This window comes from Papaver somniferum, chromosome 5, assembly GCF_003573695.1.
Source record: "Papaver somniferum cultivar HN1 chromosome 5, ASM357369v1, whole genome shotgun sequence".
Classification (NCBI taxonomy): Eukaryota; Viridiplantae; Streptophyta; class Magnoliopsida; order Ranunculales; family Papaveraceae; genus Papaver; species Papaver somniferum.
The window spans coordinates 160,527,214-160,599,302 of NC_039362.1; the positions used below are offsets into that span (position 1 = coordinate 160,527,214).

The 72,089-nt window shown below is 39.7% G+C and overlaps 4 protein-coding genes across 5 annotated transcripts; 2 read left to right on the forward strand and 2 right to left on the reverse strand.

Annotated features, from left to right (window-relative positions):
• Positions 1-23,564: 23,564 nt before the first annotated feature.
• On the reverse strand, positions 23,565-26,688 carry LOC113278034 (vacuolar protein sorting-associated protein 25). 2 transcript variants are annotated; one of them, XM_026526979.1, is made up of 7 exons: positions 26,603-26,688; positions 26,322-26,440; positions 25,033-25,172; positions 24,684-24,737; positions 24,516-24,595; positions 24,358-24,433; positions 23,565-23,868 (listed from the first exon to the last, which is right to left on the reverse strand). In XM_026526979.1, exons 2-7 carry the CDS (start codon positions 26,378-26,380, stop codon positions 23,747-23,749), a joined length of 531 nt encoding a protein of 176 aa, XP_026382764.1. In that variant the 5' UTR covers positions 26,381-26,440; positions 26,603-26,688; the 3' UTR covers positions 23,565-23,746. The 2 variants fall into 2 exon arrangements, with proteins under 2 accessions (XP_026382764.1, XP_026382763.1); XM_026526978.1 differs by having other exon boundaries at positions 24,516-24,604.
• Positions 26,689-26,815: 127 nt separating this feature from the next.
• Positions 26,816-29,764, forward strand: LOC113283413 (proteasome subunit beta type-3). Its single transcript, XM_026532657.1, has 7 exons — positions 26,816-26,909; positions 27,059-27,240; positions 27,344-27,451; positions 27,640-27,729; positions 28,665-28,749; positions 29,315-29,409; positions 29,501-29,764. Exons 1-7 carry the CDS (start codon positions 26,904-26,906, stop codon positions 29,547-29,549), a joined length of 615 nt encoding a protein of 204 aa, XP_026388442.1. The 5' UTR covers positions 26,816-26,903; the 3' UTR covers positions 29,550-29,764.
• A 711-nt stretch (positions 29,765-30,475) lies between these two features.
• On the reverse strand, positions 30,476-32,300 carry LOC113278035. Its single transcript, XM_026526980.1, has 5 exons — positions 32,123-32,300; positions 31,934-32,029; positions 31,315-31,385; positions 31,159-31,224; positions 30,476-31,083 (listed from the first exon to the last, which is right to left on the reverse strand). The coding sequence occupies exons 1-5, from the start codon at positions 32,184-32,186 to the stop codon at positions 30,838-30,840; spliced, it is 543 nt and encodes a 180-aa protein (XP_026382765.1). The 5' UTR covers positions 32,187-32,300; the 3' UTR covers positions 30,476-30,837.
• A 4,192-nt stretch (positions 32,301-36,492) lies between these two features.
• Positions 36,493-39,193, forward strand: LOC113279955. Its single transcript, XM_026528587.1, has 5 exons — positions 36,493-37,303; positions 37,385-37,575; positions 37,965-38,112; positions 38,213-38,411; positions 38,524-39,193. The coding sequence occupies exons 1-5, from the start codon at positions 36,493-36,495 to the stop codon at positions 39,191-39,193; spliced, it is 2,019 nt and encodes a 672-aa protein (XP_026384372.1).
• Positions 39,194-72,089: the final 32,896 nt, after the last annotated feature.

Consider the following 72,089-nt stretch of genomic DNA (forward strand, 5'->3'; position numbering starts at 1 on the left):
CTACCCTTTGAGATCATGTGTGATGCTTCAGATTATCCTATTGGTGTTGTGCTAGGTCAGTGAGAAAATAAGTTACTTCATGTGATTTACTATGCTAGCAAAACTCTGAATGATGCCCAGTTGAACTATACCACTACGGAAAAGGAAATATTAGCTATTGTGTTTTCCTTAGACAAGTTTAGATCCTACCTATTAGGTTCTAAGGTCATAATCTTTACTGATCATGCTTCTTTGAAATATCTTCTTTCCAAGAAGGATACTAAACCTAGATTTATTAGATGGATCCTATTGTTGAAGGAATTTTCCTTAGACATTAGAGATAAAAAAGGTGCAGAAAATGTAGTAGCAGACCACTTTTCTAGGCTTGTTGTGGATACCCTTAATGATTCTTCTCCTGTTAGGGATAGTTTTCTTGATGAACAACTGTTCTTTGTTACCCAAGCACCTTGGTATGCGAATATAGTGAATTATCTTGTTAATGGTCGAATGCCCCAACATTGGGGTAAACAAGATCGTTCTAGGTTTTTAGCCGAGGTGAAGCATTTCTTTTGGGATGATCCTTATTTGTTTAAGTATTGTCCAGACCAGATTATTAGGAGATGTATACCTGAGAGTGACTAGTCCAGTATTATTTCCTTTTATCATGATCATGATTGTGGGGGTCACTTTAGTGCTAAGAAGACTGCTGCTAAGATTTGCAGTGTGGATTCTATTGGCCTTCGTTGTTTAAATACTCCCATAGTCACTGTGTTACTTGTGAGCGTTGCCAGAAGTTAGGAACCATTTCCCATAGTAACATGATGCCCTTGAACCCTATTTTAGTTGCTGAGGTCTTTGATGTGTGGGGTATTGCCTTTATGGGTCCGTTTCCTAATTCTTTTGGTAACCTTTACATCCTTGTCGTTGTAGACTATGTATCTAAGTGGATTGAGGCGGTTGCGTGTAAAACCAATGACCATAGGGTTGTGATTGAGTTCTTAAAAAATAATATACTTACAGGTTTTGATACACCGCGAGCTATAATTAGAGATGGAGGGTCGCACTTTTGTAATGGACCTTTTAGGCTTTTGATGAAGAAATATGGTATTACACATAAGTTAGCTACCCCATATCATCCACAGACTAGTGGTCAAGTAGAGGTTTCCAATAGGTATATAAAACGTATATTAGAGAAAACAGTTAATCTTAATCGGAAAGACTGGTCGTCTAGGCTTACTGATGCCTTATGGGCTTACTGTACTGCGTTTAAGACCTCCATTGGAATGTCGCCTTATCGGATTGTGTATGGCAAGGCATGTAATTTACATGTTGAGTTAGAATATAGAGATTATTGGGTTGTTAAGCAGCTAAATTTTTCACTTGACAAGGCAGGAGCCCATAGAAAACTCCAGCTCAATGAGTTGGAAGAGATTCGTATAGATGCTTACGATAGTGCGAAGGAGTATAAGAACAAAATGAAACTTGTGCATGATAGAAATATTTTAAGGAAGTCATTTTCTCCAGGTCAAAAAGTTCTTCTGTATGATACCCGCTTGCATATTTTCCCTGGGAGGTTACGTTCTCGGTGGACGGGTCCTTTTTATTGTTCGCACTGTCTTTCCTCATGGAGATGTTGAGATCGAGACACCAGATGGTAGTAGTTCTTCGAAGGTTAACGGTCAGAGATTGAAACCCTTTTTAGAGCCCTTTCTTGCAGGTGATGTTGAGTAGGTCCCTCTGGAGGACCCTGTTTACCCTTGATTGACCATCGAGGCGATTGTATGTTGTATAGTAGTTTTTGATTTCTCTCTTCACCCTGGTACTATCTTTCCGACTTCTCTCTTTACTGATTCCTCTTGTTACTTTGATTTTTGGTATTGCTCTTTCATTAGAAACATTAAGGACAACGTTAGATTTAAGTTTGGGGGTGGGGAAGAAACTTTTTATTAGCTTTTAGTTGCAATAAATAAACTCCAGAGCCTAGAAATTTATACTTATTAAGGTTGGCACTAACTAATCTAAGTGGATGGGAACATATTGGTTGTAGGAGTTGAAGAACCAATCTGATTAGATGGAAACATATAAAGAGTCTATTCATAAAAGCACAGAGCTCAGGTGTTAGAATAAAAAAAAACATGGTAGTTTCGCCATAACTCGTTGAATCCTAATCCCTTATGTTTTTATTTCTTAAGTGATTTGGTGGGGCACACGACTCAAGTTGTTACCATTGCTAGGGTGAAATAGGGTGATTGAGATACAAAAAAAAAAAAAAAAGTTTGAGACCAGACCATCAGACCAACCGGAATAAATTCAATAAAGTCGACCACTAGTGCCCTTGTATGTGCCAGTTGTGTTGACCTAGAGTTAGGTTTATCGACCACTGGTCCCCTTGTATATGCCAGTTGTGTTGATATTAGTCAGACCAGTATCTCAGTCTATTAGGATAGGATTATCTTGGTAGAGGCCTTCAGACAGATATGGGAAACACCGTTCACTTTAACCATCTATTTTTCTCTTTATCCATCTCTTAATCTTTCCATGTGATTGGTTGACTCCGGTTATGATGTCTAGAAACTATCTGAGTAGAGCTCTGTCACTTATATATGAATTATAGTATGTTGAGTGCAAACTCATGTACAACAATTGGAATTTCGCATCAGGGTACTTCCTCCTATAGTCAATGTTTGTATGCCAACCAAGGAGATTTTTTAGTTCCTTCCAAGGTTCTGCGTAGATAGCTAGGGTCTGAAGTAAAGGTTTTGTGGGTACACCTCTGGTAAACCCTCCGGAGACAACACTCCGCGGCTAGGGCCACCTAGCGGTTTAACGGCTTGCTGCATGTGCTAAGTGTAGTCATTTTATATTAGACTTGCTCGAGGACTAGCAAATAATAGGTTTGGGGGTATTTGACAGACACATTTTTGTGTCTGAATTGTCCTCAGTGTCTCTATTGCTAGTGATTGATTTTGTACTTATTATGGTGTTTTTATGTTTGTGTAGGTTTTTTTGGAGAAATACTCTTGTGTGGAAAAAGTTGCTCAAAAAGTGCTATTTGGACCCCCGGAGGACATTTGCTATATGGACCCCAGATTCGGCTAAGGGGCGCCCAAGGTTATGCATAGCCCAAATTCATCCTTAGCACCCAAATTCATCCTTAGCACCCATCTTCTTCTTTTGAATTTCATTTTGGCGGGAAAATAAACAAACAGAACTGTGTAATTTTCGATCGAAGTTTGAAGGAGTTCTGGGTTGATTAAAAGGCTGAAATTTGTTGGGTAGTTGTGATATGTCCCAACAAAACTATCATGAGTGATTTGATCGATTAAAATTGGCTGGAATCTCGCGTAGAATTAAACAGAGCAACACGTACACCAGGGGAATATTTTCACGCGTCTGTTGTTGCTGGGAGAGTTTGGAATGTGCTGGGAGAATGCTAGAGGCGTATAAGAGTTAAACAAGGAGAGTTTGCAGCTGTAAAACGCGTAAGAATCTAAAACAGGAAAGAAAATATCCGAAAATATTTTCTTTCACTGCCGAGAATTTGTGAAGTTATGGAGGAGATTCGATGCATTTTTCGGGTATAAATAGAGTCCCTTGGGTCATATAAGGGGTTACTGAGAGTTTGGGAGAGTTTTGGAGAAGACAGAGGCGATAATCAGAACCACCAGAAATACTTTTCTGTTGCTGCTCATCTGAAGAACGCAAAGAACAGACCATCCAAGGCAGTCGTTTTTCAACAGTGGAAATGACACACAGGCGTGGGTCGAGAATCAGCGACAGTACTGTTCTATCGTTATTTTCAGTTTGTAACACTTATAACTGTTGCAAACCCGATTATCATTTTTTCTCCGATTTCATCATTTGTACGCCATCTTTGAGCAATAAAAAATGAATTTTGAGCGTGTTTTCCTAATGATGAGCTAAATCCAATCCTTGGACGACGGAGGAAGCCGTTCTCTCAAGAATTATGTGGTAATATTTATTTTATAAATTTATGCAATATTTTTATATGATTAATTGCATTGATAAAAAATAAATTAAATGATTCTTATTAATCAAATATGTTTTCTCTTGATGATGCATGCTTAGTTTTAGACTCTTGATGCGTTATACTTGCGACTAACATTTGATATTTTGGGAATCTGATTTTGGCAATACTTTAGAATCGAATGAATTGTTTAAATTGCATGATATAAATTAATTTAGAACCACATAAGTATTGATGAATGGTGAAATCCTAGCTCCAGCCTCTCCATAATTTTCACAATATATCAACATTTATTTGCTTTATTTTCTTTGCTTTAAGTCTAAAATCTATTTCTTTCACAAGTCTCAACGAACCTACTACTACAAAACAACTTGAAATTACATGATATACGTAGGTATTCAAAGTCCTGTCACTAAAATTTACAAGGGGGTGGGGATTGTTAGAGCATTTCTCGGTCGAACTCACAAGTGTCGCAATCTCAAGCTTGTTGTCAAATTTAGTTGTCAAAACTATATCTTGATTTCTAGTCTACAATTAGTTAAGTCTCGGATCAGGATAGAAGAGTAGTTGAGAAAAATACATCGCGACAGTCATCATTGCGTTCTACCATTTGAAAGCGAAGATCAACCGAAGCTTTTGGAGAACGTCTTAGACAAAAGGTAAGTGAAGACTGAACCACCTATTTCTTAAGTTATATTTATCTTTATATATGTGAGACGATGTCGCATAACTAATTAGACTATTATGCATAGACAAGAATTTCAAGTCAAATTTATCTTGGTAATTAGTTCTCGAAATATAATGACTAAGCTTAATGAACATCTTGGAATGATGATATGTGTCATTGATGTTATTCGAGAATTTTTGATTTAGAGAGAAAAATATAACTAATGTATTTGGATATAAGACAGTTTTATCAGTCTTATAAACTAAGAAAGCTATTATAAGTATGGAGCCATATTACATGTACTCGTACACGTAGTGGAGTATCTATATGTTGACAAATGGATTTTTGATACACATATTCATATGCATACCTTGAACAAATTTTTTTAACTCGTGAACCATATCGATACGCATACCCATATGAAGATTGGTATTAAATTTCTCCACTTAGGTTGAATCAACTATTAGGTTGTAAATGACGTCATCTAAGGGAATCAATTGCGTAGAGACTTACGAGTTTCAACAGACGTATAGATCACGACTACGGCTAATTGCTTGGAGGGTGAATTCAGTCTCAACGACATCCAATCTCAATTAGATAATAAGCTAGAGTTTGTAGTGGCTTAATATAGTTTGATGTTCAAATCTGGACGAGGTCCTAGGATTTTTTGCAGGTACGTTATTTCTCGTTAACAAAACTTCTGGTGTCTTGTGTTTTTCTTCTTCCACATTATATTATTTTATCTTTATAATAAGATTAACACAAGTAGTACGTAATCAATCTTAGACGATAAGCCCACACTAATTGTGATTTATGACGAGAGTCGTTCTTGTAGAGTTTGTATCTGGAAAGATACATAAAAAGTTTCGCACTTGGCAGAATTCGAATCCTCTTTATTTGGATATGACTAGATTGATATTGGATTAATTTTCGATATCGTTCAAGTACTCTTGTATACAATCATGTTCAAGGACTTTATTGTGTTCACAATCAGAGATATAAACTTTATATACATACTGTTCATGGATCTTTAATTAAATCTACTTGCAATCATATTAGGTTTTGTCCATATATGTTGCCGAACGAAAAATTTGGTGGTGTACTTGGAACCCTATCCTTTTCACTTGCATATGAATGAATTATCTCTATTAGGTGTATTGTTTTTCTACAAATCTTTCCAGATGTTAATTATAATCAGATCAACAGTTGGTTAAAACTATATCTATTCTCCGCAAGGTTATTGTATTCACTCTTATCTATAAAGTTGGCACCCCTAATAACCAAATATTTCATCTTCCTTTTTAATGAGTGTTGATGGTGGTTTTTAACTTAGGGTTAAAATCGTGAAACCGCAAATCTAACATGACGTCACTATGACCATTAGCACATTTATTGAATCGATCAGCATGCCTACGTAAGAATTAGCAGGGTACCTTTTTTTATGTGTCATGTTCCACGTCATAACCCTTAACATTGACCGATATCATCTATGCAAGACCCTAATTCCCATGCTACCGCGCCCAAGGCATGCCAACCATGTCAGCCGCACCACTGTGCCGATGGCATTCCATGCCAGCAACGTCTACCGCGCCAAGGCATGCCAACCATGTCAGCCGCACCACTGTGCCAATGACATGCCATGCCAGCCACGTCTACCGCGCCAAGGCATGCAAACCATGTCAGCCGCACCACAGTGCCAATGGCATGCCATGCCAGCCACGTCTCTCGCGCCAAGGCATGCCAACCATGTCAGCCGCACCACTGTGCCAATGGCATGCCATGCTAGCCACGTCTACCGCGCCAAGGCAGGCCAACCATGTCAGCCGCACCACTGTGCCAATAGCATGCCATGTCAGCCACGTCTACCGCGTCAAGGCATGTCAACCATGCTAGCCGCACCACTGTGCCAATGGCATGCCATTCCAGCCACGTCCCCTGTGCCAATGGCATGCCATGCCAGCCACGTCTACCGCGCCAAGGCATGCCAACCATGCCAGCCGCACCACTGTGTCAATGGCATGCCATGCCAGCCACGTCTACCGCGCCAAGGCATGCCAACCATGCTAGCCGTACCACTGTGCCAATGGCATGCCATGCCAGCCACGTCTACCGCGCCAAGGCATGCCAACCATGCCAGCCGCACCACTGTGCCAATGGAATGCCATGCCAGCCACGTCTACCGCGCCAAGGCATGCCAACCATGCCAGCCACACCACTGTGCCAATGGCATGTCATGCCATCCACGCCGCACCATACCATGCCGACCTTCCCTATGCGGCTACCAAAACTAAGGCGTGCGACGATCAACGTCCACCCTTCCACATTAGATGCAAATATTAGCCGTCCAAGGTCGCCAACCAATTGATGGTAACCTTTGACCTAAAACCCTAGTTTTTGCCTCGCCAAACCGCGCCAAGGCATGACATGCCACATGTGCCAATGGCATGCCAACCACCTTGCTGCACCATACCATGCCAGCCTTCCCTACGCGGCAACCAAAACGAAGGCGTGCGACGATCAACGGCCACCCTTCCACCTTAGATGCAAATCTTATCCTTCCAAGGTCGCCAACCAACGCATGGTAACCTTTGTCCCAAAACCCTAGTTTTGGCCACGCCAAACCATGTCAAGGCATGCCATGCCACATGTGCCAATGGCATGTTAACCACCTCGCCGTGCCATACCATGTCGGCCTTCCCTATGCGGCTACCAAAACGAAGGCATGCGACGATCATCGGCCACCCTTCCACCTTAGATGCAAATCTTAGCCATCCAAGGTCGTCAACCAACACATGGTAACATTTGGCCCAAAACCCTAGTTTTGGCCACGCCAAACTGCGCCAAGGCATGCCATGCCACATGTCCCAATGGCATGCAAACCACCATACCATGCCGGCCTTCCCTATGCGGCTACCAAAACGAAGGCGTGCGACGATCAACGGACACCTTTCCACCTTAGATGCAAATCTTAGTCGTCCAAGGTCGCCAACCAACTCATGGTAACCTTTGGCCCAAAACCCTAATTTTGGCCACGCCAAACCGCTCCAAGGCATGCCATGCCACATGTGCCAATGACATGCCAACCACCTCGCCGCGCCATACCATGCCGGCCTTCCATATGTGGCTACCAAAACGAAGGCGTGAGACGATCAACGGCCACCCTTCTACCTTAGATGCAAATCTTATCCGTCCAAGGTCTCCAACCAACACATGGTAACCTTTGGCCCAAAACTCTAGTTTTGACCACGCCAAACCGCGCCAAGGCATGCCATGCCATGTGTCCCAATGGCATGCCAACCACCTTGCTGCACCATACCATGCCGACCTGCCTTATGCGGATACCAAAACGAACGTGTGCGACGATCAACGACCACCCTTCCACCTTAGATGCAAATCTTAGCCGTCCAAGGTTACCAGCTAACGCATGGCAACTTTTGGCCCTAGTTTGGTCGCGCCTAAACAAAGCTCAAACCCTAACTTTTAGCCGCGCCTAAACCAATCCATATTAAAGCCATACTGAGTATGCTTTCATGCCACTGGCTACCAAACGAAGGGTTGCAATAATCAACGGCCACCTTTCCTCTTAAGACACAAAATCTCGTTCGTCGAAGGTCACCACCGGGCCGGCAAGTCTCCCAAGCTCAACTTGCCAGACAACAATAACATGCTACATGTTTTCCACGAAAACACTCGAGACATCAACACATGTCACAAACTGGGGGATGCTCATGGGGTATTGGTTTGGCGGTTTACAGCGTGCGGCGTACACTACGCCCGTTATAAGACAGTGTCATAAGGATGAGGCGGTTAGTAAATACATGGGGTAATGGTGAAACGCTTTCTTTTATGGAACATCAATTCCAGGCGTTACCGGTTTCCACCTCCTCCCATTTACTCATCCATTTTCCATTTCTTAATGAGACCAGATTACGTTTCACTTCGACTTGTATAAATAGGTCTTACCTACTTCCACCAAACAACAAGTTCAGGTTAGGAGCATACAATACTCAGAAAATATTTGTTAGATTTCCATCTGTTAGCTTCCCACTTTCTTATACAAGTCGTAAAACAACTACTCTTCCAGAATCAACTATTCTGGTCTCAACACTCTCTTCACTTCCCTCTCCAAAACCAACCCTTCTCCTTCACTCTGTGACCGAAGCAAGTCTGGAACGGCCATTTAGGCAGAATTTGTACAGATTGATCTCTCGAATATAATGTACTCCCTTGCAGTACATTTTTTAGGGTTTAAACTCATTTCTCACCCATACACCCGAAATTACCAAAATCAGCAGAAACCGTTTTCACCCTCAAACAATTGGCGACCACAGCGGGAGATTGATCTTTCGGTTACAATGTCAAATTTCAATCCTCGATCTCATATTTCGACCCAGGCGGTAGAATCAAACGATCCGCTCAGGAATCGGCGACTCAGCTACCAAACAACCCTGTTACCAGTCATGACACGGAAAGGGTCGACTGGGAACTTCCCAGATGTCACTATCAAACGATCCGCCCAGGTATCGACGATTTGATTACCAAGTGACTCGGGGACGACTGGGGACTTTCCACAATCGCGGTGCTTCCCACAAAACCTGGACTTGCACCTGACTCATTTTTCGTTAGCATATCCAAAAAATCGAGTAAGTTTTTCTTAGACAAAATACATGGTTTACTATTTAAAGACTTCACAGGAATGATAAAACCGATAGCCATGTTATGTTTCATCCCATGTCATCTACCGACACGCAATGTTCACGTTTCCATATCTTCCCTGGGATGTTTGTGTTACTTACAATCATAACCAAAACATCATTGTTCTAAAACAGTTTATTCCAAATAATAATTCAAAACCCTTAGGGGTAATACTTTTCTATCAACCCAAAAAATCCATAAAATCAAAACTGTAAACTAGGCGTTTCATTTGCCTTTCAAAAAAAAACTAAGATAAGAAGTTCAGAAGACGGGAATGCATTCAATGGAAGTTTTTCAACAACGACTTGCTCTTATTAGCGAAAGCCTCCTTCGTACATTGGAGAGCCGCCCGTTTCAACTTCAGCTTCCTGGAAAACTTTTCGACTTCCGCTTCCTGCTGTTTGACCGTATCTGCAGAAGGACCTTCGGCTGTTTCGACCAACAACTTTTCAACCTCAGAGAAACCCTCAACGAACCAGGGAGCGTTGAACTCTAAATTTATGCACATGTCACGATGGAACCCCCAACTTGAGATTACATCCTCAGAAACGGTACAGCCAGTCACGTTGCATATATCGTCAATTGAAGACAAGGCTTCCTCCACACGCTTAACCAACGCAAATCGACTAGTAATTTTCTTGGTCGTGGCGATATGTCCGTAGCTCTCCCATATCTTAGTATACAGCGCCGCATATTTGGCTGGCACGCTAAATCCCCCGACCAACACATGATCCGGATGAGGAACCAGGTATGGAGGGTTGAAGGTGGCGCCCGCGACTGCATCAGCGACCGGCAAGGGATTCCTAACGACAATTGCACCTGCGGCCACTGGGGTGCTCTCCATTGTCTGAGTCACAATGACGTCTTCACCTCGAGCAACCTCCATTTCAAGGTCGCCCGATGCAGATGCCACAGTTGGAGACAAAGTTGTATCTCCACCAACCTCCGTCTCGGGTTCATCTTCAGAAACAGATTCCCTCTGTGATATCACGTATTGGATGCTTTTCCAAAGAGAAGAAAGAAAGAAGGAAGAAGGAAAAACATGTAGAAGACTCACTGATCCGCTTTCAGACCTATCAGAAGAAGATTCAGCGCTACTGTTGGAAGAACTATTCTCGTCTTCACTAGACTCCGAACTTTCTCCCTTCTCGGATTCCCCTTCACCACGGACAGGTTCAGCACCGCCACTTCCTTCCTCGAGAAACGTTGTTTTCTGACTACTAGCAAGTTTGGTAAAGGCGTTCACGCTGCTGAGACCCTGGGCAAGGCACGAAGACAGACGCTTAGAAAAGAGACGAGGATATACACAATCCAACTAAAATCAAAGAGAAAATCATACATACTCGCATATTAGACGAACTAAAAGTCGGAAAAGCCGCCGAATCTGACTGGGAACCATCTGCACGGCTTTTAGAACTTCACTCCTTCACTCGGGGACTGTCCGCGTCCACGCTAACAGATTTTCGCTTGGTTGAAGAAGGATCTCTCAGCAATGGGTGCTCCACTAAAACCGCAGGAGAAGGCTTATCGCGATGTTTTTCTACCACATCATTCACAAACCCATGAATAGCAAGAAACTCATCCTGCCAGAATATGTTATATTTGGAGGTTGTTGTTGGATTTCGTTCCGCGAGCAGAAAAGGGAGGATTTTACCTGACACAATAACACTAGCATCGAGAACAGTTGGCAACGAGTTTTCTGGAACAACTGGATGACGAACGAGTGGGACCCCTTGGTCAAAACCCATATGCTGAGCCGCCCTATCGATATTGTAAGAGACTGCTTTACAATATCCCCGAAATAATGACAGCACATGACCATGCGTGCAGCTTCGCATGAACACCGTATCTCCAACATTCATACCCTGTTTATCAGAAGACAAGGACATGCTTGGAGCAGTAGCAAAGGTATTGATCTGAGTTACGGACGCATGCACCGGAGTCCATGGGCGAAAGTTGACCGTGTGCGAGTTGTTAAGGAATCCAATCAGGTTTGAACCAAACCTTTAGGCGCCTATTCGACCAGCGCAGTATCCTAGGGCCACCCCAAGACTCGGGAAGTAAGGCCAGCGGTTTTGGAGCGTACCTTTAGAAGTGCTCCCACATCCACGCTTGGATAAAGGTGGCATGAATATACAAATCCACTTTCATGTATCCATTTGAAGCGCACATGTCCGCGACCAGCTAATCCAAGTGTGTGTACAGAGAACCAAGAAACAAGCTGCCAATAGGGAGAACGACACCTTTTGCCAATTTTATGGAAAACTTGATAAGTTCCTGTCTTATCTCTTTCTTACCAGAGACGTCATCGAAAATATCCCTGGATAACCAAAGAGCCAAGAACACCGCGACATGAAGCGTACTATTCTTCTGATTTGGCTCCAACTCATCAGGAAACCACTGAGATACCCACCAGCCATAGAAGCACCTCGTCTCGTTTTCTTTCCGGACAAATCCTTTTGATTTCGCAACCAGAGCGGCGCGCATTTCTTCTTCATCTGCAGACAATTTGACATCGAGGTTTCCTATTAAGGGAAGGTTCAGCAGTACGGCCACGCTCTCTAAGGAAATATTCATTTCACCCCACCTGCATATGGACGTGTGAGTGTCCGGACACCATCTGGAAATAAAGGCAACCAAGCCTGGAATATCTTTCCTAATTTGAAGAACTGCGGAAGCCGAGACAACATCAATAAACTGCGCCTTGGTCAAACTGGCTTTTACACATTCCTGGCTCATCATGAATCACATCCATTGCTCAAAGGGACGCAACGGACTCACACAGATTTTAAAGTCGATGGGAGAAGCAGAATACTCTTTCCTCTGAAGACAAAACCTTATTACACCTTCTGGAAGAACCGATCGGGCCTCTTCTTCACTTTCCAGACCAGTCAGAAGAATCGACACATACTTGGGATGATTCTTCCTAATTGTAGCGGATGTTGTAAAGAACTCATCGTCTATGTTTGGCTTGGAATTGCCAACATCTTTCGGTACGACAGAAAGTCACATCCTAACGAAAATTCTTTCACGCTACTTTCACCTTCGAAATAACTACAATGGAACAATACGAAGAGAAATTATTACGGAAAGCGCATGGAAATTATTTTATCAGACACATGAGATCCATCCTGAATGTAAGCCAATTTGTTGCAAAGTCATAATACGCGTAGACAAAGAAATGAGGACTGACAGACCTTGCATCACCACCTCATGCCATGGTCGTACCCCGCAGCGGGAAGTTGGCGCCCGGACGAGAAATCGCGCCCCACTATGGGAACCATGCACACGACCACACGAGGAAAAAGGAGAAAACCCTAGAAGCTGGGTTTTCACGGGAAAGGAATGACAGTTACTAGCTCATGCATGCCTACTTTTCACAGTAATTGGGGCGCCAACATTACTACGGTATTCACACCTAAATGTTACTACAAGTGCATGCAAAGAATATCTACGGCTAGGATTCATACCAACATAGAAGAACAATATTTCTACAAGTTCATGAAAATGTAAGACTACGGCTAGGGTTTGCACTAACACAAGAAAACAAGAAAAACAAGTTAAAAAGGAAGTGCTGGAAGACATACCTGGGATTCGCTCGTCCGGTTTACTACTACCACACAACCAGAATAAAAAAAAAACAAAGGTGTGAAATAAAAGGAGAGGCCGACCCCTTTTATAGGCGTAACACTTAGGAGTTTGAATAAGGAAAGGACTTCATATTTGAGTCAAGTAAGGAAAAGAGGCAATCGGTCCCGCAGAGACAAATCACCACCGTGCCAAGCCATCTGCGCAATTGCCTTGGCCCCACCATGCCAAGCCGTCCGTGCCATTTTCCTTGGCCCCACATGCCAAGCCGTCCGCGCTATTTCCTTGGACCCACCATGCCAAGTTGTCCGCGCCATACCTGCATCACTAAGCCGCATCATGCCTCGCACCACCGTGCCGCACCATGACTTGCTGCGCCAACACCAACAACTCGCCAAGCCAGCGTCACGATGTTCCCTAACCCGACCAAGGTGATGCATGGCCTGACTAAGCCGACAATCTTCACCTCACCACTACACGGTCTATACCACAAATAGAATCTATGCAAGGCCGCCATACACGAGGATCATGAACTCTCCTTACCTCTCGAAAAAGGTTAGTCGGACCTTCCGGACCATCTTTTCACGACTTGTCATTTCGATTTTTTCCTAGCCTGTCACCATCTATGCTCACCTCGCAACAATGCTCCTGTTCCGAGCTAAGCAAGGGACTTAATGTTGATGGTGGTTTTTAGCTTAGGGTTAAAATCGTAAAACCGCATATCTGACATGACATCACTATGACCATTAGCACATTTATTGAATCGATCAGCATGCCTACGTAAGAATTACCAGGGTACCTTTTTTTTATATGTCATGTTCAACGGCAGAACCCTTAACATTGACCGACATCATCTATGCCAAACCATAATTTTCATGCTACCGCGCCAAGGCATGCCAACCATGTCAGCCGCACCACTATGCCAATGGCATACCATGCCAGCCACGTAAACCGCGCCAAGGCATGCCAACCATGTAAGCCGCACCACTGTGCCAATGGCATGCCATGCCAGCCACGTCTACCGCGCCAAGGCATGCCAACCATGCCAGCCTCACCACTGTGCCAATGGCATGCCATGCCATCCACGTCTACGCCAAGGCATGCCAACCATGTCAGTCACACCACTGTGCCAATGACATGCCATGCCAACCACGTCTACCGCGCCAAGGCATGCAAACCATGGCAGCCGCATAACTGTGCCTATGACATGCCATGCCAGCCACGTCTACCGCGCCAAGGCATGCCAACCATGTCAGCCGCACCACTGTGCCAATGGCATGCCATGCCAGCCACGTCTACCGTGCCAAGGCATGCCAATCATTCCAGCGGCACCACTGTGCCAATGGCATGTCATGCCAGCCACGTCTACCGCGCCAAGGCATGCCAACCATGCCATCCGAACCACTGTGTCAATGGCAGGCCATGCCAGCCATGTCTACCGCGCCAAGGCATGCCAACCATGTCAGCCGCACCACTGTGCCAATGGCATGCCATGCTAGCCACGTCTACCGCGCCAAGGCATGCCAACCATGCCAGCCGCACCACTGTGCCAATGGCATGCCATGCCAGCCACGCCGAACCATACCATGCCGACCTTCCCTATGCGGTTACCAAAACAAAGGCATGCGGCGATCAACGGCCACCCTTCCACCTTATATTCAAATCTTAGCCGTCCAAGGTCGCCAACCAACGCATGGTAACCTTTGTCCCAAAACCCTAGTTTTGGCCACGCCAAACCGCGCCAAGGCATGCCATGCCACATGTGCCAATGGCATGCCAACCACCTTTCTGGACCATACCATGCCGGCCTTCCCTATGCTGCTACCAAAATGAAGGCGTGCGACGATCAATGGCCACCCTTCCACCTTAGATGCAAATCTTAGACGTCCAAGGTCGCCAACCAACGCATGGTAACCTAGGTCCCAAAACCCTACTTTTGGCCACGCCAAACCGTGCCAAGGCATGCCATGCCACATGTGCCAATGGCATGCCAACCACCTCGCCGCGCCATACCATGCCGTCCTTCCATATGCGGCTACCAAAACGAAGGCGTGCGGCGATCAACGGCCACCCTTCCACCTTAGATGCAAATCTTAGCCGTCCAAGATCGCCAACCAACACATGGTAACCTTTGGCCCAAAACCCTAGTTTTGGCTACGCCAAACCGCGCCAAGGCATGCCATGCCACTTGTGCCAATAGCATGCCAACCACCTTGCCGCACCATACCATGCCGGCCTTCCCTATGCGGCTACCAAAATGAAGGCGTGCGACGATCAATGGCCGCCCTTTCACCTTAGATGCAAATCTTAGCCGTCCAAGGTCGACAACCAACGCATGGTAACCTTTGGCCCAAAACCCTAGTTTTGGCCACGCCAAGGCATGCCAACCACCTCGCCGCGCCATACCATGCCGGCCTTCCCTATGCGGCTACCAAAATGAAGGCGTGTGACGATCAACGACCACCCTTCCACCTTAGATGCAAATCTTAGCCGTCCGAGGTCGCCAACCAACACATGGTAACCTTTGGCCCAAAACCCTAGTTTTGGCCACGCCAAACCGCGCCAAGGCATGCCATGCCACATGTGCCAATGACATGCCAACCACCTTGCCGCACCATACCATGCCGACCTTTCCTATGCAGCTACCAAAATGAAGGCAGGCGACGATCAATGGTCACCCTTCTACCTTAGATGCAAATCTTAGCCGTCCAAGGTCGTCAACCAACGCATGGTAACCTTTGGCCCAAAACCCTAGTTTTGACCACGCCAAACCGCGCTAAGGCATGCCATGCCACATGTGACAATGACATGCCAACCACCTTGCCGCACCATATCATGCTGGCCTGCCCTATGCGGCTACCAAACCGAAGGCGTGCGACGATCAACAGCCACCCTTCCACCTTAGATGAAAATCTTAGACGTCCAAGGTTACCAGCTAACGCATGACAACTTTTGGCCCTAGTTTGGTCGTGCCTAAACAAAGCCAAAACCCTAAATTTTAGTCGCTCCTAAACCAGTCCATATTAAAGCCATACCGAGCATGCTTTCATGCCACTGGCTACCAAACGAAGGTTTGCAATAATAAACGGCTACCTTTCCTCTTAAGATGCAAAATATCGACCGTCGAAGGTCACCACCGAGCCGACAAGTCTCCCAAGCTCAACTTTCCAGAAAACAACAACATGCTACATGTTTTCCATGAAAACACTCGACACATCAACACATGTCACAAACTGGGGGATGCTCATGGGGTATTGGTTTGGCGGTTTACAGCGTGTGGCGTACACTACGCCCGTTATAAGAAAGTGTCATAAGGATGAAGCGGTTAGTAAATACATGGGGTAATGGTGAAACGATTTCTTTTATGGAACATCAATTCCAGGCGTTACCGGTTACCACCTCCTCCCATTTACTCATCCATTTTCCATTTCTTAATGAGACCAGAGTACATTTCACTTCGACTTGTATAAATAGGTCTTACCTATTTCCACCGAACAACAAGTTCAGGTCAGGAGCATACAACACTCAGAAAATATTTGCTAGCTTTTCATCTGTTAGCTTCCCACTTTCTGATACAAGTCGTAAAACAACTACTCTTCCATAATCAACTATTATGGTCTCAACACTCTCTTCGCTTCCCTCCCCAAAACCAACCCTTCTCCTTTACTTTGTGACCGAAGCAAGTCTGGAACGACCATTTCTTGGTTTAGGCCGGATTTGTAAAGATTGATCTCTCGAATCTAAAGTACTTCCTTGCAGTACATTGTTTAGGGTTTAAACTCATTTCTCACCCACACACCTGAAATTACCAAAATCAGCAGAAAACGTTTTCACCCTCAAACAATGAGATATCTGCATTGCTTGAGTTTTCCGTACAACTCTAGCATCAGATAACAAAGTGAGCAGTGAACAATTTCAACAATTAGAACCATGAACAATTAACTCATGAACATAAACATACTGAAAATGGTCTGTTGAAATAATTTTTGGTGGAGAGTGAAGCTTTTATTTTTATCTATCTATCAACCCAAGTTTTGGTTTTTTCAGCCATTATTCGAATTCATGGAACAATTATACTAAGATATAGAATGACCTTGTTACACACTCTTTCGGACTCGAGAAGAATTTGGTTATGGATCAAATAGAGAATACACTCATTATTTAAGCACTTTAACCCAAAGTTGACTAGATTGAGTGCAAATTATCCAAGTCGGTTGGAGAGAAGTACATGGTTTAATAGTTCCAATTTCCTGAAATGCAAAATTCCAAAAAAATGTTGATTTACATAATTTTTGCCAAGCAATAAGATTAACCTTTCCATTTGATTGATAACCCCGTCATAACTTCCATCGGAAAGAATCCAATTTAATGATAGGATTTTTTGGAAGTTTAAAAGTAATCATATGATAGAGAGGATCTGAGACTAGTACAACTATAACCATTGTGGTTCTTGAAACTTGATTGATTGAGTGTCTTAGATTTCTGGTTGGTCAGTCTATGCTCAAAAGCTTGTTCACCTTCAGGCTTCAACCAAAAAACTTAATCTGATGATATCAATAAGAATGGTGAGTCCAAGTATTTTTTTTTCTCATCTACAGGTTTTACTCTAAGAATATGAATGAGAATATCATTAAATGCCATCATGGAGGTTGTTGTCTAAAAAAATAAGGACTTGTCAAAGTTGATAACTTGGCATATCTGTGAGATGAATTCCTTCATCATCCAAAGAAGATTAGTTACAATGAGTCGAAATTAAACAATCATCTGCAAAAAGCAGATGATTGAAGTAGAAAATCTCTTTCCACTGATTTAGAATTATGATCATCAATGAGAGTTCTAGATAGGAATTCCATTGCAAGTATGAGGAGATAAGGTGACAGAGGGTCCCCTACCGAATGCCTCGAGTAGGATGAAACTAACCAATATCAAATTATTAAGCAAGACCGAGAGAATAATACTGCTCATACATTATGTCTTTTTTTTTGAAGCATGAAATTTATTACATTAGACTGTAATTACACGGGGGTACGTAATACCCATAGAGTCTGTTATTACAATAGAACTGATAGATTGCGGGATTGTATGTTATCATACTGATGTCGTGAGTCTCCCCATGGAGCAATCATCCGCTGCTCGGTTTGCTAAACCATCTGCTGCTTTATTTTGTTCTCTGTAGACGTGGTTTAACGGTATATTGCTGGATTTGGGTGAGCCTTTGTTTGGTATCTGCAACCAGATCATATATATACCAAGCGGGTATGTATATGAGGTTATAAATCTCATTAAATTTTCCGAATCCGTTTCAAATTGGACTTTTGACCATCCTCGTTCCATCGCCGTTTTAGAGGCCATGTGCATGGCCCAGGTCTCCGCTGCAAGTGATGTGGTGATGCCTAGAGGTTGTGCTATTGCTAGGATAGTGTTGGTTTCCTCATTTCTACAAATAATACCTAGTCACTCTATTCCGGGGTTTCCTCTTGCTGAGCCGTCCGTGTTGATTTTGATCCAATCTAATTGAGGCTCGAGCCATCCTACAAATATGGTTGAAGTTGTTACTGTTCTTTGTACTGGGTTTAGATATGGCTGCATCCCAGGGAGCACCCGTGGGAGGTGTTTCTGGGCCCAAGAATATTCCTGCCGGAGCTTGATGGCCATTTGCATTACATTTATCGGATTTTGTTGTTGTTGGAGATACATCACACCGTTTCTGGATAACCATAAGGACCAAAAAAGAAGCAGAAGGTTGTGGTTATCGGTGCAGGTACTTTTGTTTAAAGAAGTTCGGATATGGTTGTTTGGTGAGGTAGTGAAATGGGTATGCCTTGCGAGACGACGTGAAGGTTCCTGAGGTGGTTTAGTAAGAGGTTCCAAGAATCTATAGTTGTCTGATAATGTAGCAGAATGTGACTGGATGTTTGGGATTAGATATTGAGGGCATAGGTTGGAGTTGGTGAGATGGATGTGATGAACAATGTTGAGGGTTGGTAAATCCTCATTAATTACTTTCCACAAGAAAAGATGTACTTTTGGGGGACATGTGTCCAAAGAAAGTTGGATGGTGGAAGGGGGTTTTGGTGATTTTGCGCAGAAGCGCTGATGAGGCAGTTGTATCCTGAAGTAGTAGTATATTGTCCAATTTTTGTAAAAGGCCAAATGATCCTATCAGGTTGATTGCTCTGTGGGATGTGGATGTTGATGATTCGTTAAATTATGGGGTGGGGTAGTAGGCTTAATATTTCATGATTCCAATTCCTGGTTAATGGGTCGATGATGTCTGCTACCAATTGTATTGGATAACAAGAAGCTGGGTTGATGGTATTTTCAAATTGTTGTATCCAATTTGCTTGTATGAAGGTGTGTAATCCATATCCTATTTGGTGGAAGAGATTTTGTTTGAAAAATGGTATGAGCGAGGCCATTTGCCTCCACTAAGGGCTAGGGGAAGACGAGAGCGGTCAGATGCTTTCGAAAATGGGAATCTGATCAAGGTATTTTGCATTATATAGTCTGGCTAAGATAAAGTTAGGGTTTTGGTGAATGTGCCAAACTCGTTTCATGAGTATTGCTTTGTTGTGTTCCTTACTACTTAGGATACCGAGTCCTCCTTGTGATTTGGGTTTGTGGAGCTTGTCTTTTCCCAGTGGGTGGAGTTTTCTGATTGAAGAATCGTGACCCAGGAGAAGTTTGTCGTGATACGATCAATTTTTTGGTGGATATGAGAAGGAAGGATTTGGATTTGCATGAGGTGGTTGGCAGTAGGGGTTAGTAATGATTTTATGAGCTCAAAATCTTCCCGATTGGTTGAGGCATTTGGTCATCCATCCTTTTGCCTTGCGTGCCAGCCGTTGAAGCAGAGGGGAAAATATGTGGCTATAGGATCTACCATGTTTAAATTGTACTCCTAAATAGGTAGGGGGTTCGATGTTGTTGGCATGTTGAAATCTTGGGTTAACTTATCTGTCTGGGGTTGTTCTAGCTTCGGGTGATGTATCAGTGTGGATTTAGAGTCGTTGATGTGTTGACCCGCCGAGGTGCCGTAAGCCTATAGCAGTAGTTTGAGGTGATTGGTGCCTTCGGGAGTTGCTTTATATGTTATCAAAAGATCATCCGCGTACATAAGATGCAGTATTGGTGGAGCTTTTTGATAAATGCAGAGCCCCTCTATCTTATTTTGTGCTTCAAGTATTCCAAAATTGGTGGATAATATTTCCGCACAAATAATAAAGATATAAGAAGAGAGAGGGTCTCCCTGTCGTATTCCCCTGGTTGAAGTGATGTATCCATGCGGTGTGCCATTGATATTGATTGAGTAGGTTACCGTAGATACGCAAAGCATAATATAATCCACAAAGTTGGAGGGGAAGCCTAAGCTAGTGAAAGCATGTTTGATGCATCCCCATTCCAAGGAGTCATAGGCCTTTTGAATGTCTAGTTTTCAGTGCTATTTTAGGATCCTTCGTACAGTATGATGTTCTGATGCGGTGAAAAAGTTCAGCTGCGATAGCTATATTATCATGAATGGATCGTTGAGGCACAAAGGCACTTTGGTATTGGATTATCAAAAATGGGAGTATAGGTCATATGCGCTTGACCAAGATCTTTGAGATGATTTTTTAAGTGACATTACATAACCCTATTGGTCTAAATTGAGATGGTTTTGAGGGATGTTCAATCATTGGGATTAGAGTGATATTAGTGTGGTTCATGAGAGGGTGAATGCTAACTGACTCAAAGAAACTTCGGACCATTGCAATAAGTTGTGGTTGAGTTGTTTTCCAGAAAACTTTAAAAAACTTACTGGTGAATCCATCTGGTCCTGGAGCGCGGTCCGATCCTTGGAGAAAAGCGCTTGTTTGATCTCCTCAGTGGTGACTTCCGATGTTAGTTTCTCACATTGTCGGGGGGTTCACCTTGGTGTTATTTCCTCGAACAGGTTTTCATCAATTACTGTATTTGGAGCCATATATTCGTTTGTGAAGTGTTCAAACATGATCCTGATAATTTCTTCTTTGTCGTTAATCCAATTGTTTTGATGATCCTGAATTTGTTGTATATTGTTGCAGCTTCTATGAATTGCGTCCTTTGTATGAAAGAATGTGGTGTTACGGTCGCCTGACTCATACATTATGTGCTTACTGACATTAACCTTTATAGAACCATATCTTTAAGTACTTAAAAGAAAAGAAAAAAAAATCTCATTTCAGTCTATCAAAAGCTTTAGATATATCCAATTTATTAAAAGCAAAGTTTTAGATGTATCCAATTTTGGCCTATATAAAGCTTCACTTTAAGAGCAAGAGCAAGCCATCACCTTCGCATTCTATTTAATAATTTTCATACTTCTATTATATTAATTAAATAGTCCAACTTAAAGACGTCGTTCTTATGGATATTCAAGGTGGTGTTTATCCATCAGAATCCCCTAAAACTTCTATTACAAAAAACAAGCAGAGTGTACGTGTGATGCACGTCTTCGAATTTTTGGTGTTACACATTTTAGTTTTACGGGAGATACTGACGTGAAAAAGGCGATGAAGAACAGAATTACAGTAGTTTTAATTTTAGGTCCTTATACATGTTTATTATTTCAACTACACCGCTAAAATAGCTGAAATATCTAACAGAAGCCCATTTTAGTTGAACGGATGAGATATAGTTAAGGATGATATCTGATGGCTACCGTTAATAGTTCAGACGGAAATAACTTTCAGATTTTATTCCGATCTTAGGGCTGAATTTTAAATGAAGAACATCCAATGGCTACAAATATAGGAGCTTAAGATGATGTTGTTGTCATTAAAAGGGGGAGACAAGCAACCATCAAATTAATTTCAAAATGTAAAATGGGGCTCAATTTAATTTGTACAAAATTAAAGTACTATGTCGTCAATCATTTTCAAATTGTGTCCCATTTAATAATTAACGTTATATCATTTGATAGTCATGTTTATATTTGTCATGTTGGTATTTTAAAATGCTTTTCAATGATATAAAATTTACGAACATCCGTGGTATAGTTTGACAGACAAATCATTTTTAAGTTGTACGGGATGGAAGTAATAATTTTTATTGAATGATTTTTTTAGGGACCATAGTTTTTTTGAGAGGACCATGGTTTTATTAGGCCACCTTCCCTATAGTTATATGGGGTGTCCTAAAGTGTTGAAATGACTAACCTACCCTTAACCTAATTTAATTTAAAACCAACCTAATAACCACATATATATATATATAACCACCTCCTCCTCCCACCACCACCGCCGATTACCACCACTACCACCTCCGAGTATCACCACCACCACCTCCTCCCACCACCACCACCGATTACCACCACCACCACCACCTACGATTATCACCACCACCAACCACCGATTACCACCACCACCTCCGATTACCACCACCACCAACCACCACCACCTCTATATATATAGCTTAATTTAAAACATTAACAAAGATATTCTCACAAATCCATTACTTGTCATTCGTTTTTGGTGGAATAAATGAGAAGTAATCATCAAAATGAGTTGAAAATGAAAGTTGCAGAGAGGTTTAATGGAGGTTTTTCTTTCCAGAGAAAAGTTCGGTTACGTCGCAAAAAACAAGTCTCAGCCGAACTTTTAGTTCGGTTACATCGCAAAACGTTCGGTTTAGTCGCAAAAAGTTCGGTTATCACGAATTAATTTTTTCTTAACCGAACTCCTTATATTAGAACAACACAAGTCCATAAGTTCGGTTCCTTCGCAAAATAAGGATATCACCGAACTTTAAGTTCGGTTGGTAGAGCAATTTGATATGTAACCGAACACACAAGATGTACCCATATAAATTGTTAAGTTCAAAGTTCGGTTACCTACCATTTTATACCAGGTAACCGAATATAGCACTGTAACTTTGTTTTTTTATTTATTTATCTGTGAGTTCGGTTAGATACACTTTTGGATAAAAGTTTCCGATCCAACCGAACTTCTTACACTTGGAATAATTCTTTTTAACATAAAGTTCGGTTGGATAGTTGGTTGGTATGAACTTTGCGTACCAACCGAACTATGTACAGTTGGTAAAATTTTATTTTCACGTAAAGTTCGGTTAGTTATTGTTTGCAAAGCAACCGAACATTACACTGTATGACCAAAACCTGCGTGTTTGGAAAACGTAACCGAACTACACTTTCAGATGTGTTCGGTTACATGTTCTTGACATATGGTAACCGAACTGGCCCAAATCTACATAAAAAAATTCATTTTTTTGAAAGTTTGGAGCAACTAAACCAACATTATCTAAGTTTGAAGCATACCTGATAACCCAAATGCTCTTCCTCCGATTGCGGATGAACTCAAAAAAATAATTATTTTCCATGTTTTTCTTCTTCATCTTCTCTAACTTTACTTTCTCAATAATTCTACTTAATCATTTCATTAATGATTTCACTAATCATTACCCAAAATTAATCAGGAGGGTAGTTTAGGTATTAATATAAATATCTAGATAAGGGATGACCTAGATTTACTTCTAAATGTCTTACTAAAAATAGAACTATGGTCCCCAGAAAAACCATGGTCCCCAAAAAATCATTCTTTTTACTTTTTATTGACTTCATGTAAAAGCCCTCCGCAACGATCCCCAGTCCATCAACAAGTCAACAACCCATATCAGGAAGAGATTTGTTTTTCAAAAACCTGTGACCCAGTACGAAATTCCCTAAACAGCCTAAACCATGCCCAAGAACAGCAACAATGAAAATATTGAACCACTTAAAGTGGAGGGTATTTCAGTAAATAAATTTGGCCACAGTCCAATAAAGGACTAGTAAGATACACAACAAAAATATTTTAAGCTGAAAATTTAACACCTTCGTCATCAGCAGAGGATCCTTTAAAGATTGCTGCTTTCCCTTTCTGTTCTAACAGTTTTAGAGCTCGCGTTAGTATTGTGCGATCCATTCCGTGAAGCTCTGGCACAAAGAGAAAGATGGAAGGTATTTTAAGTTAAACTAAAATGACATTTCCCCCACATATATAAATGCAGAGTCAGTAAAGTTCACAATACTGAGTGCATAAATGTTCGACAAGTTTAAGTTTCACTAGTAGTTCGGCTTGGGTCTGTGGGACTAAGTTTTATCTCAAAATACACAAATAGAGGAGAATTCTGCTAAAATCAAAAGTGGGGATGTGGTCAGATGATCCGAGGAATGAAGATACTCGTCTCATCATGTGTCTTGTAATTAGTTCTAAACCCAATCAAAAGTCGAACCCAAAAAATCTACTCATAACATATTCACTGCTAAAATTTATTTCAAAAGCCTACATTTTTTAGATTCTACAACAAATGCATCAACAAACATGTGAAACCATAAACAAATTCGTCCAATAAATGTTCACTTCTCCATTCTTGCCACACAGGTTTCTATTATGTGAACTAAAAATAACAAAAATGATCTTACCTGTTCCCCGAGATTCTATACCAGAGCGTATTTCCTCGATCGTCATAACACTGTCTTCCAATCCAGTTTCCTTCACCTGGTTCACATGGAAAATAAAAAGAAATTAGAGAGACATTTGCAACCAACTTGCAGCTTCGCACTAAAGGATTTGTACTCACAAAGCGCATGATGATATCGGCCCACTCTTGGATTCGGTGCCAGAGGATAAGACATCTTTTGTGACCCTTATCCATCCATTCTGCACGTCCTGTTAAAATACGATTAAAGAAAATTCAACTCAAGAAGGATTTTAATAATCTGTATTGATTCGAAACAAATGCACTGACCTTCTGAAACCAAGGCTGATAGAAATGTCTCCTTAGCTTCATGACTCAGAAATCCTGAATCACAATAACGACATCAGACGCCTTAACAATCTAACAAGCAGTAAAGCATAATAGACTGGAAACAATCTTTTTTTAATATTCCGTATTTCGTATTATTTCTACTTGGTGCCTAGATTTCTTTGTACTCACTTATTTCTGATCTAATTTATTTCTATTTATTTTTTCATAACAAATATCTTTCTTTTCTTGATTAATATATATCTCACATTCCCGATTTTCTTTTTTAAAGTAAAATACATAAGACTCTTAACTTTACTGGAAAATGAGATCAAAGAAAGGAAATACTTACTCTCGATCACTTGGTTAGTGAAAAGGGGAAATTCCTCTTCTATTCCAATGACAAATATCTTTTGGTTTCTACAATAATCGAGTATGAGTTCCTTCCAGAGTTGCACTTGCTTTTCCCTGGTGTCTCTTACAGGCTGCAAACTGGATATCAAACGCATAAATAAAATTAATACGTAGCATGAATCATGACAACCACATTATGTTATACAAGGCAAAGTAGAGATTATACCACTGAAAGTTGCATTCTCAAGTCCAAACTCTTGTAAAAATGGTGGACACCACAAGACAAATGAGAAGTATCAAGACTCAGCTTCATTAGTTCTATGTGTATAAGATCAGAATACTCAGTAAATACTGGGACACTTATTATTTTCTGTTTAACAGTGCGCTATACTGGCGATCACGGTCACGACACATGTAAATGACCGTGAAAACAGCCCGGTCTAGATATCAATGAGAAAATCTTTCCATTTTGCTGCAGTTGAAGTAGGTTTACCAGAAGGAAACGAAAGTGTTGACGTAATCACTTCAACGTGAAAACAACCAGTCGAGCAGTTGTTTGAAAAAAAACAGCCCAATTTTATCATCGCAGATATGTTCTTACAGTGGGCAACTGACTCCATAGTTGGGTTTGATATTCCTGGATTTGTCTTTCATGGAACAAGATTCTTTGTTCTCAGTTTCGGCTAAAGCTCAACATTTTACAAACCTTACAAGATAACTAATCTTAATACCAATAACGTTCATCATTTCTGATCCCAGGTCTTCCCAACCAGATAGGGATGAGCAAGAGACATTTTAACGACCACTTCAAAAGTAAAACTATGGTCAGTGAGATGCTACAAAAAGTGAGTGAATTCGATTTTAAATAGCTGTGGTCTTGGTTAACAGTTTCTATGATTTGGAGCCAGCTTACACCGAGCATTACAGAAATGTCTTGAGAAGAAAAGCACGGAATATTGGCCCCAACTCGCTCCGAGACATCATACTTTAAGTAAGGCTCAAAGAGGAAGATAATCATTATGTTATCAATCGGCTCAATTTGAAGGAACCCATCTCAGTTCATTACGTTTCTTTTATAAGTGTGTCAAGGTTGGGTAACAATCAATTATTAGAACTAGCAATCAGTCAGTCTAGAGAGTTCAGGATGTTCATTCCTTTGGTTCGTAAGACAAATTATAAACCGCCAGAAAGAGAAATTTGATACACAGACTCTAAAATGTATATACAAACACAAGAGACAATCGATATAAACAGCAATAGTTAATCAAATTACTTGAGGGGACTCACGTGAAGTAAGGTGGGTAATTGAAGAATTGAGGAAGTTTGAAATCTCCCAATTTCTGCATCTTTTTTCTTTAATTCCACCTTCTCACAGAATCAAAACAATGCTTTCTCAACTAAAATTTCTACATCAATCAAAAAACACTAGTATCAATCATCCACTTCACTACCGAGCTTCAAATTGGTATTTCAGTGATCTCGAATTTTAAGTTAGGTCAGGAATTAAGAGAGAATAAGAAGTAATGTAATCTAAGGTTTTCTGTTCATAAAAGGAAAAGAAAACATACCGATTATTCCGTAGAGAAAGATCAAACCGAATTCTCAGCAGCTTCCCAAATTCGGAGATGAATAGCAATGGAGGTCTATTTGAGTCGTTTGAGAGCTGTAATGTCGTTCCGGGATATAAAAGAGAAGTAAGTTCTCCAAACAGGGGTATAATGGTCAATTCACACAAGGGATATTGTGGCTTGTGAATAAAGCTTAAACAAGCCCTTAAAATATTTAGTCGATCGAAAATACCCAAACAAAACCTTGAAAACAAATTTTCTCTGCTTGTGCTTGGAATCACTCTCGTTCATCGCTGGTATCATGTCGGTAAGTAGATTCTGTTTCAAGCTTCCGATCTAATTTGTTAAACCCTAATTGATTAAGCTAATGTCTCTTACTCTTTTAAGATTTTCTAGGGCTACAAGTTAATCGCTATAGTTATGTCTGAATCTGTGTTTGTTATGGTTTTGCTATAGATCTTTGAGTATAATGGAAGTGCAATTGTTGCTATGGTGGGAAAGAACTGTTTCGCTATTGCTAGTGATCGTCGTTTAGGTGTTCAGCTTCAAACTATTGGAACTGATTTTCAGAAAATCTTCAAAATTCATGACAAACTCTATGTTGGTTTAGCTGGACTTGCAACTGATGCTCAAACTTTGTAAGTGTCTTCAGTCCCTGTGTTTATACTCTATTCATTAATTTCAGTTTTTGCAGGGTTTTGCTAATTTATTTTGGGTGTTTTATTTTGTTGTGTTTTGAAGGCATCAAAGACTTGTCTTTAGGCACAAGTTATATCAACTCAGAGAAGAGAGAGATATGAAGCCTGAGACTTTTGCTAGTCTTGTTTCTGCTATTCTCTACGAGAAAAGGTTTGATTTTCTTAATGTTTGTTACTTGGATTTGTTTGAAGATTTTGATATACTCCAAATAATCGTTATTTGCGTTGTAATTTATAGCAATGCTACTGATTGGGATTACATTATGGGAAGTTGGGTACTAGGGTTTACATTAGTGAAGATTATATAATGGCAATACTGTCTATTTGTTGTTTTTGTAGGTTTGGTCCATATTTCTGTCAGCCTGTCATTGCTGGTTTAGGAGAAGATGATAAGCCCTTTATCTGCACAATGGATTCAATTGGTGCCAAGTATGTTTTAAATCCCTTTGTCATTTTTATGTCCTTTGTCCTTGATTTATGATATTGTTTCGTTCGTTTTCTGGATCTACTGTAGCTGCAAATTTGTATATTATGAACTTGTTCTGTAGCATATTAGTTGTATATGTAATGCTGTACATTATTTGTAGCTTATGGTGTTGGCAATTATGGTGCTAAGTTCCGTATGATAATGCATGTAAAAACTTCTTTTGCTGTGATGTGCTGTGGATCTCAGAACATCTCCTCTTCATTATCAGAACTATATTTTTTTATTTATTTTGATTTTTTGCTTGTTTTGTTATTTTTTGTTGTTGTTGGCAATACTTCGGTTGTTAATGCGAGATCTGGTTTTATCATAGGCATAGTATAACTGTACGTGTATCACAGAATCCACGGAAGAATTTCTTTTCAAATACACTAATAGAGATAGTTGTTGACCTACAACTCATATAGATGATAAGAAAGTCATACTCGTGAACACTATTTGTTGGGAAAAAGTCAGTACATTGAAGGTGGCTCCCTGTTCGGTTTGTTTCTGGAGTAGCAGGAGCTACTTGGCATACTGCCAACTGCCCTGACTGACTTAGCTGATAATTCCAGCTCAGGCAGTAATCCTGAACATTGTGTCACAGTATCAATGAATCATACCGTCATATTTTGCGTTATTAGTACCTTAGGCTTAGGATGGTGTCTTCATAGTATTTGTCCAAGGAAATTTGTGAGCAGAGAAGCTTGGACAATGCAGAAATCTTACTAGTTCTGTTTTTTTATTTTCTTTGTCAGTGTTTAACAAAAATAAAAGAAAGAAATGCACTTAAAAAGTGGCGTTCTTGTTAAAATGTACTCGTATCTTGATATCTTACCATTTTCCACTTAAGTTTTTTTTTCTCCCGGCTCTTTTAAACAATTTTTTTACCTGCGCACAGGGAGCTCGCAAAAGATTTTGTTGTTGCTGGAACTGCCTCAGAGTCGCTTTATGGTGCCTGCGAGTCGATGTACAAGCCTGACATGGTTCGTTCATTCGTTAGCTACACTTTCTAGTTTCTATTGCTTTTAACTTTTACCTATCACAATTTGTCACTTCAGGCCCAGATCTATTTAAGATTATTTTTTTCTGTAGTTATTAACAGATAGTTGGTTTTAGGTATCATAAATGTTGTTGACTCTCAAAGAAAAAACTGCAATTTTGGTGGAAGTTCTATTAATTTAGACGTATTTACACCGAAATGTTAATACCCAAGGGTGTTTTCAATTCAGCATCTTGAATTTTCCAATAGAAATAACGAATTGAGGAAGTGCGTAACGAATCAACTCTCTTGAACCAGTAGTATAACTGTACTCCGAACTTGATTTTCTTTTTTTGGGCCATCATGTGTGGTTCACTTCCTATGTGAAATTATATGAGTAACTTTTACTTTTTGCAAACCTCCTTATTTGTGTTATCTATAACCTGCCCAACTGCCCAAGAAAACAGCACAAAATTGTCGTCTATGTGCCTTCCTCAATCATCATTTAGGTTTTGAATCATTATTCTTCGACAGGTTAGTCTAACTTTTTGTATGAATCCATCTCTCAGGAGCCCGAAGAATTATTTGAAACCGTCTCACAAGCATTGCAGGCGTCAGTAGATCGTGATTGTTTGAGTGGTTGGGGAGGTCACGTCTATCTTGTGTAAGTTCTTATACACTTTACTTGTGGACTAATATTTTTTAAACATATATTGAGAACTAGAACCTGACTTTTTATGGTTGGTCATTTGCAGCACACCAACTGAAGTGAGAGAATCAACATTGAAGGGAAGAATGGACTAATGTTGCTGTGCTGTTCACTTGGCGATGTTCCTTTTTCTTGTCCTTGGATGTGCAGTTGAACTGAACATTTAATTAGATGAGTTTCACTTCTTTTGGAGAGCAATTTGTTTGCTGTGCTTTACAGTATGTACCTGAATGGAAAGAAGGTTGTGATTCAAGATCGTCCTGCACAATTACTTGGATTTTATTAACGTAACAGGATCATTTGTCACTTACTTTTGTTATTTCCAAGCATTGTGTTGTTTGGTAGGATTGCTATTCGAAGTGAAAACCTGGAACTGTCGCATCCAGCAAAACCTGATTGGTTATTAGCACTTAATAGGACCTTGATGGTGGGTGTTCTTAGCAAGAATGCCACCGTATCATTTAGTTTTATTAGGTACGTCTGTAGGCTATAGTGATCTTTTGGTTTGATATAAACTGTCCAATTGTGCTATCACTTGCACAGGAATTGGATGCAGAGTAGTGCAGAGTTGGTAGTTCACATGAAGAATGTGCTACAGTTTCAGGTGGTTTTATTAGGCATGTCAGGTAGGCTTTAGTAATCCTTCAATTCGAAGTGTCTTAGTCATATTCCGCTTGAATTAAGTAGATAGGCATACTATTCTGCGACTTGTAGGAAGCTACGCAAGTAGTAACATCAGAAGTTAGTTTAAACTGGTTGCATCATTTGTGCAACTTTAGCTTGTCTCAAAGTTAACTAGCATGAGCCATAATGCTATACGGAGAGGTGAAGAAAGCTAGGCAAGTAGTAAAAGGGTAAAATGGTTGGATGTTATTGTCAGGCAAGTTGAAAACTATGATCTGAGTTCAAAATTTGCTGAAGACAGATTGTTAACCTATGATCCGGTACTGGTCTATGGTAAGTCAAATGCAAGCATTCGCTCGCACAAGTTTGAATAACAGTATTTTCATGATATGAACACTTCACAGAATCAGCTCAAATTAGTCATTTGACACAGGAACACCCAAAAGTATTACAAGTCTACAGCAACAGCATGGAAACACAACAATATACATCTATGAAAACACCAGCTAAGTGGCCTAATATCAAGTTTGGTCATTAAAAAATTTAAGTTACATCTATGTGTATTAGGTCCGGCCAACACACTCTACATGCACCTTTTTCTCTTAATACCTGACAAGTTAAACCGCGACCTGACGAATCACAGCCTTTGAGGCCCTTGGTGTAGCTATCATATTCTATAAGAAGCAATCCATAGGTTGTCATACTCAAAATATAGTATGATATGGTACAAGTTAGAGGCACGACTAGAAAAGAGTTAGCTCAGAGGAGCTCAATAATATTTGGCCGTTTTTTCCGTTGCCCGTTACTTGGAGAACCAGCTTTTTGTGACTTTGAATCCTCGGCCCCAGTTTCTGTCATCTCTTCATCCTCATCTTCGCTGCTTTCTGTGTCAGACCCACTACCTGTACCAGCTAAATTGATCACTTGTTGAGAGCCAACCAAGGCAGATTCAGCTGCAGCCACGGCTTCTGGCGTATGAAGATCAGCCACACCCACAATCAAATCCTGTAATATAAGATCAATGAGTACAATTTCAAAGGCTTTCTGTTAATCAAAGAAAGAAGTGATGAACTTGCTTACCATTTCAATGTATTCCTTTTCATTCCCAGTAAGAGCTTCGATATCATAGTCCTTGCCAGAATTCTCCTACATATTTATGACCAATGCACCAAATGAGGCACAAAGAGGGAATGAGGGAAGAAATTAGACTTGTTGATTCTATCATGAAATATCTACCTTAGCATCAGTTTGCAGCTTTTTGTTAGCTTCAGCCATTACTCCCAAGAAGTCCCTCACTTTCCCAAGTACTAATATAAAAAATGCAAGCAGTTAGGTATCTTTTTATCAAAATCTGTTTAAAAATTCATTCTAATCGTTGATTACTAAATCTACAAATCTAAAAACTGTTCCCAGCATTAGTGTACCATTGCCATATCATTACATCGAAGGAAAACTACACAAACTTAAATAAAGTAGTTTTGAAACTAGAATGTCTACAGATCTAGCCTCCAACAAAGTGTTTCCAGCAATAGTGTAACACTGTCATATTGTTCCACCAAAAGCAATAGTTTAAAACTGTCACATTGTCAAGGGAAGAATGACACTGATAGTTTGAAAACCTGCATTATCATAACTACCGGATTTACCATACCAGCAGCTTCTTTTCCATAATCATTTCGGATTGTTTTCAAAACACAGATTAGATCTTAAGTTGCCTAACCAATGCCAAGCCTTAATAATTGAACGAATCATTATTCTTTGGGTTCAAGATAGCAAAACTAACTTTAACTTTTATTACAAACTAGACCAGTGTCTTAAAAAGGAAGAACATCCAAAAGAACAAAAATTGGTTTACCTTGGCTTTTAGGAATTGAACTTGTTACAAGCTTTTCACCAGAAGTTGAGCTCTGTGGAGGTAAGTCCTTTTTAGGGAAAACAAGAAGAGTTGAATCTGTAATCATAAAATTACCATGGATTAGGTTCAAATTGTGAAATCCAAAATCAAATACCCAGTAAAATTAAAAAAAGAAAAAAGAAAACAAACCTAGGGATGAAGATGTAGAGTTCTTAAGCTCCAAGTTCAAAAGATCTTTGTTTGCAATTCCCATGTCGTCTGACGAACTAGAGGTTGGTTCTCACTTTCGGTTGAGGAGGGATGACAAATCAAGCCGTCTAAACCCTAAGACGAGGTTTTTATGACCTGGTTAGAGAAATCGCTCTTTTCAGCGAGTCTTGTGACTGAAGAGATTCGGTTAAAACTCTTTTAACTTTTGGGCCAGCTAACCCATTGGGTTTCTATAGTTCCGGATCTTAAAATGACACCCATACCCATTGGGCTTAATGACTTTCAGCTAAACTTTTCGAATGATTTTTTAGGGACCATGGTTTTTTGGGGACCATGATCTTATTAGGCCAACCTCCCTATACTTATAAGGGGTGTCCTAAAATTAGGCAAAGACACATTTATCCTTTTTTTTAATTTAAATTAAAACTAACCTAATAACTATATAAATCTAATCATATACATCTAATCTAAATGAATCTATTATCAAAATCAAAATCAAAAATAGAAGGGGAATCGAAATTTTTTAGTTTGGAAAAAAAATAAATTATTCTCTTCTTCTTCTCTCTTTCCTTGACGTTCCTCGTTCGATTGAAAATTATTCTTTTCTCATGTTCTTCTCTTCTTCTCCATTACTTTTAATTGAATAGATATCATCAAAATAGGGTTCATATGGAAGTTACAGTGCTTTGTTCGGTTAGGACGCGTTTCACAAAAATCCTAGTTTCTTAACCGAACTTCCTGAAAGGAAGAACACGAAGAACAGTGCGGTTCAATAGGATTTAAAATTAGGTTACCGAACTGTGAGTTCGGTTGGTTCGCAAAAATTTCTAAAACTATCTAGTTACCAAACTCTACCCATATTACAAAAAGAAAAAAATCCAATGTAACCGAACTGTGTTATTTTTCCCACTATGTTGAGTTCTCATTCAACCGAACTTTTCCCACTCTGTTCGGCTGGTTCGCAAATTTTTTTAAAACTAGTTAGTAAACGAACTCTACCCATAATACAAAAAAAAAAAAAAAAAAACCAATGTAACCGAACTGTGTTATTTTTCCCACTATGTTGAGTTATGATTTAACCGAACTTGTCCCACTATGTTCGGTTTGTTCGCAAATTTTTTTGACAAACCAAACTCTTCACTAATTGCATACATGTGGAGTTCGGTTAGATATGTCGTTACGTTAAAGTTTGCGAACCAACCGAACATGACTATGTAAATCCTATAAACAAAGTTCGGTAACATGTCTGTTAACCGAACAACTAAAAACCTCCATTAAAGAGCGAGTTCGGTAACCTGCGTGTTTGGAAAAAGTAACCGAACTACACTTTCAGATGAGTTCGGTAACTTGTTCTTCACATAAGGTAACCGAACAAGCCCAAATCTACTCTAAAAATTTACATTTTTTTGAATATTTGGAGCAATTCAACCAACATTATCTAAGTTTGAAGCATACTTGGGTACCCAAATACTCTTCCTCCAATTGTGGTCGGTAAAATCCATCGTTTTTCATGTTTTCCTTCTTCATCTTCTTTAACTTTACTCTCTCAATAATTCTACTTCTTTTAAAAAAAAACCATCTGATTTTTTAATGTCACTAATTATCTTTAACTTAATCATTACACTAACTAATCATTACCAAAAATTAATTAGGAGGATAATTTAGGTATTAATATAAATATCTAGATAAGGGGTGACCTGGATTTACTTCTAATATTTTACACAAAATAAAATAATGGTCCCCACAAAAAAACCATGATCCCAAAAAATCGTTCAACTTTTCATTCCGAGAAAAAAGGATATACATCAAGAGGGAGGATCCCATCACTGGCTTATTCTTAATGCAATTACAATGCAGTGGAGAATACTTTAATTCTCGCCAACTTTATAATTAGGAAAAGATGTAAATACATGGACAAAAAACACATAATAACATGTTAAAAGAGAAAATGGCCTTTACTGCTGGGAAATGTTTACCATGATTCACATAGTGTTTTTAGTAGGCTACTGCAGGGTGATGGTTGTTTACTTAGTTTAATCTTTTTGCATTATAATTTTAAGTTGTGTTTTATCCTCCTTCATTTGTATTGTTTTCTCATTAGTTTCATGTCTAACTAAATTATCTATCTCCTCTTAATGCGTTTGCTGTTTGATACTTCTCTATTGGCTTTTGCCAATTTTTATGTTGTGATTATGCTTTTGCAGAGTATGTCTTCAAGATTTTGCTTAATGGTATGATAAGGTATGATTTCAATGCTTTTTCTCCGGGTACTGTGTTGAAGAAATCTCAGTTCCGTTTCGACTCACTCAAAATCGGTGGTTCTCTACCCCGCTCTCTAGAGATTTCTACAAAAATCAAATTTAGAAAAGTCAGTTGCATGCAGCTGATTTGTCTCATTTTTTTACCGCTACCGTTCAATGCCAGCTATATCAATAATCTTTCGTGGAATAATTCTTAATACTCTTGTCTCGGCTTAATAAGCAAGGAAAATTATTCGTATTTATCTCGAAATATACTCCTTTTCCAGTTATACCCTAAAAACTCTAATAACACTACTTTATTACTACCTATTCGACTTATTAACACCATCATCTCTTCAAAAAATTGTGTTAATTCTTTACCTTCTCAGACTATTTTTTCAATCTCAATGTCGGAAGCTCAAGACAAAAGCATTTCAATGGAGGAGGGTAGTTCAAGTCATGTTGGGGAATTGGTGAACAAATTTAAGCAAGCTATGTTAGATCTAGGAGATACTAATGAAGTGGTTGTGGTCGATCAGAGCAAAAACAATGACAAGGAAAATGAAGCTGAATGGGAGGCAAGTGCTATAGGAAATATTATTATTGAAGGGAGAATGAATTATGACACTGTGGTTAAGTATATCAATTTTACTTGTCCTTTCTTAACTATGGAAAACTTAAGAATTGTAGAAGTGGAGCCTAACTTGATGATTATTAAGTTTGATCAATGGGATCTCTTAAACAAAGTCATTGAAGAAATACCGTGGAGTATTAATAAGCATCTCTTAGTAGTTCATGACTATATTCCAGGCATGATTTACACTGAAAAGCATTGGGGATTTCAGCAATTTTGGATACAATTAAAATTTCTCCTGCCAGAGCACATGAACGTCTTTTCTGTTACTAAGATTGGTGACTTTGGGAGAAGTTACTAGCATTGAACCAAAAGATGCCATTCCAAACGACAATGATCCAGTTAAGGTTTTTGTCAATGTAGATCTCTTGACGCCGTTAAGAAAGGGATTTAGGTGTACCACCAATGCTGGAGTCACTAAGTGGCAGATTTTTTTTTTTATGAACGTCAACCTAGAAGCATCTGTACTGAGTGTTATGTCATCAATCATTCTAGTGGAGCATGCAAAGTTGCAGAAAATTACTTGAAGAAGGCTCATGAAAAACCTTGTTTTATTGGTAAGGTCACCAACATTCGTAAGAATATTACGTCTATGTCTTCTAGTAAGGCTCCTTCTTTGAAGAATAATCAAAAGAAATTCATCAAGACTGCTGTGTTTGTTCCTCTTAAATATGGTGAAGTTATTAATCCGGACTCCTTGCTTAATAAGGATGTTGATAATGCTGATGAAGATAGTAGACTAGGAAAGCGCCACAGAACTTTTGTTGGAACTATGAGTACTCCTATGTTAACTGAGCCTTCTCAACAAGGTACCTCATCGAATTCTGCTTTATCTACCAAGACTGCTCCAAGGGTCACAACTGGAGAGGATCAAACAAATTGCGCTAATAAGGGGAGCCAGGTGTTTCTTTCTTTTAACTTTCAATTACTCTTCAAATTTCTATATATTTTTTCATTAGTATTTATAGCTCAAAATTTCTATCCTTATCATATGCATTAATTGTCGTTAAGAACACTCTTCCGACTTTAGACAGAGTTATTAGCATCTTTAAAGCTTTATTTTCATTAGCATTTACTTTTCCATGCATAACTGATTTAGTTTTCACGTCATTACTTTTAAGTTAGTTTTGTATCTCAGTCTCATAGCAAATCTTGAAAGCATGAAAATCATCTCTTGGAATGTTCAAGGTCTTAAAAGCATTAGCACTAGGGATCATATCAGAGATCTAATTAGAACTCAAAACCCTGATATATTCTTTTTATGTGAAACTAAACTAGATGAAACAAAAATGAAACCCTTAGTTACCCCATACCAATTTCCTAATGTAAGATATATATCCTCAGTTGGATTTTCTGATGGTCTTACTATAATGTGGAATAATGGCTTTTCTTGTGAGGTACTTTGCAGTGAAAGCAATATGTTTTATTTAGTTATTCAGGACGATCCAAGTCAACCATAATGGTTACTTTCATGTATGTATGGGTATGGAGGTGGTCAAAGGAAAAGGGAGCAATGGGAATTCATTGAAGAAACAAGAAGAAATATTTCTAGTCCCTGGGTTTTAATGGGTGATCTTAATATTCACCTTACAAAATCTAATTCTTCTACTTCAAGTGATAGCAGTGTTAATGCTATGATTCAGAATATTGGTTTGGAAGATTTGGGTTTCATTGGTAATGAACATACATGGAAAAATAATAATCTGGGTACTGGTAAAAGAAGATCAAGAATTGACATGGCACTGGGTAATGCAGCTTGGAATTCAGTTTTTCCATCTTCAAGGGTTCTTCATCTAAGTCAAATAGGTAGTGATCATTGTCTTATAATGCTTATTATTGATTATAATCAGCCTAAACTTTGGAAACTTTTTAAGTTCTTCCAAACTTGGTTGAATGATAAGAAATGTGCAGTGGAAATTGCTAAGGCATGGAGTAAGCAGGTGCAGGGCTTTGCTGCTTTCATACTCACTAAGAAAATGCAGTTTACTAGAATTGCACTATCTAAGTGGAATAGAAAGCACTTTGGAAACATTAATCATCAGGTGGATACTCTTCAACAACAACTCACAGATATTCAAGCACGACCACATTCTCCAGAAAATACTTCAAAAGCTCTTGAAGTCAATGCAGAATTACAAAGGTGGCATCATATTCAGTATGAATTCAATAAACAGAAGCCCACAGATAATTTTCTTAAAGATATGGATAATAATACAAAATATTTCCATACTCTTACTAAGAGAAAGAGAGTTAGAAACAATATTAATTCTCTCAAGGATAAGAATGGTACTTGGCTTCATTCTAGAGATCAGCAGGCCAAACTTCTTATATAAAATTTTCAAGAGATAAGTACTTCTACAAATCCAGTTATTGAAGAAAAGTCTAACAACCATCTTCCAACCACCACCACTGAAGAAGACAACATATTACTCGCTGTAGTTCCATCTAATGAAGAAATTTTCTCTGTTCTTAAAGGCATGGAAAATTGGCCAGCTCCAGGTCCTGAGAGGTTTCAAGTCGGGTTATATAAATCACAATGGGGTATTGTTGGAGCTGATGTATGTGATATGGTCAAGAGTTTTTCATTTCTAAATATATCCTTCAGTCTGTTAACAAAACCTATATCTCTGTAATACCAAAGACAAAAAATCCTACCACTCTTTCTGAGTTTAGGCCAATCAGTTTATGCAATACTTCATACAAAATAGTCTTTAAAATTCTAGTTGCAAGAATGAAGCCACTTCAGTGTCCCCTTATCAAGCTGCATATGCTTCAGGATGACTAATAAATGATAATACTATTATTGCTCATGAATTAATACACTCAATGAATGAGAAAAAAGGTGAAGGTGGCTGGTTGGCTCTAAAAGTATATATGTCAAAAGCTTTTGACAAATTGGAATGGTGCTTTATTTTGAAAGTTTTGAGAAGTTTTGGATTTTGTGAAGATTGGATTCAGCTTATCAAGCACTGTATCAGCACTACTACCCTCTCAGTTCTTCTCAATGGCTCTCCATCTGATGAATTCAAGCCCTCAAGGGGTATTACACAGGGAGATCCTTTGTATCCTTACTTATTCATCTTGGCTATGGAATGGTTTTCAAGAACACTTACAATGGCACATCACTCAAAAGAAATCCCAGGAATTAAATCAACTAGAGGTGCTCCCCCTATTAATCATCTTCTTTTTTTGCAGATGATTGTTTAATCTTTACACATGCCAATTTAACCAGTGTGACAAATCTTCTACAAGTCATTGAAGATTTCAGTTCACAATCTGGTCAGGTCATTAATTTTGACAAATCTTCCATTTTGTTTAGTAATAGTATGGATCCTTCTAAGTGTGACACTCTTAGTCACATTCTTGGTGTAAAGAATATGGACAGTAAAGAAAAGTATATGGGTTCTCCGTAGATTATTGGTAAATCTAAAGTCAAATATTTTGAAGATATCAATACTGCATTTGGAAGAATATTTTCTAATTGGCAAGGAGGTACACTGTGTCAGGCTAGAAGAGGCACAATGGTTAAAGCTGTGCTCAATGCAGTTCAAAGAAGTTAATCAAGAAGTTAGACTCTCTTCAAAGGAAGTTCTTTTGGGGATACAAAATAATAGAGGTAATAATCCTATAGCTCGGAGTAATTTATGTATTCCTAAAGATATTGGAGGATTGGCTTTTAGAGATCTTGAAAAACTCAATCATGCTCTTCTCACAAAGATGGCATGGAGAATTTGTACACAATCTGATTTGTTATGTGTCAAAGTTCTAAAGGAAAAGTATTTCAAGGATGAGGATTTTCTTCACATACAAAAGGATAAAAGTAATTCAAGCTATATCTGGAGAGGTGTTGAAGTTGGACTCAAGCATCTTCAAGAGAATACCTGTATGGAAGTTTATAATGGTAAGAAAACTCGTATTTGGCTTGATAACTGGATAATTAATCTGGATATTAAGCCTACACCTCCTTGCCCAAGCCAGCAGAATTATGAGAATGTATCTGAACTTGTATCTCGTAACTCCAATGATTGGAATATGAGTTTACTTCAAACACTTTTTTCAGTTGAAGTAGTGGACAAAATAGTAAGAATGCAGGTGAATATAAATGATGAAGAAATTGTTCTATGTAAACCTACAAGGGATGGATTACAGTCAAGAGTGCATACAATAAACTGGTAGAAAGAAATTTTCAACTTCAAGAATCTATGAATTCAGTTCCTAAAGAAGTTTGGAAAGCTCTATGGAAAATGAAGGTGCCTCACAGGGTGGAGTTGTTCATATGGAAGTATTTAAAGGAAATAGTGCAAACTAAAGATAAAACTGCTAGATTTAATAGTAGTATAGAAAAACACTGCAAAATATGCAACCATCAAGAGATATCTATGTTTCATCTGTTTTTAGTCTGCCAACATGCAAGATCAGTTTGTAGATGTCTAAGTGTCGATGTGGATCGAGTTGTTGAAAACTGTGAAAGCATTAAAGACTGGATTATATCTTGGTTTGTGAATCAACATGCTAATGGTTCAGAAGAAAACAATACATGGAGAATAACTTTGATGGTGGGCTGTTGGGTGATATGGAAGGAAAGATGTGAAAATTTCTTTCAAAACAAAACTCTCAACCCTTTATCTACAGTTGCTAGAATTCAATTTCATTTGCAAAATTTTAGTTATGCAGTCAGTGATAAATTGCCAGTTCAGCCTCATATTTAATACTGTGGTTTAACAAGCAATAGATATTACAAAAGTGTTTGTCCATGCTTCACTTGACTATATGACTAACACTTCTGGCACTGGCATGGTTCTTCTGTCTTGTGCAGGTACCTATGATGGAGTCAAAGGATCGTATGCATATGGAGTGATAGATCCAGAGGCTGCATAGTGCATGGAAATTTTGGAAGATCTTATTTGGATTAAAGCTCTAAACCTCACTGAAGTCCATATTATTGCAGATGCTGAAATTATGGTGCAATCTATTGTTACAGATAGAATTCACATTAGATGGGAGAATAATCATCTCATTAGTTGCATTAAAACACTTGTTTCTTCTTTTAAGTTTTGTAAAATCTCTCATGTAAAAAGAGACTTAAATAATATTGCAGACTGTGTAGCAAAAAAAGTTAGGAGAGACAAACTCTTACTAGAAGAGTACAGTGCCTAGAACTGCTTAATCAATAAATTTTCCGTTCTATCAAAAAAAAAAAAAGAGGGATGATCCATGGAAACTCTTAGATGGACACTATCATACATGATTTGCGTCATTTTCTCCGTAAAATCCAAATGACAATGAATTTAAATTTAATATTTTGATGATACGTTCTTGTTATAAGAATTTATATTCCTACCAAAAATGAGCAAAATTCGAGATACCGAACCTCGCCATCTACCGATCTTAATTTCAACTGTTAATTTTTAAAGGCTGATATTCAAAGGGGTAGATGGTGGTGTTATACTTCTCGAATTATTCTTATATCTGGTAGCAATGTAGAGTCTTAAAATAGTAATATATCATCAAAATATTAGATTTAAATTCATTGATGTTTGGGTTTTGCGGAGAAAATGACACAAATCATGTACGATAGTGTCCATACAAGAGTGTCCATGGATCCTTCCTAATATATTAAAGAAAAAAAATTTACAAAGGAAAGAGATCAAGAGAATATCTGAAAACAAGAAAAAACTGAAAATAAATACACCTACAAATTTTATAATAGTCTCCGATTGAAACAAAAATTGGTTAATAGTAAAAATTTGAAGGTGTTACTTGTCGAGAATCAGAGACAAATGGTTTATTTCACAGCGAGAATGAATTTGAATCTTCCCCCAAATAACCTTCCATTTCCGTCCTTGTACACTTCCCATAATATGGCGTCCGGTAACACAATGCAAATATGTGAAAATGAGGGGGTCTAACAACCACACCCAACAATTCGTTTGGAAATCTGAGAGGACTTACTCCAATACACTTTCTAGAGAATCAACTAGACAGTAAGACTCAATCTAGAATAAAGTATATCAAAGAGTTTAATATCTCTAACTCTTAATTCAATCCGCAATCAGCAAATAGAAATCTGCGAGCCTCATTGAATATAAGAGGAGTTACTTGGAACGGTACCAAAGACTAATATTCAAGTGTCAATAAATGTAAATCAACAACCAAAGGTTAGATATTATAATTGATTGATCTTAACGCACAACATGTGATAACGAAGAAACCGCAAATGCAGAAAAACTCCAGAATTGTAAATCAACACAGACTCTAGAATTTTGTTAACGAGGAAACCGCAAATGTAGAAAACCCCCGGGACCTAGCCCAGATTGAACACCACACTTATTAAGCCGCTACAGAAACTAGCCTACTACCAATTAACTTCGTACTGGAACCCTAATCAATCGCGATTCAAGGTACAGTTGCGCTCCTTACGTCACTGATCCCAGCAGGATACTACGCACTTGATTCCCCACAACTAAGAGTTGCTACGACCCAAAGTCGAAGACTTGATAGACAAATCTGTCTCACACAGAAAAGTCTATAGGATTGAATAAATCTGTCTCCCACAGAAGTACCCAAGAGTCTTTGTTCCGTCTTTTGATAAATCAAGGTGAACAGGAACCAATTGATAAACCAGACTTATATTCCCGAAGAACAGCTTAGTATTATCAATCACCTCATAACAAACTTAATCGACTAGCGAAACAAGTTATTGTGGAATCACAAACGATGAGACGAAGTTTGTTTGTGATTACTTTTCTATCTTGCCTATCGGAGATATAAAATCTCGAGCCAATTATTTCAATTGCACTCAACACGATAGAAACAACAAGATCAGATCACGTAACTACAAAGATAATAGTTGGGCCTGGCTTCACAATCCCAATGAAGTCTTCTAGTCGTTAACCTACATGGTATCGAGAAGAAACCTAAGGTTAAAGGAGAATCGACTCTAGTTATGCAACTAGTAACACACAAGAGGTGTGGGGATTATTTTTCCCAGTTTGTAGAGTTCTCCTTTATATAGTTTTCAAATCAGGGTTTGTAATCCAAGTTACCTTGGTAACAAAGTATTCAATAATCACTGTTAGATGAAAAACCCGATTCAACCAAGCTAATATCTTTCAACCGTTAGATCGAACTTAGATTGTTACATACAAATGATATGTACCCTCATTTAGGTTTATGTAACCGTACCTAAACGTGTACACCAGGTTGGTTCACAAATAGTTAACCGAGGTTAGCCATATGATTACTCTCATATCAACCTTATTCATCTTCACAATAACTAGTTCAAATGACTCAAATGAAACTAGTTAAAGAGTTGTTCAATTGTTTAGAAAACACAATTGAAACCAAATCGGTTTGATTCACTTGAATCAATCATGGACATTATAGCCACGGTTTGTAAAGATTGCATTCCTTATGATTTAAACGTTTAAGTCCATGAACTGACCGATTCACAAAGTAACCAGCTTAAGTATGCGTACGGGTATGCATACTTAAGCAACTGTTTTTTTGAGTTTGTAAAGTTTCCAAACTCAGCAGAAATTTTCGGTTCGAAAACTTCCGCCAATATGCGTATGATAGACACATTTTTGTGTCTGAATTGTCCTCAATGTTTGTATTGTTGGAACTCGATTTTTGTACTAATATTGTGTTTTTATGTATTTTTGGAAATAAACATTTTTTGAAAAATCGGCTCTAAAAGTTGGCTAAACGCACCAGGAGGACACGTGTTATTCGGACTCCCACTTTTGGATAAGGGGCACCTCAATTTATAAGGGGCACCTCAGTTGGACACCTGCTATTTGCATCCACGGTTTGGTTAGGGGGACACCATCTTCATCATTTCAAATTTCTGGTTTTGGCGGGAAAAAAACAACTCTCAACTGGCAGAATTAGGGTTGGTGATTTGAGCTTGTTGCGGTGAGACTTAAGCGCTGAAATTTATTGGGTATGTTTCTATGGGCTAGACAGGGATGGTAGAGGTGTTAGATTCGATCCAGTTTGACTGGAATTTCTGCGAGAAGACCACAGAAGAAATATTCACGGGATCACAACGAGTTAGACGTGTGCTGCTCGTGTTTGGATAGAGATTGGTCTCTGCAGAAGCGTGGAGAAGTTAAATAAGGAAGATTGGGCAGCTGCATACGCGTGCAGGAGAAGAAAAAGGAAACAAAATATTCCCGAAGCTGGCAGAGTTAATGAAGATAATTCCGAAGTTATTACAGGGATTTTGAGGTCCTGTCGAGTATATAAAGAGTTCTGGGATGTCATAAAAGATTTACGGAGTGATTGGGGAGAGACCAGAGCAAAGAAACGTGAGTTTGAGAGAATTGATGCTACTGCCATTGAAGAACATATGAAGAACATAAGACCACAAGGAGCAGTCGTAATTGCTACATTGATTGCGATACATATTTGACAGTCGTTTAAGCTACAGTGTCGGTGATAGTTTACTATTATCGTTCTTTGTAACTGTTGGTTTGTAAAAAATATAATTGTTACAAACCCGGATTTAATTATTTTTCTTCCCATTTCATCGTTTGTGAACCATATTTTGAGCATTAATAAATTATTTGAGAGGGTTTTCACCATGATGAGCGGCTAAATTACCCGGTGACTGAGGCAAAGGAGGAAACTATTCATTCATGCTTGATTGGTAATTTCTTTAATTATTTATTTTTTTTAATTCACTAGGATCAACATAAAGACAAAATTGGTTTTCTTAATTAGTTGTGAATCAATTCGATGTGTTATGCTTAGAATCAATTCTTTGATAATTCATGCTTAGGGATTACAATTTAATATTTTGACACCTTATAGACTAATAGTGAATTAACGAGAAAAAGAGCTTGATAATAATTTCAGAAATATCGTTGTAAACCAATCAACTAGAAGGAATAGTGGAATCCGGAGCCTTAGTCCATTTTTAATTCTTGAAATCACTTTTTACATTAAGTTTTCTTTATTTTTAAGTTTTACAAGTCTAAAATCTATTGCATTCACAAATCTCAACGAACTTATTACTACAACTCGATTAAAAATATCATCACCGTACAGGTACGCATACTTAACCTGTCTCCTTCACCAATTTCGTATACACACATATGCATACTCTTGGCTTCCGGTTTATGGATTTATACACTAATGTGCGAACACACTATATATGCTTATGTCCAAAGATGGTTACATCATAAACTCTTTATTTCAATCATTGAAATATTCTTCTATAATGACAATAGCCGTTTTCACACACTATTAGCATCAAAGCAACTTTCAAGATATTGAAATAATCATTATCGAAACATTCCAAGCCTAAATCAAATGATTGTATCACACAAACCATGTAAGATGTGACTCGGCAATTTTCTCATGATATAAGATGAACTTGGTCGAAGCGAAAGCTTATCAACACATATTTCAATAAATATGTAAGCGAGATATACTCAGCTCGAAATCTCAAATGTGTATAGAGAAAACTATATCGTAACACGCCTTATGTCTTAATATAGGAGATAGTAGAAATAGACTTTCTAAGTGATAGATGAGTTCAAGTCTCCACATACCTTTTGTCGAAGAAGTTCCACAAGGTCCCCTTGGTAGTTTTTCGTCTTCAAAACATGAACGTCGAGAGATCTAAGTTCAACTACACTATCTATGTCCTAGTCCGAGACATCTATAAATAGGCTAGAAATCAAGACTTATAGTTTTGATCACTAACATTGACAAACATGCTTGAGATAGCAACGCATGCGAGTTCGACCGAGCAATGCTCTAACAATCTCCCTCTTTGTCAATTTTAGTGACAAAACTATCAATACATATGGATTACAAAAAAGAAAAAAAATAGCTTCTCATCCACATGCTTGATCTCCTTGGCATCTTCAACGCGACTCGAAATCTTCGTCACTTCCAAGTACTCCATGATCCTAAAGGTTGTAAGTTCATCATCAAAGTTTTTGAAGATTCGTAGTTATAACAATGAGAAAAAAATGCTCTCAATCATTATTATACAGTGTCATGGTATTATTACATAACATCAAAGTTCAATTGTATCACAACTTTGACAACAATACTATGGTGATATGTATCAATCCCCCTTAGTCAATACATATCTCAACATGAAAACCACTCCCCCTTACATAATGATCTGTAAACCATATGTATTTGTAGTGTGAACTACACATTAATTCTCCCCCATTTTGTCAATTTTTTTTGGCAAAGGTACAAAAATTAGTGGAATCCTAATGAAATTTTCACGGAGATACTTCATGACCAAAAGGTGTACTAACATACCAAAAAATTTATATGCAATCATAAAGCCGAAGCTAAATGCATGCATCAAGGAGTTAATAAATATACAAGATAACCCCTAAATATTCCACTGCTGCACTCCTCACAAAGATTTGGCAATAAGCACAAGTTCAAAATGAACTCTCCCCTATAAAATATCATCCCCGAAGGAACAACAAAGGCGACCTTACTTTCACAAGAAAAGAAGGATTTCTTTTGGAAAAACAAATCACATGAAAAACATGAATTTGAATCCATAAATATTCAATTGGAATAACCACAAGAGAACCCATGGTTAGTTCAATCGAAAAATACAACCAAATTAATCACAAGAAATCCCATGATTAATTTAATTGAAATACACAACCAAATTAACCACAAAGTGATCAATTCAATTGGTCATGCTCGGCATACGAGAACTTATGGAGCAACAACTAAAATAACCAAAAGAGAATGACTAATTTAGTTAGTTTTGCTCGGCATAGGGAACCTTACGGAGCAACAACTAAGTTAATCATAAGAGAATGATCAACTCAGTCGGTTGTGCTCAACACAAGAAACCTTATGGAACAATCACAGTATATGCACAAAAATGTGAATCGGAGATCGACCAAATACTGCGGAATAGACAAGGATTCATCCTATTTTCCATCACTATCTGCAAAATGACATACAATAGGCTTCATCCTTGTAAACAAAAGTTTTATCCTTTCTTCCATCAAAATATGACATAATAGGCTTTAAATTTTGTAATGCCAAAAGTTCATTCTATCTTCCATTAATACATTCATATCGACATAATAGAGATAACTTTTGAACAAGTATGGGACAGTCACAGGTTCACGGACGTAAAAAATATATTCCATAAAAATTTTCAATATATAAAATCATAAAGATTAAAATTGCAAAAAAAAAAAAATCTTCCAAAAAACTTAGAATTTAAATAAATAAATCTAAAAACATGAAGATGAAAAATCGTTGGACATAGCTATGTGTACTCACAATAATGGCTATTTCAAACCCTATTTATTCTTCTAAAAACATAACAATAAAGATTTACTAGATATAATAAAAAAAAACTCTAAAAACAGAGAACAATCACAAGCGATAATCAGAGTTCCGGTACGGAAGCTTCACTGGTTCCAAGACCTTCAAGCTTGTGACTAACTGTATCAACTGTGTCTTCGGAGAAGATATCCTCATTAAGAAGATTCTTAACTTGTGACTTCATGAGAACAAGATCAGAATCAACCTTTTTCAACTCAGTTTGTAACAAGTTAAGTTCCTTTACAGAGTTCTCGAGCTTCAGTTGAGTCTTCCCAAGATCAGTGAGAAAACCATGAACTACTTCGGCAGAGATCATCTCAGCATTCTCTCGATCTTGGTGAGAAAACGCATAATAGCATGAGGCACAGGATTCGAGTTCGTCAGATTTGACAAGGGTTCTTTTCTTCTTCAAAACAAACTCCAAATAAACCGAATCATCAATTGAATTGGCTGGTAAATCCCAAGAACTTGGAGTAGACCCCATCCTTATTACAACATATGTATGTGTACTCTATAAAGGATTTGGTATTTATAGGTTTCACAAGAACCATTAATTTAGGGTTTCCAAAATTGGTTCGTGCCAATGTAAAGGAGTACACGCACGTACACACACCTGCCCTTATACCAAAAAGGTTGTGAAGAAGCTTTGACTAGTATTTGATGGGTGAGTAAAAAACTCCGCTCTCAAATATATTTTGTTCTCACAAGAGAAAAATTTAGAGCACAACAATTTTACACCCTTTTGAAAAAGTAAGAACAACACAACTAAATACAAAAGGAATACTCATGCAACAACAAATGTTTGTAAGTGATAAACCGGCTAAGAACGATAAGAAGATAGCTAGAGAATCAAAAACATTTGTCAGATAGTATACCTGATTATACCTCACTCAACCAGGATTTTTGTGAGTGAGAGCTCAATCTTGTGATTAATTATCACAGGTTTGAGCTTTGAGCTCATTAAATGAACGTTGCTTATGGTTAAGTCTCTTTTTCCTGATCTTTGGAGAAAACCCATTATGATGTGAAACGTTATTGTTGATGGTGGTTTTTAGCTTAGGGTTAAAATTGTAAAACCTTTCATCTGATGTGACGTCACGGAGCCATGAGTGTCAACCTCTTCACTGGCACATTTATTTAACAACTCAATCTTTTCTTATGAAATTTACCCAAAATGGTGCATGAAGCAACAATCCCAGGCATTCTGTAAATTTTGGCACCTTGCCTACACTCAATTAATATAAGTTTCTTTGAATGCTTTATGTGCTATATTCCCCGTCTGAACCCTTAATGTTGATATGGCATGACGATTTGTGTTCACTCGCAGCAGAGTAGCACGATTTTCCAAGTATCAAGGATAAGGTCTTTGCATAAGGTATTCAATCAGAAAGCATGCTGCTCTCTGGCAACGAACTTAAAAGAACTTTGTGTCAACACATAGAATTCAATCAATTATCCTGACTAATTTGTAGTTAGGGTTTTGCGCCCTGCACGGTATATCAGACTTTGCTTGTCGAAATTAAGCCTAGGCAAACTAGGTAATTAATCTGCCATGGATTAGCAGATGCAAAATCTTTCCCAGAATCAGAAAACAAGGAGCCGCAGGATAGGAGCAGCAACAAAGAGAGGCGTGGCCATGCCTTAGGACAACCGGCGCCATTTTCCATTGGCCACGCCCCATCCTAAACCAGCCCTATTCCCATCGACCTATCAGGTCGCCTTAAACTCGCCACACGCACATAAGTTGTGGCTGGTCCCATACTTCCCGGCCCTATTTACCATCAACCAATCAGGTCGTACTAAACCTTACACGCGCACCAAAAGGGTGGCCACGCCCATGCTTGGCCGGCTCCCTTCTTTCATTGATCAATCAGGTTGCTCTAAACCTGCCACAGCTTTAAAAAGGGTGTAAATTATGTCAAAAGGTTACCCTACCAAGTTGGCTTCCCAAAACCATGCCAACATGCTAACGACATGTCAAACATGCCAGGCGCATATGTCAAACGGGTATGCCAGGCACACATGCCAAACATGCCAAAAATCCACCGGCCATGGATACGCCAGGCACCACTTGCACCATCGTGCCGCTGGCATGCGCAAACTATGCCAGCCATGCCGCAAAGCCACTAGCATGCACTAAATGCGCCACTGTGCCATTATCAAGAGCCAACAGAAGGTAGCCACAATCAACGACTACCCTTCCCCATGAGATACAATCTCATCCATCCAAGCTAGCCACCAAAATAACAGACTTGTGGCAACTTTTAGGCGACCAGGCGCCACTTACACCATCATGCCGCTGGCATGCACAAACTATGTCAGCCATGTCGCGATGCCACTGGCATGCACTAAAGGCGCCACTGTGCCATTATCAGGCGCCAACAGAAGGTAGCCATAAAGAATGGCTACCCTTCCTCATGAGATGCAATCTCAGCCATCCAAGTTCGCCACCGAACTGATAGACTTGTGGCAAGTTTTAGGCGGCCAACCAAGACGAGTCTAATAGCATCACATGCTATTTTCCTGCGGCAAGTCTCGTGATTTTGACTTGCCAAAGTGCTACATGTTTTCCACAAAGAACACTCGAGACATCAAACATGTCACAAACTGGGGGATACTCATCAGGGTATTAGTCTGGCGGTTTACAGCATGCGGCGTGCAATATGCCCGTTACAAGAAAGTGTCATGAAGAAGGGCGGTTAGTAATAGTAAGAAGTAATGGTGTAAACGTTTCCTTCATCATGGAAGCATAAATTATAACGTTACATGTTACTCCACTCTTCCACCACTCAATTGTTCCCACTTCCTACGAGATCAGGGTACGTTTTATTATGACTTGTATAAATAGGTTTCACCTAATTCCACCAAACAACAAGTTTTGGTTGGAGAACAACACGGTATCCAAAAATCACTTGATAGCTTTCCATTCTGCTAGCCAGTTCTACTTTCTAATACAAGTCGTAAACAACCATACCTTCAGAATCAACAATTATGGTATCAACACTTTCTTCGCTTCCCTCCCTAAGACCAACCCTTCTCCTTCACTTTGTGACCGAAGCAATCCTGGAACGACCATCTCTTGGTTTAGGCAAGGATTGTACAAATTTATCTCTCTAATCAAAAGTACTCCCGTGCAGTGCATTGTTTAGGGTCTATACTCGTTTCTCATCCACACACCCAAAATTACCAAAACCGGCAGAAACAGTTTTCACCCTCAAACAATTGGTGACCACAGTGGGAGATTAAATCTCTCGGTTGCAACTCCAATTTCCAGAAGATGGTAGGTCTTAGAACTGAGTCTGTGATCCCAAATTCCACTTCGAATCTGGCTAATGGCGATGTTTCTTCTCCCAACACAGCACCCAATGGCGCAGCCAAAGAAGAAATTCCAAGGTTGGCCGAATTGGCACGGGTTCAGGAGATCCACACAAGGAACATGGACCTGATGAAGGAGACGATAAACAACATACTCAACTTTCTTATCAGATTTACATCATATTTGAGCGGTTCACCCGCCCCGGAAATTCCAGCAATGGGGACTGACATCCTGGATGATCGTTCTCAGGTCAACAGCTTCACCATCAATCAGAAGCCGGTGAACCAGGAAGAAGTCGCGTTGGTGGAAAGTTTATTTGAACTTCTGCACCTTTCAAAGGACCAGCGAGCGGAGACATTTACTGCGATTAATCAAATATCCCTAGACGCGTGTTTGGCTCCTTTACGCTCGGAGACTTCAAGAATGTCAGAGATGTCCGTCAACAATGTTACATTTATTGAAGACGACATGATGGCTTAAGAAGGACATAACCGGGCCCTACACGTCACTGCTCGCATCAAGGATTCAGAGTTCAAAAGGGCCCTCATCGACACGGGGGCGTCCTCCAATGTTATTATTCTCAGAACGCTCAGGACAGCCAAGGTGCATCCAAGAAAAATTATACGGCCGCCTACCATGATGACAAATTTCGAAGGCAACCAAACCAGCACGTATGGATACATCAACCTGAATCTATCAGTAGGACCAATCCAGTCGAAGGTAAAGTTCGAGGTAATCGAAAAGGATCCAGACTACTATATGATACCGGGAAGACCGTGGCTCCAAGATAACATGATCATTCCTTCAACATATCACCAGTGCCTAAAAACCATGTTGAATGAAGAAGTTATTCTCATTCCCGCGTCATTATCTCCTTATGCACCAATATGTGGTATGAAGATGTTCGAACCAAAGGAAAATTCGGGGGAATTGTCATGCAAATTTCGTTGCACTCCACTAGACATCAATCTAAGAAGAGGACAGGCTCGCATCGCCGCACAAAGAGACCCAATCTCGCACCATCTCTCCAAAGGAAAAACACGCTGATTTCCCCTCATCAAACGGAAGTATGGCTCATACTCATACCAAGCGGTGGCGGGTTTTTATTGCAAGTCGTGGCGAAAAGGGGAAAACCGTATATCGGCGCTGCTGTTAGCAATTAGCAGGGGAGACTACCACCCAGTCTCTCCGCCCAATGGAATGCAATAACAGCAGCGAGCCACAGGAGGAGGTACCGGATGCACCACGACAACTTCAGGACGGAACCAACTCCACCATAGATGAAATCGAAGTTATCAACATCGAAAGAGAGGAATCTCCACGGCCTATCTCCATCAGCTCAACTCTGTGTGCTGACAAACGTGCAAAACTTGTGGAACTCCTTAAGAAATATCAAGATGTGTTTGCATGGACGTACGAGGAAACGCCTGGTTTGGATGAGAAACTGGTCACTCATCATATACATATAATACCCGGATCCAAACCGGTCAAACAATCTCTGAGACAGTTCAGACACGATTTGGAAGAACATATCAAGACGGAGATTCAAAAATTACTAGATGCTAGTTTCATCGAACCCATTCACCAGAGCGGCCAAATCAGGTGCTGTGTTGATTTTTGGGATCTGAAAAAATGCTTCCCAAGGACGATTTTCCTCTTCCGAACATTGATATGCTGGAAGATGCTACCAATGGACACGGTATATTCTCTTTCATGGACGGATACAACCAAATAAAGATGTACGAGCACGACGCAAGTAAGACAACTTTTCGAACTCCTCTCAGAAACTTTTACTATACCGTGATGCATTTCGGTTTGAAGAATGCTGGCGCCACCTACCAACGCGCCATGACCGCAATTTTCCATGATATGATGCATAAGCAAGTTAAAGATTACGTAGATGACATAGTGGTTAAATCAAGAACCCGGGCGTTCCATACAGAGGTTCTGCGACAGGTGTTCGAAAGGTGTCGTGAATACAAACTAAATATGAATCCTTTGAAGTGTGCCTTTGGCGTCTCTTCAGGAAAATTTCTAGGTTTCCAGGTGACCGCCAAGGAAATCAAAGTCGACCCAGCCAAAACCCAAGCCATCCTCACGATGCCGCCTCCACAAAATGTGAAAGAACTCCAGATCTTCATGGGTAAGGTAAACTACATTTTTCGTTTTATACCGGTTTTATCTCAGCTTGTTGCTTCATTCACCCCCTTGCTAAAGAAGGGAGCAAGTTTTATTTGGACGACGCTACAACAAGAGGCGTTACGGAAGATTCAAAAAATATTGTCATCCCCAACCATCATGAAATCTCCTGTACAAGGAAGACCATTGTATCTCTAGACTGCTTTTAGTGATACTGCTGTTGGAACTCTTCTCGCCCAAGAAGATGATGAAGGAATTGAGCACCCTATATACTACTTCAGTAGGACTTTGAGGGATGCCGAACTCAGATATCCCAAAGCACAAAAACGTGCCTGGACCTGATTCACTCCATCCAGAAATTTAGGCATTATCTGCTCTCAAACAAAGTAGTGTTGATATCTAAGTCCGATCCTGTGAAGTTTCTTCTTTCAAAGACGACCCTGATAGGAAGTCCAGCCAAATGGCTCCTCCAAAAGTCAGAGTTTGATATAACGTGTGCTTCTCCAAGAGCTATAAAAGGACAAGCGGTCGCGGATTTACTAGCAGCTTTCCCAGGAGAGGGTACCACAGCACTGCACGAAGACCTTCCTGGAGATTTTCCGGAAATATCCTTTGTCAAAGAAGGAGCGTGGCTACTATTTTTTGATTGCTCTGCCATCCCTAGCAATAATACCGGAGGGGCGGGCATGGTTCTAGTATCCCCAACCGGTGAATTTTTCTCGCATTCCTTCAAGATAGACTTTCATTGCACTAATAATTCAGCAGAATATGAAGCCTTGCTCATGGGATTGTCATTAGCCAAGCAAGCTGGAGCCACACGTATGGAAATAAGGGGTGATTCTAAATTACTGGTTAACCAGATGAATGGCGTATACGCACTGAAAGAGGTAACACTGGACCCTATAGATCCGATGCGCAAAAGCTGCTAAATTACTTCGCAGATGCAACCATAACACAGTTGGCCGTAGCAACAACGGACATGCTGATTGCCTAGACACATTAGCATCGAAGCTGCAGTTCGAAGGTTTGGAAGAAACACTGACGGTGAAAAGATGAACCATGACATCAACATGGCTTTCACAATCTAAGGAGACTGAAACCAACGACTGCAGAACACCGATTATTCAAGAACTTAACAGCTCGCTTTCTCATGGAAAGGTCAGTCTCAAAACCTTACAAAACTTCTTCATGCTTCATGGGATGTTATACCACCGGAACCCAGATGGTTCCCTGTCAAGATGCCTCGGAGATGAAGAGGCACAACAGCAGCTTAACCATATTCATAGCGAAATATGCGGGCAAACGTTGGTGGTAGCACTTTATCGTCGTCTGCAATGCCTGGCCTGCTACTGGCCAGAAATGGAGGCTCAATCTCGTTTGCTCCAAGGATATTGCTCCAATTTCTAGGAACCGCCGCATCAATTGGAAATTTTCAATGTTGACCACGCTGGGGACTGGAAAAAGCCGTACATCAGTTATCTTCGCGACGACGTACTCCCTTCCAGCAAGAAAGACGCAACTAAGGTGAAACAAATATCCAAGAGATTCATACTCCATGAAGGAATCCTGTATCGAAAAAGTTTTGGAGGAAATTTATTGCGATGCCTGGGCGAGGCAGAAATCCCAATAATGCTGAAAGAAATGCACGAAGGCGAGCACCAAAGAAGAAAGAAGTTTTTTTTCCAAATACACGATCGGTACTACTGGCCGACCATGGAGGACGATGCGGCTGCTTTTGTTCAAAGATGCCACAAATGTCAAATCCATGGAAATCTTATCCGTGCACCCTCTACTCCCCTGTATTCGGTAAGCAGTCTATGGCCGTTTTATAGCTGGGGACTCGACATCATTGGGAAGATCAACCCGCCATCGTCGAAGCAGCATGAGTATATAATAACCGCAACGGAGTATTTTACCAAATGGGTCGAAGCCATTCCTCAATGAGGGACCACTAGAGCCACAATTACAATGTTCATTAAGGAATATATCATTTGTCATTTCAGCGTGCCTAAACACATCATCACCGACAACGGCACTCCTTTCTCCAACAAGCAAGTACGGGAGTTACTTGAAGAATATGGAATTAAAAAAGTCTTCTCCACCATTTACTACCCCCAAGGGAATGGGCAGACCGAAATCACCAACAAGACTCTAATTCGAATCCTCAGCCGGACAGTGCACGATAACCCTCGGACATGGAAAAAACAACTGCCAATGGCGCTTTGGGCATATCGGACATCTCCAAGGAGCTCTACTGGCCCCTATCCTTATTCCCTCGTCTATGGCGCATATGCCATTCTCCCAGCGGAAATTAAAATCCCAGCGGCTAGGATTGCCGAGGCAAGTGGAGTCCAATGGAATGAAGTCGAAGCATCGAATGCCAGGTTAGCAGAGCTAGACACTTGGGATTCCAAAAGAGCTAAAGCGGAAGATCACGCACAAGCATAAAAATAGAATTTCCCGAGCATATGACAAAGTTGTGAAACCTCGAGTTTCTGGTGTTGAAGACCTCCAAACACATCCAACAAGACATGTCCGCACCAAAATTCTCCCCAAAATGGGAAGGGCCTTATGTGGTCACCAAAGCGTATAACAGTGGATACTACAAGGTTATCAAGAAAGATGGAGGCAAATTGGAAACAATCATCAATGGAATATGTCTCAAGGCATACTACGCCTAACCATTACCCCACCCCTCGTTGTCTCTTAGCACGGCTATCCAGGCATTTTTCTGTTTGCTTCACATCCCAGTTATCAAATTTTATTCAGTTAAAGCACATTAATGAAAATTATCTTATTTCTCCAAAACCAATACAAAAAACAAAATAAAAAAATATTCGAGACCTAGAAGTAAAACCAGGTGTCTCACAACTACATGACTCAGAAAATCCCATCCAATAGATTGTAGTTCCTTGAAAGCATCATCTTCAACCTGTTTTGATATCTTTCAGTCCTACTCCTCAAGTTCTGGACTGCATTTTCCACCTTTTGGGATTCCACGGTCAAAACCTTCTCCTCTTCCAAAATGGAATTTGTGGCAGGAACGACGTTGGCAAGGACACCGGCTCTATCAACCTTCACAATGTCAAGGCGATGCCGCAGCCAACTTATGTTAAACTCAAGGGATTCACAGGTAGACACCATGTTTTCCCACTTTTCAATAGTTGATTCCTTGACGTCGCGGATGGATGTGCTTTCCATTTCAACAATCATGGGCAGGAGACAGTTCACTGTGGTAACCAAAGCAGATGAGCAATGCTTCACCATGTTCCTGATGGCAATATGGCCATATATTCTCCATATTTTCATATAAAGAGTCACGAATTCCTTTCGCACTAGGAATTTACCAACGTTTCGGTAGCTAGAAGATAAACACTTCATGCGGATTTCGAATGACAAACTTGCATTGGGATATTCATGGCAAGAAATACCCAAATCAGCATTTCCCAGTTCTGCAGCGGTTAGTTTTCTCGGATTCGAAGGAAGGGGGGTGGTCAGATCATCATCATCGTCAACGGTCACATATGTTCCAGATGAATATCTCTGCGCAAAAGAAACTCTCTCTTTCCCACTCATTTATGGTAACAAAGAAATATCTATTGGTCAATAAAAACGTACCGGCATGATCTTCTTAACTCGGATGACCTGGATGGGGGAGTTGTCGCCAGAATCAGGTATTTGTCCATACTGAGAAAAGAAGAGAGAATGAATGTTATGGGAAAAGAAGATTTATCATTTCTAAAATTAAGAGATGGTTCAAGACATACTCTGGATACAAGCCGCCTGCGTTTGACTGAAGAATCTAGATGACTCGAAGATGATTCGCTTCTGCTCGACATGATGAAGGAAATATGGATTCAACAGAGAAATTATTTGTTTTGAACTAAGAAGGAAAACCTAATTGCACCAGCATATATATTGTAGAAACCCTAAAGAGAAACGGATGCTCAGGAAACACAATGAGTTTACACGATGGCCGTAAAATCAGCCTCAACCAGATGAAGTCTCTTGTCGAAACCCCAATGAGGATCGGGAGAAAACAGTCGGATAGCCAAAGGAGCGCCACCTTCACCGCTCGAAGCAGGGGCATCTCCGCTTGCTCCACGGATCTAACCAGAGAACCATTCCATGGATGTAGCCAAGCAAGCAGCGCCATCCATCATTCCAAGCCAACATAGCCGTCTACCTTTCCTAGCCATCCAGCTCTCATTCCGCGGACCAAGCAGCAGTGCCATCTCTTCCGATCAGTAGCCAAAGTTGCAGCGCTGATGCCAACACTCCATGTCCAAGCAGAATTTATGCAAAGCCGCCAATGAAAAGATCAGAGATTCTTCATGCCTCCTGACAAAAGGTTAGCCAAATCTTCCTAACAATCTCTTCATGACTAGATGTTTTGATTTTATCCTTGTCTGTCACCATCTCATGCTTAACCCGCAACAATGCCAACTGTTCCGAGCTAAGCATGGGAATTAATGTTGATGGTGGTTTTTAGAGGGTTGAAATTGTAAAACCTTGCATCTGATGTGACGTCACGGAGCCATGAGTGTCAACCTATTCACTGGCACATTTATTGAGCAACTCAATCTTTTCTTATGAAATTTACCCAGAATGGTGCATCCAGCAACAATCCCAGGCATTCTGTAAATTTTGGCACCTTGCCTACACTCAATTAATATAAGTTTCTTTGAATGTTTTATGTGCTATGTTCCCCGACTGAACCCTTAATATTGATATGGCATGAAGATTTGTGTTCACTCGCAGCAGAGTAGCACGAATTTCCAAGTATCAAGGATAAGGTCTTTGCATAAGGTATTCAATCAGAAAGCATGCTGCTCTCTGGCAACGAATTTAAAATAACTTTGTGTCAACACATGGAATTCAATCAATTATCCTGACTAATTTGCAAAAGTTAGGGTTTTGCGCCTGGCGCAGTATATCATACCTTGCTTGTCGAAATTAAGCCTAGGTGTTTGTGGGTGAAAACTGCTTCTGCCGGTTTTGGTAATTTTGTGTGTGTGGATGAGAAATGAGTCTAGACTCTAAACAATACACTGCACTTTGATTCGAGAGATCAATCTGTACAATCCTGGCCTAAACCAAGAAATGGTCGTTTCAGGCTTGCTTCTGTCACAAAGTGAAGGAGAAGGGTTGGTCTTAGGGAGGGAAGCGAATAAAGTGTTGAGAGCATAATCGTTGATTCTGAAGGTGTGGTTGTTTATGACTTGTATCAGAAAGTAGAACTGGTTAGAAGAATGGAAAGCTATCAGGTGATTCAGGATACTGTGTTGTTCTCCCACCAAAACTTTTTGTTTGGTGGAAATGGGTGAAACCTATTTATACAAGTCATAATAAAACGTTCCATGATCTCGTAGGAAGTGGAAATGATTGAGTGGTGGAATAGTGGAGTAACGTGTAACGTTAGAATTTATGCTTCCATGATGGAATAAACGTTTACACCATTAATTCTTGCCATTACTAACCGCCCTTCTTCATGACACTTTCTTGTAAGGGGGGTATTGCACGCCGCACGCTGTAAACCGCCAGACCAATACCCTGATGTGTATCTCCCAGTTTGTGACATGTTTGATGTCTTGAGTGTTCTTTGTGGAAAACATGTAGCACTTTGGCAAGTCAAAATCACGAGACTTGCCGCAGGAAAATATCATGTGATGCTATTAGACTTGTCTTGGATGGCCTCCTGAAACTTGCCACAAGTCTATCAGTTCGGTGGCGAACTTGGATGGCTGAGATTTCATCTCATGAGGAAGGGTATCTAGCTACCTTATGTTGGCGCCTGATAATGGTACAGTGGCGCCTTTAGTGCATGCCAGTGGTATTGCAGCATGGCTGGAATAGTTTGTGCCTTCCAGCGGCATGATGGTGTAAGTGGCGCCTGGCGTAGCCATGGCCACGGGATTTAGGAGGCTGGTCGCCTCAAATTTTCCACAAGTCCGTTAGTTTGGTGGCAAACTTGGATGGCAGAGATTGCATCTCATGGGGAAGGGTAGCTGTTTATTGTGTCTACCTTCCGTTGGCGCATGACAATGGCACAGTGGCGCCCTTAGTGCATGCTAGTGGCATTGCGGAATGGCTGGCATAGTTTGTGCATGCCAGCAACACGATGGTGCAAGTGGCGCTAGGCGTAGCCATGGCCGCTGGATTTTTGGCACGTTGGTGTTAGATTCAAACATGGTGTGGCAACATCAGTTTTAATGGCCACATTGATCCCCATGTTCTGTGGAATGGAGCTGGCAAAGAGTACCTAAAACTACAACCTATGTTTTACCTACAAGTATACAGGGTCTTGATGAAGCTAGTGTGCAAGTAGGGGAAAGTCCACAGGGACAAGGAGGGTGATATGTTGTTTTCTAAGTGATTTCCTAAATAATTCTAAATGGCAGTGATATGGAAGGGACTAGGATCTTGAATCCACCCATTTCCTAAGCTAAGTCCTCCTAGTTCTAATAGAGTCTTGTTCCTTGTATAGATATTAGTGAAGTTCTAGCCTCATATAACTATCTAGATGGCAGTTGAGGTTCTATGCCTGCTGCTCATCAAAGGATGGTCTTAGGAGAATGGTTCAGTGTCTCTAAGATGATCCTAATCCTAGTTCTAGCTGCCTTCTCACAATGCAACTAACTATGGATTAACCTCTTAGATAGCTAAACAATCCTGAAGGATATTCTAATCGCAACTAAGGTGTTCCTACAAAGTACTAACTGTCTGATTAAAGTACAATTATTCAAAGTTATGAACAACAATCTGTTAAGCATGAGCAACACATTCAACATAGAAATAACCTGACTACAATGGATACAAGGCATACATTGTGAAAGTAAAATGCTGACATGTTTAGATTATATTTATCCACAACATTATATCACAACAAGAACACTGTCTAGAATATGAACAACTTAACATCAGAATTGGGGTTTCATCTAAACCCTAGACATGAAATCAGAACATAACAAACATTGTGCAAAACAATTGAAAATAACACAGATGAGGAACTGGCTAGTCCAGTCCTCTTGGGTGAAGCTCTGGCTAGCCCAGGCATATCTTTTACACACACCTACAACATTTATTTATAGTTACAAGCACTCAATTAGGGTTACAATAATTTTCCCCCAAATCAGAGAAATTAGGGTTACTGATTTACCTAATTTGATGGAATGATAACTACTCCATGCGTCGACCCATTCTTCTTATGACTCTCCTGCTCCTCTCCATGCCTTCCAATTGCTTTTCTAACTCGACCTAATTCATTAATTTCTCTCCTAGGGTTTCAGAGAAAGAAAAGAAGAGAGATTGATGAAATAGATAGGTACAGAGGTAGGGAAATGATGGGAAAGGAGATGGGTTGTAGTTGGTTTGGTTGTGGAGTGGTTGAGAAAGGTGGTGGAGGTGATGATGGTGGTGCAGGCGATGGGGAGTAGTTCTGCAGACGGGGGTGAGCGAGGTGAAGTCGATGGAGAAGAAGGAGGAGAGTGTTTGGTTGATGGGTATAGGTGTCAGGTGTTGTAGTGTTGAGCGGAACATCAAAATCTGATGCACATCGAAGCGAAAGCGTTGGATTATCAATTCTAGATTGATTCTAACGGCAAGATGGAAGCAGGTCTTGAGCGACCGTTGGATGCGTGACACAACGAAACTGACGGCTCAAGATGGAGTTAGGTGCTATAGTGTTTGACATGAGCTTCAGATTTTGATGCACTATGATGAAGCGACCGTAGGATGCTGAGATGATCCAATCTGACGGCTGAAGATAGAGGCGGGTATGGATATTGGAAATGGGTTTGGGTAAGGGTTTTGGACCTTGGGTATGCCAAGCCCATATCTTCTTTAAGAACAATTCTTCCTTGTTAATCCCATTTCTAGCCTTTTGGTCTTGTGTACAACATTCCTCGCTGCTTCCTTGCGTGATTCCTCTTGGCTTCCACCACTTTTCTGCTCTTTTTGCTCCGTAATTCATCTAAACTTTATTTACAACCTAAAAATGCAAAATTAATTAATAAAAATATTTATTCTTGAAAACAATGAAAATACAGAATATGGGATAAAATGTAGAGTTAATGCACAAAAGATGAGTTAAATGCCAAGAAAAATATATAGAAATATGCACTTTTTAGCACTCATCAAATACCCCCAAACCTGAATTTTACTTGTCCTCAAGTAAAACAAAACTAAGGAAATCCTACCTATACCACTGTCGCTGGTCTCTCAAATGCATTTAGCGTATGCACTAAGCCTTTTAAACCACTAAGTGTCCCTAGTGGACGAGTTGAAGTCTCGTGAATGTTTGCTTAGAACGTACCTACAAAGTTCTAGGACAAAATATAAGCTCAGATTCCATGAAATGTGACATGTGCAAGACAGTAGAAGCTCACAGCAAAATGGAGATGTCAATATAGCTATCAAAGGCACAATCCTAGCACTGATAACAAATAAAGACATGTGATAAGAGTGTAAAGTGTATCTACACATGTGTAAAGAAAGATCGGATGTTATGACTACTAATCACCAAGAGATAGTTTCTCAGGCTAAGAACCGAATTCTAAGCCAAGCTAGCTGTCCGGCTTTACGAGAATTGTGAATGTTCACCCAATGAGTTGGTGATATTTCAGTTTACCCGCGTTATACATCGATGGCTGCACCCTCCTTGCTTATTACAAGACTATTTACAACAAAAAGATGACTCTTTACATGACTCTTATTTACATTGATTACTCTCTTTTATTTTTGGAACAAGAGAGAACTATTGTCTTTAACATGACAAAACATGGAATAAATAAATACTTGATTTTTTTTAATATTTTTTTGATTTTTCTGAATTTTTCTGATTTTTTTTTTTGAAGAAATAACTTTGATCTTTACAACATAGTGACACTTTTGATACATATACAAAAGGAAACAAAAAATTACATGACTCTTAGCAAGAGGTAGCCATTTTTGATGCACCCAGTTAAATTCGATGGTTGTTTTTCTTAATGTAACCTCCACCTTCTATCCCAACCAACCAAAAAACAAGCTAGTCAAGTTTCGTTCAGTATTCTAAAGTGATTGGCAATCGTGACTTCCGATAGAACACCTCAAGGATGAGGCTATACATGTATTGGTAGATTGTGTGTGTGCAAGTTTCTTATCACATGTGAATTGTGCTAGAATCAGGGTGCCTAAATATCTAGACTAAGAATCCTTATGTTTACATACATGCACAAGAGTCAACATTTCAAGGTAAATGAGCTCCATTTTTATGATTTTTATTTTTTTATTATTTTTTTTCAAAAAGAAAGAGTTCTGTTTTCAATTATTGCATGCTATCGTGGTATCTACTCTTTACCCCCAAACCTAAACTAAACATTGTCCTCAATGTTTCAAAAGATGAACAAAATTTTAATACAACATACGAAGAGGATCATGCTGAGTAGAGAAAAAGGAAAGAGATTACCCAATTTGACGGCGAAAGCAAGATTAGAACTCCGTTATTCAAGGCTAGAATCCAACATTTTTTAGCCGAGATCATATTGGATTAGCACAATATATACAAAAGAAACAAAAGATTTATCTAGAATATTATCTACTGGATTATATACAAGAAAATTCACCATACACTAACAATCTAAAGAGTTGAGGATCAACCCAAAAGGCGGAGTGTAGAAATTTCAACAGCTTCACACAATAATAATAGGAAAGAAATGCAAGTGAGGCTGTGAAACAAAATGAGCTACCCCTAAACCTGGATTTTTCAACAGATATAATTTTGGGTACAAAATCTCGCAGTTTTGGGGGTTCATCATGCCCAAGGTCTAACTCGAAATGGACTTTGCTAGGGACGGGCAAACATGCATATTCCAACTGTGGCTCCTTAAAGGTATTGTATTTGGATGCAAAATAGTCCAAAACGACTTGGGAGGCACACAGTTCCAATCCTAGGTTGGGAATTTTCAGAAAAGTTGGTTTAAAAGTTTTGTTACAAACCAAATCTAGGTTGGGTGGAAGGCCATCAGATTGTGACTTATGTAGGAAGATAGGCACATCATTATTAATCAAATCAACATCTCCTAAGTCTTCTACAAGTGTCACAACATGCTCACCATGCTCACACAAATCAGAATCATCAACATCATCAGAAGAATTATTCTCATGCATCGGCAAATCAGTGGAAACATCACAACGTGACCCAGGTAGAGAATCAGACACAACAATTATATTTTCATGCATATTAGTGTCAACAGAAGATTCTATATTACCTAAGTCATCTTCATAGGACAGATGCACATGCTCAAAATCAGTATCAACATCACATGTATATGGAATACTAGAAGAAACATCATTCATGAAGGTCGAGGCAGAGAAGCCTAATGTATTTGAACCCAAAGGTTCCTAACATTTTCATATAGACATGTTCTTCTAACATAACATCATAATCATCATCATCATCATGATAGGGATTTTGCAATCTAGGATAATTTTCAATCCTAAGGTCGGAGCTATCACAAGAATAAGACTCTAACTCATGGGGGTGACTCATACCATGTGGTGTTGTCCCTGTTTCCCTAACAGATTCCCATTGATGGGTTTTCTCTGCAATCTCAGCTAAAAATTTCCATGCATCATCCACAGATTTATCAAGAAATTTACCATTACACATAGACTCAACCATGGTTCGAGATTTAAAGTCTAGTCCCTCATAGAGGATGACGACAAGTCTCCACTTCTCAAATCCATGGTGCGGACATTCGCTCAACAAATCATTAAAACGTTCAAAATAGTGAAAAACAGTTTCCTCATCCAATTGGACAAAACAATTGATACTTTGACGAATAGCGATGGTCCTATGATGTGGAAAGAATTTTTTGAAAAATAGATCTGTGAGTTGGTCCCAAGTGTTGATTGATTGTGGTCTCAAACCGTAAAACCATGTTTTGGCCCTTTCCTTTAGAGAAAATGTAAACAAACGCAATTTCAGAGAGTCTTCGGACATATGATCAGGTTGCATAGTCCGACAAATTTGTTCAAACTCTCTTACATGAGTATAGGGGTTCTCAGAATCGAACCCTCGAAATATAGGAAGTATTTGTATCATGCTTGCATTTATTTTAAAAGGGTTATTGGTTTGAGGTAAGACAATACATGATAATGGAATTTTTATTGTGGGATACATGTATTCATGGAGAGCACGAGGTTGGCCCATATTGAAAAGACACAAAGCCCACTATTTGGTTTTTTATATGGGAAAATTTTGGTTTTGATGGGAATGAAAAACATTTGGTTTTTATGGGTTTTGAAAACTCCTTTTGGTTTTAATGGGATGAGGCCCAGCTAACTGGTTCAAATTTTCTGTGGGACAAGCCCAGCGAACGGCCTAGAGATTTGAGTACACGGCCCAACTAACGAGTTCAGCGAACCAAGCCCAGGAATGCACGAGGCCCAGCTGGGTATTTGATTTTTGGGCTCTCAGTTAGCCAAAATGAGGCCCACTTGGGCCTAAAAACGTTTTTCAAATTTTTGTTGGGTCAAGCCCACAGTTCAGTTCAAATTACAAACCCAATAGAAAATGGAAGCCCACAATTTGGGTTCTCTTAATGGGTTTAGGCTTACTCTTTAAGCACAGCCCAGCTGCTCTGATTTTGGTTGCACAGCCCAGTTGGGCTTGGTTCTCAGCAACAAGCTCAGACCAGCAACTCAACAACAGCAGAAGGAAAACAGCAGCAGCACCAGAGGCTGGCTGTAGCAATGGCCCAAGCACCAGCAGCAGCAGGAAGAAGTAGCAGCAACAGCAGGGAGAAGAAGAAAGTAGCAGCACAGCTGCAACAACAACAACAAGAGCACCAGAGGCTCAACAACAATTAGTAGCAGCACCAGCAGCAGCACAGGTTCAGCAGTACCTGTCACTCAACCAAGTTCTTAGTTACAGAAGTTTCAATAACTTGAGAGCAAGATATGCAACTGCTAAAACATAAACATGGCCAGAGATGCTTGCACTACACAGCAGGTTACAGAGATACTAAGATGCAAGAAAACAGATGATGCAGGATGAATATGCAAATGCAAGATAAAAATGCTCCTAAGTTATGCAAATTATGCAATGATATGCAAGTATGACATGACAGTATGCAATGCAGCTAAGTTACACTAAGTTACACTACAGCAGCTAAGTTACAAAAAAAAAAAAAAAAACAGCAAAGTAAGATAAAAAGAACAACAACCACACAATGCCAAGTCCCCGGCAGCGGCGCCAAAAACTTGGTAGCTTGGCAAAGAGTAGCTAAAACTACAATCTATGTTTTACCTATAAGTATACATGGTATTGATGAAGCTAGTGTGCAAGTAGGGGAAAGTCCACAGGGACAAGGAGGGTGATATGTTGTTTTCTAAGTGATTTCCTAAAGAATTCTAAATGGCAGTGATATGGGAGGGACTAGGATCTTGAATCCACCCTTTTCCTAAGCTAAGTCCTCCTAGTTCTAATAGAGTCTTGTTCCTTGTATAGATATTAGTGAAGTTCTAGCCTCATCTAACTATCTAGATGGCAGTTGAGGTTTTATGCCTGCTGCTCATCAAAGGATGGTCTTAGGAGAATGGTTCAGTGTCTCTAAGATGATCCTAATCCTAGTTCTAGCTTCCTTCTCACAATGCAACTAACAATAGATTAACCTCTTAGATAGCTAAACAATCCTGAAGGATATTCTAATCGCAACTAAGGTGTTCCTACAAAGTACTAACTGTCTGATTAAAGTACAATTAGTCAAAGTTATGAACAACAATCTGTTAAGCATGAGTTGCAACACATTCAACATAGAAATAACCTGACTACAATGGATACAAGGCATACATTGTGAAAGTAAAATGCTGACACGTTTAGATTATATTTATCCACAACATTATATCACAACAAGAACACTGTCTAGAATATGAACAACTGAACATCAGAATTGGGGTTTCATCTAAACCCTAGACATGAAATCAGAACATAACAAACATTGTGCAAAACAATTGAAAATAACACAGTTGAGGAACTGGCTAGTCCAGTCCTCTTGGGTGAAGCTCTGGCTAGTCCAGTCCTCTTGGGTGAAGCTCTGGCTAGCCCAGGCATATCTTTTACACACACCTACAACATCTATTTATAGTTACAAGCACTCAATTAGGGTTACAATAATTTTCCCCCAAATCAGAGAAATTAGGGTTACTGATTTACCTAATTTGATGGAATGATAACTACTCCATGCGTCGACCCATTCTTCTTCTGACTCTCCTGCTCCTCTCCATGCCTTCCAATTGCTTTTCTAACTCGACCTAATTCATTAATTTCTCTCCTAGGGTTTCAGAGAAAGAAAAGAAGAGATATTGATGAAATAGATAGGTAGAGAGGTAGGGAAATGATGGGAAAGGAGATGGGTTGTAGTTGGTTTGGTTGTGGAGTGGTTGAGAAAGGTGGTGGAGGTGATGATGGTGGTGCAGGCGATGGGGAGTGGTTCTGCAGACGGGGGTGAGGGAGGTGAAGTCGATGGAGAAGAAGGAGGGGAGTGTTTGGTTGATGGGTATAGGTGTCAGGTGTTGTAGTGTTGAGAGGAACATCAAAATATGATGCACATCGAAGCGAAAGCGTTGGATTATTAATTCTAGATTGATTCTAACGGCAAGATGGAAGCAGGTCTTGAGCGACCGTTGGATGCGTGACACAACGAAACTGACGTCTCAAGATGGAGTTAGGTGCTATAGTGTTTGACAGGAGCTTCAGATTTTGATGCACTATGATGAAGCGACCGTAGGATGCTGAGATGATCCAATCTGACGGCTGAAGGTGGAGGCGGGTTTGGATATTGGAAATGGGTTTGGGTAAGGGTTTTGGACCTTGGGTATGCCAAGCCCATATCTTCTTTAAGAACAATTTTTCCTTGTTAATCCCATTTCTAGCCTTTTGGTCTTGTGTACAACATTCCTTGCGTGATTCCTCTTGGCTTCCACCACTTTTCTTCTCTTTTTGCTCCGTAATTCATCCAAACTTTATTTACAACCTAAACATGCAAAATTAATTAATAAAAATATTTATTCTTGAAAACAATGAAAATACAGAATATGGGATAAAGTGTAGAGTTAATGCACAAAAGATGAGTTAAATGCCAAGAAAAATATATAGAAATATGCACTTTTTAGCACTCATCAAATACCCCCAAACTTGAATATTACTTGTCCTCAAGTAAAACAAAACTAAGGAAATCCTACCTATACCACTGTCGCTGGTCTCTCAAATGCATTTAGCGTATGCACTAAGCCTTTTAAACCACTAAGTGTCCCTAGTGGACGAGTTGAAGTCTCGTGAAGGTTTGCTTAGAACGTACCTACAAAGTTCTAGGACAAAATATAAGCTCAGATTCCATGAAATGTGACATGTGCAAGACAGTAGAAGCTCACAACAAAATGGAGATGTCAATCTAGCTATCAAAGCACAATCCTAGCACTGATAACAAAAAAAAACATGTGATAAGAGTGTAAAGTGTATCTACACATGTGTAAAGAAAGATCGGATGTTATGACTACTAATCACCAAGAGATAGTTTCTCAGGCTAAGAACCGAATTCTAGGCCAAGCTAGCTGTCCGGCTTTACGAGAATTGTGAATGTTCACCCAATGAGTTGGTGATATTTCAGTTTACCCGCGTTATACATCGATGGCTGCACCCTCCTTGCTTATTACAAGACTATTTACAACAAAAAGATGACTCTTTACATGACTCTTATTTACATTGATTACTCTCTTTTATTTTTGGAACAAGAGAGAACTATTGTCTTTAACATGACAAAACATGGAATAAATAAATACTTGATTTTTTTTATTTATTTTTTTAATATTATTTTGTTTTTTCTGAATTTTTCTGATTTTTTTTTTTGAAGAAATAACTTTGATCTTTACAACATAGTGACACTTTTGATACATATACAAAAGGAAACAAAAAATTACATGACTCTTAGCAAGAGGTAGCCATTTTTGATGCACCCAGTTAAATTCGATGGTTGTTTTTCTTAATGTAACCTCCACCTTCTATCCCAACCAACCAAAAAACAAGCTAGTCAAGTTTCGTTCAGTATTCTAAAGTGATTGGCAATCGTGACTTCCGATAGAACACCTCAAGGATGAGGCTATACATGTATTGGTAGATTGTGTGTGTGAAAGTTTCTTATCACATGTGAATTGTGCTAGAATCAGGGTGCCTAAATATCTAGACTAAGAATCCTTATGTTTACATACATGCACAAGAGTCAACATTTCAAGGTAAATGAGCTCCATTTTTATGATTTTTATGATTTTTTATTATTATTTTTTTTTCAAAAAGAAAGAGTTTTGTTGTCAATTTTTGTATGCTATCGTGGTATCTACTTTTTACCCCCAAACCTAAACTAAACATTGTCCTCAATGTTTCAAAAGATGAACAAAATTGTAATACAACATACGAAGAGGATCATGCTGAGTAGAGAAAAAGGAAAGAGATTACCCAATTTGACGGCGAAAGCAAGATTAGAACTCCGTTATTCAAGGCTAGAATCCAACATTTTTTAGCCGAGATCATATTGGATTAGCACAATATATACAAAAGAAACAAAAGATTTATCTAGAATATTATCTACTGGATTATATACAAGAAAATTCACCATACACTAACAATCTAAAGAGTTGAGGATCAACCCAAAAGGCGGAGTGTAGAAATTTCAACAGCTTCACACAATAATAATAGGAAAGAAATGCAAGTGAGGCTGTGAAACAAAATGAGCTACCCCTAAACCTGGATTTTTCAACAGATATAATTTTGGGTACAAAATCTCGCAGTTTTGGGGGTTCATCATGCCCAAGGTCTAACTCGAAATGGACTTTTCTAGGGACGGGCAAACATGCATATTCCAACTGTGGCTCCTTAAAGGTATTGTATTTGGATGCAAAATAGTCCAAAAGGACTTGGGAGGCACACAATTCCAATCCTAGGTTGGGAATTCTCAGAAAAGTTGGTTTAAAAGTTTTGTTACAAACCAAATCTAGGTTGGGTGGAAGGCCATCAGATTGTGACTTATGTAGGAAGATAGGCACATCATTATTAATCAAATCAACATCTCCTAAGTCTTCTAAAAGTATCACAACATGCTCACCATGCTCACACAAATCAGAATCATCAACATCATCAGAAGAATTATTCTCATGCATCGGCAAATCAGTGGAAACATCACAACGTGACCCAGGTAGAGAATCAGACACAACAATTATATTTTCATGCATATTAGTGTCAACAGAAGATTCTATATTACCTAAGTCATCTTCATAGGACAGATGCACATGCTCAAAATCAGTATCAACATCACATGTATATGGAATACTAGAAGAAACATCATTCATGAAGGTCGAGGCAGAGAAGCCTAATGTATTTGAACCCAAAGGTTCCATAACATTTTCAGTATAGACATGTTCTTTTAACATAACATCATAATCATCATCATCATCATGATAGGGATTTTGCAATCTAGGATAAGATAATACATGATAATGGAATTTTTATTGTGGGATACATGTATTCATGGAGAGCACGAGGTTGGCCCATATTGAAAAGACACAAAGCCCACTATTTGGTTTTTTATGGGAAAATTTTGGTTTTGATGGGAATGAAAAACATTTGGTTTTTATGGGTTTTGAAAACTCCTTTTGGTTTTAATGGGATGAGGCCCAGTTAGCTGGTTCAAATTTTCTGTGGGACAAGCCCAGCGAACGGCCTAGAGATTTGAGTAACGGCCCAACTAACGAGTTCAGCGAACCAAGCCCAGGAATGCACGAGGCCCAGCTGGGTATTTGATTTTTGGGCTCTCAGTTAGTTAAAATACGAGGCCCACTTGGGCCTAAAAACGTTTTTCAAATTTTTGTTGGGTCAATCCCACAGTTCAGTTCAAATTACAAACCCAATAGAAAATGGAAGCCCACAATTTGGGTTCTCTTAATGGGTTTAGGCTTACTCTTTAAGCACAGCCCAGCTGCTCTGATTTTGGTTGCACAGCCCAGTTGGGCTTGGTTCTCAGCAACAAGCTTAGACCAGCAACTCAACAACAGCAGCACCAGAGGCTGGCTGTAGCAATGTCCCAAGCACCAGCAGCAGCAGGAAGAAGTAGCAGCAACAGCAGGGAGAAGAAGAAAGTAGCAGCACAGCTGCAGCAACAACAACAAGAGCACCAGAGGCTCAGCACCAATTAGTAGCAGCACCAGCAGCAGCACAGGTTCAGCAGTACCTGTCACTCAACCAAGTTCTTAGTTACAGAAGTTTCAATAACTTGAGAGCAAGATATGCAACTGCTACAAGATAAACATGGCCAGAGATGCTTACACTACACAGCAGGTTACAGAGCTACTAAGATGCAAAAAAACAGATGATGCAGGATGAATATGCAAATGCAAGATGAAAATGCTCCTAAGTTATGCAAATTATGCAATGATATGCAAGTATGACATGACAGTATGCAATGCAGCTAAGTTACACTACACAGCAACTAAGTTACAAAAAAAAAAAAAAAACAGCGAAGTAAGATGAAAAGAACAACAACCACACAACGCCAAGTCCCCGGCAGCGGCGCCAAAAACTTGGTAGCTGGGCAAAGAGTACCTAAAACTACAACCTATGTTTTACCTATAAGTATACAGGGTCTTGATGAAGCTAGTGTGCAAGTAGGGGAAAGTCCACAGGGACAAGGAGGGTGATATGTTGTTTTCTAAGTGATTTCCTAAAGAATTCTAAATGACAGTGATATGGGAGGGACTAGGATCTTGAATCCACCCTTTTCCTAAGCTAAGTCCTCCTAGTTCTAATAGAGTCTTGTTCCTTGTATAGATATTAGTGAAGTTCTAGCCTCATCTAACTATCTAGATGGCAGTTGAGGTTCTATGCCTGCTGCTCATCAAAGGATGGTCTTAGGAGAATGGTTCAGTGTCTCTAAGATGATCCTAATCCTAGTTCTAGCTTCCTTCTCACAATGCAGCTAACTATGGATTAACCTCTTAGATAGCTAAACAATCCTGAAGGATATTCTAATCGCAACTAAGGTGTTCCTACAAAGTACTAACTGTCTGATTAAAGTACAATTAGTCAAAGTTATGAACAACAATCTGTTAAGCATGAGTTGCAACACATTCAACATAGAAATAACCTGACTACAATGGATACAAGGCATACATTGTGAAAATAAAATGCTGACACGTTTAGATTATATTTATCCACAAAATTATATCACAACAAGAACACTGTCTAGAATATGAACAACTTAACATCAGAATTGGGGTTTCATCTAAACCCTAGACATGAATTCAGAACATAACAAACATTGTGCAAAACAATTGAAAATAATGAAAATTCAAAATTAATTAATAAAAATATTTATTCTTGAAAACAATGAAAATACAGAATATGGGATAAAATGTAGAGTTAATGCACAAAAGATGAGTTAAATGCCAAGAAAAATATATAGAAATTTGCACTTTTTAGCACTCATCATGGAACATTTTTTGGGTCGGTTGGTGCGGAAACTTTGCCTAAATTAGGGTTTGGCATGTCGAAACCCTAATTAGCGTATATGGCATGTAGTATGCGGTAGGTGGCACGTTTGGCATGTGCACTTGGCATGCCTGTTTGGCGTGTGCGATTGGCATGCTTTTGTCATGTCGTTTGGCATGTGCGCCTGGAATGCGTGTTTGGCATGTGCGCCTGGCACGTTTGTTCTTGGCATGTTTGACATGTCGTTAGCATGTTGGCATGGTTTTGGGAAGCCAACTTGGTAGGGTAACCTTTTGACACAATTTCCACCCTTTTTCAAAGATGTGGCAGGTTTAGAGCAACCTGATTGGTCAACGAAAACAGAGAGCCGGATAAGCATGGGCGTGGCCACCCTTTTGGTGTGCGTGGAAGGATTAGTGCGACCTGATTGGTCGATGGGAAATAGGGCCGGCAAGTATGGGCCCAGCCACAACTTATGTGCGTGTGGCGAGTTTAAGGCGACCTGATTGGTCGAGGGAAATAGGGTCGGTTTAGGATGGGGCGTGGCCAATGGAAAATGACGCTGGTTGGCTAAAGGCATGGACACGCCTCTCTTTGTTGCTTCTCCTATCCTTCGGCTCATTGTTTTCTGATTCTGGGCAAGATTTTGCATCTGCTAATCCATGGAGGATTAATTACCTAGTTTGCCTAGGCTTAATTTCGGCAAGCAAGGTCTGATATACTACGCTAGGCGAAAAACCCTAACTTTTGAAAATTAGTCAGGATTATTGATCGAATTCTATGTGTTAACACAGAGTTTTTTTAAGTTCATTGCCAGAGAGCAGCATGCTTTCTGATTGAATACCTTATGAAAATACTTTATCCTTGATACTTGGAAATTTGTGTTACTCTGCTGCGAGTGAATACAAATCGTCATGCCATATCAACATTAAGGGTTCAGCCGGGGAACATAGCACAGAAAGCATTCAAAGAAACTTATATTAATTGAGTGTACGCAAGGTGCCAAAATTTACATAATTCCTGGGATTGGTGCTACATGCGCCATTCTGGATAAATTTCATGTAAGTATATTGAACGGCTCAATAAACGTGCCAGAGGAGAGGTTGACACTCATGGATTTGTTTCCTCGCAGAGTGACGGCACATCAGATGCAAGGTTTTACAAATTTAGCCCCGAGCTAAAAACCACCATCAATATTAAGTCCCCTGCTTAGCCCGTAACAGTGGCATTATTGCGGGGTAAGCATGAGATAGTGACAAACAAGGATAAAATCAAAACGGCAAGTCATGAAGAGATTGCAGGAAAACTTGACTAACCTTTGGCAGGAGGCATGAGGAATATGTGATCCTTGCGTCGGCGGCTCTGAGTAATTCCGGCTTGGCCATAGAGTGTTGGCATCAGTGCTGCAACTTTGTCTACTGATCGGCATAGATGGCATTGCAACTTAGTCCGCAGAACAGGCGCTGGATGGCTAGGTCACGGAACGTGCGGAGATGGTGCTTGACTTGGAACGGCGGAAACTGGCTTCAGTCCACGGAATGGTGGAAACTGGATTCAGTCCGCGGAATGGTAGAAGCGACTTCAATCCATGGAATGGTGGAAACGGCTTCAGTCCATGGGATGGTGGAAACGTTGCCGTATTCTTGACCACAGGACGGGTAGAGATGTCGTTGAAACTTTGGCTCGACCGTGGAGCTGGAGGATAGAGATGGTGTTGATGGATCCTGGTTCATGGAACGGTGGAAATGGAACTTGGCTTCAGTACG

What these genes read in the sequence shown, in the direction of transcription:
- LOC113278034 (XM_026526978.1), bottom strand. Translation starts at nt 26,380, where the DNA reads ATGCAGAAATTGGGAGATTTCAAACTTCCTCAATTCTTCAATTACCCA. An exon ending in AATTACCCACCTTACTTCAC is followed by an intron (nt 25,173 to 26,321) that starts GTGAGTCCCCTC and finishes TTTGATATCCAG; the next exon opens with TTTGCAGCCTGTAAGAGACA. An exon ending in TATAGAATCTCGGGGAACAG is followed by an intron (nt 23,869 to 24,357) that starts GTAAGATCATTT and finishes TCTTTGTGCCAG; the next exon opens with AGCTTCACGGAATGGATCGC.
- LOC113283413 (XM_026532657.1), top strand. An exon ending in GCAACTGATGCTCAAACTTT is followed by an intron (nt 27,241 to 27,343) that starts GTAAGTGTCTTC and finishes TGTGTTTTGAAG; the next exon opens with GCATCAAAGACTTGTCTTTA. An exon ending in GCTATTCTCTACGAGAAAAG is followed by an intron (nt 27,452 to 27,639) that starts GTTTGATTTTCT and finishes TTGTTTTTGTAG; the next exon opens with GTTTGGTCCATATTTCTGTC.
- LOC113278035 (XM_026526980.1), bottom strand. Translation starts at nt 32,186, where the DNA reads ATGGGAATTGCAAACAAAGATCTTTTGAACTTGGAGCTTAAGAACTCT. An exon ending in TTCAATTCCTAAAAGCCAAG is followed by an intron (nt 31,386 to 31,933) that starts GTAAACCAATTT and finishes TTTTTATATTAG; the next exon opens with TACTTGGGAAAGTGAGGGAC. An exon ending in AGCTGCAAACTGATGCTAAG is followed by an intron (nt 31,225 to 31,314) that starts GTAGATATTTCA and finishes ATAAATATGTAG; the next exon opens with GAGAATTCTGGCAAGGACTA.
- LOC113279955 (XM_026528587.1), top strand. Translation starts at nt 36,493, where the DNA reads ATGTATGGGTATGGAGGTGGTCAAAGGAAAAGGGAGCAATGGGAATTC. An exon ending in GGGGTATTGTTGGAGCTGAT is followed by an intron (nt 37,576 to 37,964) that starts GTATGTGATATG and finishes GATTTTGTGAAG; the next exon opens with ATTGGATTCAGCTTATCAAG. An exon ending in AATATGGACAGTAAAGAAAA is followed by an intron (nt 38,412 to 38,523) that starts GTATATGGGTTC and finishes ACACTGTGTCAG; the next exon opens with GCTAGAAGAGGCACAATGGT.